Below are 71,302 nucleotides of genomic sequence, written 5' to 3' on the forward strand. Positions count from 1 at the left end.
ACTCTCACAAGACTCTTCCCCTTCCAGTGGGGACATGTCCAATAGCCACAGGAAAACAGAAAAATGGTGAAACTGTAAGGTGGTGAGAATGCTGCCTCTCTGCTCACACAAAACCCTCTTGGCTGCTCACCTACCTAGAAGGGCTGGTGTGGTATCATGAACCACAAATTACTCAGCTACCTGTTAGCCTTGCACATTGCAACAAACCACCATTCAGTCTCTCTCCTCCATCATCTCAGCCATTATCTTTTAGGGACAGATACTTCAGAGGGAGGGGGGAGGAGCAGGACAAGCCAACCAATTACCTCCAGTGAATCTGCTTGGAGAAGCCTAGTAAGCCCACCCTACCTAAAGCTCCTGTTCTAGTTAGCGTCAAGTTCCAAGTGCCTTCCATGAAACAGCACTGCCACCTGCTGGGCATCCATTCACAACACCAACCTTGCCATTGAAGAGCACACCTGTACACAGCAACTCCCCTCTCTCACGCTGAAGCCTCCAGGGCATATAAGCACAGGCACAGTACCAAATTCTACAACATGCAGAAGTGCCCTGCAAGCTCCACCTTTTTTATACTTGCATCACAACCTGTCAGGCCTGCAGTTATATCCCTTTTAGGATCTTTGGCCTGCCACACTCTCTCTTATTTCATTATGTTGTTTCATTAGTGTAGTAGTTGTGAGGGGGAATAGAAAGGAGTAGAATTGTGGAATGTGTTGTTGTCATTCTTTTCTAGAAGCCCAAGGTCATCTTTTGTCTCCGCACCTCTGCACCTGACCGGAACCAGCTGGGTGGAGAAACCAGTGTTGAAGAAGATGATTGGACCATGTGATGGATTTGTGGGTGTGGTGACAAGATCATAAACTTTCAACTGGGTGGGAATCCTAGGTAACTTCCAGAATTTGGATTCCACAGATGTGCTAAGATGTCTAACTTATTAAATTGGAACTTTAAGGATCATTTTGCCTTGGACTCTGATTTAATTCTGCACGAAACTTGAAACACTGACATTATCCCAATTCTTCTTTTAAAATAAATCACCAGCACCCCGGCAACAGGGGCTGGTGAGGGGTTGCTGATTCCCAACGCTGACCGGATCAGCATAAAATATCAGCGAACAATTATGAGAAATCCTTTTGAGATAAGAAGCTGAGATGAGACGCTTCTCTGCAAATCTTCAAAGGTGAAGGAATTTCTGTTTCAAGATTTATTGCATCTGGCAAGAGGCACAGCCTCAGGGGGATGGAACAGAGGGACTGGAGAGGCTTATTCTCCACATGACTAGAGGATGGCCAGAAGATCTGTTGGATGGAGATCCGAGCCACCCTCATGCAGTCATCTCTGATGGGCTTCCCGGACCATTTTGGACAACATGAGTGCATGCTCCCCCGCCCTTCCCCCCAGCCAAGGCTTGGGGAAAAAAACTGGAGTGGAGATTTTGACTCCTTCCAAACAGCGATAAATGAAATGAACCAATACCCTGCAAGTGAGTTGAAGACAGATTCCCCATCAAAATGGGAAATTCAACCCAGCCAGCAAGAAGGGATTTGGCCAGCATCTTTCACTTGCCAGCCACCAGAAATTGGGATGCAGCTTGTGAATGAAGCATCACCAAATTGGGCTTTCTTTCCAGAGTATGGATGGATAAGATGCCAGTGGGCACCTCCTTGGCCATCAACATGGGAAAAACCTCCAAGCCAGCAGAGGGGGCCTTGGGACATAACCCCCCCCCCAGCCAGCCATCATTGGTTGAATTGCAACCTGTGAATCAGGCAACCCCAGGATGGGTCTTAACCCCAGGTCATGGATGGAAGGAATGCCAGTGGGCACCTGCCCTCCCTCAGCAGATGGCACCATGGCAGATAACTGGGCAGTGGCCAACCGAGGGATTGACCTCCCCACCAGTTCCAGTCTCCCCTGCAATGCCCCAACAGGTTCTTACCCCACCTTCCTACAAAGGTTCTCAACAATGGAAGAAGGGATTGCCAAGGGGGAAGCTACAGAATGGATAGCGGAACAATGTGATGAGGCAGTTCCTAAGTTTAGAGATGTAACTAGGTTCCTTTCCTCGTGGGGCCAATAAAATGCCATCATTTTTTCCCCCCAAACGATGCATTTATTTCCATTTCATTCCATACCATCACATGTATACTGTGCATAACCGGGGCATATAACATTGAATAATAAACACAGCCCTCGCTTTTATAAACAATACCCCCCAAAATACAAACCCAATATACCACCTTGACCCACCATACACCCTCTTTCACCCCCCTCCAACTTTCGTTCTTCCTTCCGACATTCCCCTCTAACCTACTTCCCCTCCCCCTCTAACACTCCTCTCTCCCAATACCTTCCCTCCCTTCCTTCTCCTCCTGCCTCCAATCCTCTCTCCCACCCTCTCTACCCCTCTTTCTTCTTTCGCTCTACTCCTCTCTTCGGTGTATTTGTATTATCTATCAATATGTTCAGCTTGTCCTGTTCTTACCCTAACATTAAGAAGCCACAGTATACAAGTGCAATCATGTACTTTAAGATCTATTATATTTCCCCCCCTCCCCCTAAAACCCCACCTCCCTTCCCTCCCCCTGACTTCCCAGAGCCCGTACACGGTATAACTTTTTAACAAACACAGTCTAAAGTATCTTAAAACAACTCAGCTTCTTACTGTTACCCAAACTTTAAACAGTTTAACTTATTGCTAATCTTAAGCATAGGCTATCTGGAGTTTCTTAGTCCCATATTTGCTTTGTGTATAATCAATCCATTTTTTCCAGTCTCGTTTATATCTCTCGTTTGAATGTTCTTTAAGATATGCTGAAATTTTTGCCATCTCGGCTAAGTTTATAACTTTCAAAGTCCATTCTTGAGTTGTAGGCACGTCTTCCTTCTTCCAATATTGCGCCACCAACAGTCTTGCTGCCGTTATTAAATACAGAACCAAGTTAATCTCCACCACTGTAAAGTCAGTACATATACCTAATAAAAACAACTGAGGAGTGAATTTTATCCTTCTTTTGAAGATATTTTGCATGATCCACCATATTTTTATCCAAAATGCCTTAACCTTACGACATGTCCACCATATATGAAAATATGTAGCGTCAAGAGAACCACATCTCCAACATTTAGGTTGTACATTCGGATACATAGAAGCAAGCTTTTTGGGATCTAAATGCCATCTATAAAACATCTTATAAAAATTTTCTCTCAAATTTTGTGCTTGTGTAAATTTCACATTTCTTACCCATATTCTTTCCCATGTGTCCAGCATTATTGGTTCCTCAATATTCTGAGCCCATTTTATCATACAGTCTTTAATCAGTTCCGTTTCGGAATCCATCTGTATTAGTAAATTATATATCCTCTTTATATGCATTAAGCTTTGATCTCTTATTTGTTTAAACAGATTGTCCTCAACTTTAACAAAGCCAGTTTTTTTATCTATTTTCCACCTAGCCTGTAATTGGCCATACTGAAACCATGTTTGAACTACCTTCTCCTCTTTAAGTACCTCTAAAGATTTTAATTGTAACACCCCCCTTTCTGAAGTGAGAAGTTGTCTGTAAGTGGTTCTATCATGTTTTTGTTCTATATTCATATTTTGAATTGCATGTCTAGGAATTGCCCACATGGGCAACTTATTGTTTAGTTTGTGTTGATATTTTTTCCAGACCCGCAATAAAGCATTTCTTAAAATATGGTTTTTAAAATTCTTATCCAATTTTTTGTTAAATAACAAGTAAGCATGCCAACCATATAACAAATCATGTCCCTCAATATTCAATATTCTATCATTGGTTAAGTGGATCCAATCACTAATTGCAGATAATGCCACTGCATCATAATATAATTTTAAGTTAGGTAACTTCAATCCTCCTCTTTCACGTACATCCTGCATTATTTTCATCTTTACCCTCGGCTTCTTTCCTGCCCATACAAATTTGTTGATACCCTTCTGCCATTCTAGAAGGTTCGCATCTCTTTTGAGTATTGGTAACATTTGAAAAAGAAATAAAAATTTTGGTAAGATGTTCATTTTCACTGCCACTATCCTACCCAACAAAGATAAATGCAGTTTCTCCCACTTATTCATCTCCGTCTGTATACTATGCCAAAGTGGTTCATAATTATGCTTATATAATTTCCCATTTGAAGTTAAAATATTAACTCCAAGATATTTGACTTTTTTAACTACCTCACATCCTAGCATCACTCTTAATTCTTCCTTTTGTTTAGTATTCATATTTATGGCTAATATTTTGGTTTTTCCTACATTTATTTTAAAGCCAGAGACTTGGCCATATTGATTAATAGTATTCATTAAAACCGTGCTGGATTCCTGCGGTTGTTCCAATATTATGACCAAATCATCCGCAAAGGCCCGGACCCTATATTCTTGCTGTCTAATCTTGATCCCTTTTAAACCATCCAAGCCCCGTATTTTATTCAACAATGCTTCCAAAGTTATAATGAACAATAGTGGGGACAAAGGACAGCCCTGTCTTGTACCTTTTTCAATTTGAAAAGAGTCTGTTAAGCTTCCATTGACTATGATTTGGGCTGTTTGCTGTTGGTATATTGCATCAATTGACCGTAAAAAGCTATCTCCTATCTGCATGTTTTGCAATATCTTCAACAGGAATTGCCAATTAACTCAATCAAAAATTTTATAATCTACATTAAGTAATGAAATAGGTCTATAATTTTTTGGCTGAGTAATATCTTGATCTTCTTTGGGTATCAGCGATATAAACGCTGTCTTCCATGATGGGGGCACTTTACCTTCCGATTGAATTTTATTAAATAATTCTCTAAGAGGTTCTACCATTTCTAACTGTAAGTTTTTATAATAAACCGCTGTTAGGCCATCTGTACCTGGTGCTTTCTCTAACTTTAGTTGTTTAATTACCTGCAGGATTTCCCCAGAGGTTATTGGTTGGTTCAACTTTTGCCTGTATTCTTCTCTAACTAAGGGGATTTTCTCTTTATCTAAGTATTTATCTATGTCTAAACCCCTAATTTTGTCCCCTTTGTACAATTCTGTATAAAATTCCCGAAATGCCTTTTGGATCTCCTCCTGTTGAAACACCTCCTTCCCTCTATAACACAATTTAGATACATTTCGAGTTTTTCTTTTTTTCCTAATCTGATAAGCCAACCACCTACCGGGTTTATTTGCGTTGCAGAAAGTATTGTGTTTTGCATATAATAAACTGGTGGCTACCTGGTCAGAGATCAGCATATCAAATTGGGATTTTAATATAGAGATTGCTTCCTTAGCCTTTATATCGCCTGGATTCAGTATTAATTCCAACTCTTTCCCTTTAATTTCCTCTTCCAATTCTTTTCATTTTTGCCCTTGTTTGTGTCTATGTATTTTGTTTATATTCATCAGTACTCCTCTCATATACGCTTTGCTTGCATCCCATACATATTCCATAGATGTACCCTTATTCATGTTGAGAGCAAAGTATTCAGATAACAATTTTTTACAATCATTAATGTACTTTTCATATCTAAATAAATTTTCATTCAACCTCCAAGACCTTCTTGCCTGCACTACCCTTCCCAGTTCCATCCAAACTGGGTTATGATCCGAAAGAACTCTCGACGCAATCTTTGTCTTCTTCACCCTAGAAAGTAAATCATTAGTAATTAGTATAAAATCAATCCTTGATAAGGATTGATGTCTGTCAGAGAAAAAGGTGAAGTCATATTCCTCTGCATTCCTTTCGCGCCAAACATCTCGCAATTCGAAATCATCCATCATGTCAAAAAAAGATTTGGGTAACTTAGCTCGGATTTTAGTGTTCGAGCGAGATGTCTTCTTATCTCTTTTAGTATCAATCACACCATTCCAGTCACCCAGTAGTATACAAGACTTAAAGTCCCACTGTACTAATTTAGCATGGAGATTCCTATAAAATCCATCTTGCTGTTGATTAGGAGCATAAATTCCCAAAAGTAATGTCTTTTTCCCTTCTAAGATTATGTCTAGTGCGATATATCTTCCAAAGGGATCTGCTTCAATTAGCTCGGCTTTAATGTCTTTTCTTAAGTATACAATTATGCCATTTTTCTTTTCCGTAGCAGAGGTCACAAAATGTTGACCAAGTTTAGAATTAAACAAATATTTTTGATCAGTTGATTTGATATGAGTTTCTTGCAAACAAATTATATCATTCTTAAACTGTTTGAGATAATGAAATATTTTCTTTCTCTTCTGTGGAGAGTTCAGTCCGTTCACATTCCATGTCAAAATCTTAGTTGTCATTCTTGGTTGCCTGAAGTTTTTTTAGAGCCTCCCGCATGGCCTGTCTAACCTTTGGTCTGGCTCCTCCCACGACTTCTGAACTTGTTGCTGTGACTCCTTGATCAATGGCCGGTGATAGTTGAGATTGTTGCGTTGTAGCTTGTTTTTCCATTTGTCTGGTAGTCGTACGGTTAGGTCTTTGTTCCTTGACCCCTTGCCCTTCCGGGAGGGGAAGATGGTACGTTTTATCTGGTAGTTGTGTGGTTTGCTGTTTATCTTGTCCTTCTCGTGATCTTTCTCCATATCCAGATAATTCAGGGTGTCCCACCTTCAGGATCTTATGATAGAAATCTCGAGCTTTCCATACAGAGTTGAGACGATATCTTTGCTTGTCAAATGTAACTATGATACCAAATGGGACGTCCCATCTATACTGTATCTGACGCTTTCTGAGCTCTTCCACTAAAAAAGCATAATCTCTCCTGGCTCTTAGCATTTGAGGTGGTATTTCTTTCAAGACAATCAAATCCTGTCCGCCAATTTGAAGCCTGGTATTATAGGACTCTTGTAGTATCATGTTTCTGAACTCTCTTGTAACAAAGTATATTACCACATCTCGAGGGAGTTGCTTCTGTTTTGCAGCCCAAGAATTAACGCAATAAATTTTGTCGATCTGCCAATCAAAATTGGATCCCGGTCTTCCCACCAGACAGTCAAAAGCCTCTGAAAACATCTGCTTTAAGTTCTCCTGTTTCTCTTCACGCAGCCCCCTAACTCTTAATGCAAGCTCCATCTGTTTATACTGTATCATAATAATTTGTTTTTCAGCATTTTCAACTTTTTGTTCCACCACTTCAGTTTTAGATGTCAAGTTAGTTTTAGCTTCATTAAGAACCTCTAAATTCTCTTCCATTCCAGAAACATATTCTGTCAGTACATTTACAATTCCCATCATATCATCATTCATTTTGGTGATCTTAGTATCAAATTTATCATATAAGACTTTTATCTCATTCCTTATTTCATCTCTGAATTCTCTGAAGGTTTCTAAATTTGTTCTCTAGATTCTCTAAACATTTCCAAAAAGAATTCTTTCGTTGGTACTTCTCCACTAGGGGGCATAGAGGGTGGGGGCTGCGACTTTGTGCCAGGTATGGGGGACGTAGCTCTTGGAAGTAATTTCGCTGGATTTAATTTTGATGCCATTATGTCTTTGCTTTAAGCACTTAATCAAAAGAAAGAAAGGAAAAGTTCCTCCCTTTTTGCAGAGAGTTTACGGAAGGTTTCAAAAGACTGGCATTACACCAAAACAGTTCAGCAAAAAAAAAAAAAAACCTCTGTTTGGAATGTCTCTATATTAGCAGAGAGTCTTTGAAAACTTTTAGAGGTTGATAAGAAAAGAATCTACAGAGAAGTAGAGCTGATTAATTCGTGAGAGGCTATTCCTTTGATTCCTTGCCAAGGAACTAGGGAGATACCATTATTGCAAATGCGAAAGCTACAGAATCGCCATTTTGAAAACAGTTGCACAAAGGAAGCCTTTATAACACCGAAGCTAAGATTTTTCTTAGGAATAACAAATAAAGTTCTCAGGTACGGGCTCTGCTTGTATTAGTTTCAGATAAAATAGTTTCAAAAATTGTCCTAAGAGTGGTTTCTTTGCCTTGTGCTGTAAAAAACAGCCGAGATTTTTGGCCGGAGGTATGACTCAGCTTTGGTTGACTCCCCGCTTCTGTTCGCAGCAAAAAAAAAAAGCTGCAAACTTCAAAGAAAGCTCTTACCAGCTGGGTCTCTCTCTGCTATCTTCTTATCTGAAGAAAGAGATATCTACGGGTGTTTAAGTAGATAACGAGCCAGAAATCTGGGGGCAGCTCCATTAAGCCACCGCCAACGGCAAAGTCCCGCCCCGGAAGTAAAATGCCATCATTGCTGTCAACTTGGCCACAAAGCGTCAGAGTGCTTGGCTCCAGCCCCAATGCCACAACCGTGCACACCAACCACTACGGCGGTAAAGAGAAGACCCCAGATGCCATCACAGAAGAGTCATCTGGGCCAACAATCTCTGGAAGAGGATCCCCAACTTAAGGTGACGAAGAGTCCTACCAATGAGGAGGCCTCGGAGGAGGAAAATGCTGAAGAACAAACGTGTCTACCAATCACCATGGCGGTAAAGAGAAGGCCCCAGATGCCACCACAGAAGAGTCATCTGGGCCAACAACCTCTGGAAGAGGATCCCCAACTTAAGGATGATGAAGAGTTCTACCAAGGGGGAGGCCTCGGAGGAGGAAAAGAGCAACCTCTGGAAGAGGATCCCCAACTTAAGGATGATGAAGAGTCCTACCAATGGGGAGGCCTCGGAGGAGGAAAATGCTGAAGATGACCCAATAGTGAATGCACCCATCCACCCCTTCGCCTTCCAAGTCAACTCAACCTCCAAGTACCTAAGCTGGGGGTGGAAGGGGAAGTTGAAGCAGTTGTGGACACCGGTTGCACTCGATGCTTAATCAGCATGTCGATTGTCAAGCAACTAGGCATAAGCACAAGACCTCTAGCCTGTCCCATTCGGGTTGAGCAGGTAGATGGAACACTAATTGGAGGGGCCCAAGCCACGCTAGTAACTGAACTGGTGAAGTTACAAGTGGGCCGCCACTATGAGATTCTCAGATTCATTGTGGCTCCAGAGATGCCGGAAAAAATAATCTTGGGGCTTGCATGGCTTGACAAGTGGAAGCCTACGATAAAGTGGGAAGACGGTGGTAGGAAATTGATGTTTGTATTTGAGCCGCTACCACCGGTGGAGGAAAAGGGCCAGCCAGGGATGATTGAATCCAAGAGCCCAGAACCTGCAGCAGAGACAAAAAACCCAAGGGTCCAACAAGTACCAAAAAACTTGTTGGGGGATGTTTTGTCGAGAAAACCGCAGTATGACAGTAATGGAAACCAGGATAAGCTGATGACAGCTATGAAATTGGTGCTCCTAACAGACCAGTTGCTCAACAACAACCAGGAAATCCTAACAATGGAAAATGGATTAGCCTGGAAGGGATCCAAACTGTACGTCCCTGCGGGGTTGAGGCTGGAAGTTCTACAGTGAAGCCATGAGGCGGAACTAGGAGGCCACTTTGGATTCCTAAAAACGCTCTACCTCGCCAGGTGTCAACTTTGGTGGCCAAAGATGGAATCAGAGGTGGAAGATTACGTAAAAAGCTGTGATACTTGGAGGAGCCAATGTTGCAAAAAGATGGTTGTGTGGTCTCAATGCTCTGAGACCACCGCCAATACTTTTGCCAATGGACCTAAACCGTCCCAAAGAGATGGTGAACAGGAAGAATACATCTTGCTGATCTCGGGGATATCACAAAATCCTTGAAAGAAGCAAGAGAAGATCTTCACGCCAGTGACAAAAATTCCAGCCACAAGGCTGACAAAGTCGGGGCGGCCCAAAACAGAAGGATATGGAAAGAGAAAGTGTTTTCAGCTGGTGAGGAATTTTTATTGTTTTAAAAAATAGTTTGCCTATAAAAACTCAAAAATAAATTTAAATTACAGAACAACTAAGCGGCGGAATTGAATTTGGAATGGTTTTGGACAGTGGTTATCTTACTTTTTAAATGTTATTTACATGGATCGAATCTATGCAAGCCTTTTGAAATGGATGGACTAAGTTTTCTTCTCTCTTTGTGACTCTCTGTAATTTACAGATTAAAGTTTTTCTCTTTATTCCTGTTGCCATTTACAAAAAGAAACTCTTTAAGAGTGTTTACGCTCTTAAAGTAGTAGAATACTGTTTGAATATTCAAAACAGAACATTTCTTCTTTTTTCTTTCACGGATTGCTTACTTGGCGCCCCAAGGCTTTGTTTTGGCTACACACTGATAAGAACGCACAGATGTCCCTTTGAAATTTGAGCAGAGAGGAGAAATCTTTTAAGCTAGGGTTGCTGTATTTGTCAGAATGACACAATACCCAGAAAAAATAGAGGTTTTGACTTTGCAAGATATACTTTCAGAACTACAGAAATTATTAAATAAAGAAGAGAAACAATTGGAATACTTAGAGCACATAACAAGAAAATATGATGAAAAAATTGAAAATGTTCATCAAATGCAAAATGGGGTGATTGAAACTCAAAACACCGAAGAGGAAAATGAATATAAAGAGACCAAACCTGATATCTATGGTAATTGGTTTGTTCCTGAAAATGGAAAGAATGGAATACAGAAAGAGGAATTAAATGGAGAGGAAATCTACTTCAAGGGCCAAGATATAGAAGAAGATAAAATTAACGAACCTATGGACTTAAAGAAATTCCACTAGCAAAAGTTTTGATAACACTGCTGACAATCAAAGACAAACTGAATAACTAAACAGAAAGAGGGCATCAAGATTATATGAGAGATCTTATAAGCAAGGAGTTGCTAAGAGAAGTCCATTCAAAGCTGATCAAGAAGACGACTAGAGGATTGATACCACAAATAGCAGAAGATATGAGATTGTTTTGTTATTGGAAAGATACAGGTTGATAGATGGAAGAATATAACTTAAAACTAGTTAAACTTAATGAAACTTAGTAATAATAGATATAATTAAATAAATAATTGAAGTAATAATTGGATATGAATATTGAATGGTATTCATGAAAGGAGGATTAGAAATCCTTTTGGATTTTATACAAAGGTTAATAAAAAAAGAACTAACAGATACAGTTAAGTTTTGTTTATTGGGGGGGAAATGTTATGATATAGGATATAGTCAAATAAAGGAGGGATAATGATGACAACCTATATATATGTATGGATACAATATAAGGAAACTGGATGAAAATTGCAAACAGTGATCTCGGAAGGAGGATTAGAAAAGTTTGTTACTAAATATTATGGATGTTTAGCTAGAATAGGACATAAGGATTTAGTCCTATTGGAGGATTTCAGAAATATTAAATGAAATACCAGTATATGGTTATGTATTAAATCTGGGTATATTTTATGATGGACATTCAAAAATTGGAGGTATAAGGGCAACATGTATAAATATCTGAGTTAAAATACTATGGCAGAAGATACAAGATTGTTTTGTTATTGGAAAGATACAGGTTGATAGATGGAAGAATATAACTTAAAACTAGCTAAACTTAGTGAAATTTAGTAATAATAGATATAATTAAACAATGATATCTGTATTAAATATTAATATTAAATGAAATGCCAATATGTGGTTATGTATTAAATTTTGGTATATTTTATGACAGACGTTTAAATAATTATAGTCAAATATAAATGGAGGTACAAGGGTAACATGTATAAATATTTGAGTTAAAATACTTGAGTTAACATGAATGGTTTGAGGACTGTGGAAGAGATGCACGAAAACCTTTTGTAACCAACTGATACACTTTCTACAGTATGTAAGGAAGATTTCATGTGTTGTGTTTGTTTTGATATATATATATATAAAAGCTGTGCTACTGCCGGAGAAGTCCCCTGGACTGCAACGAGTGGCCAGTCCTAACTGACCATGGGAAGAGGTTGCAATGGACTTCATTGTGGAACTCCCAGACAGCAGTGGGAACAGAGTAATCTGGACAGTTATTGATTTGGTTTCCAAGCAGGCGCACTTCATTGCTTGCTCAGAGTTGCCGTCCACAAAGAAATTAGCGAAAATGTTTGTGAAACACATTTATCGCCTGCACAAATTGCCCAAGAGGATCATTTCAGACCGCGGAGTTCAGTTCACAGCCAAGTTCTGAGATCCATTGGGAGGTTCATCCCAGCATGAACTGTGCAGCAGAGAGCGCCAATGCAGTGGTGGAACAATACATCCAATGTTATGTAGACTATCAGCAAGACAACTGGTCGGACTTGCTACCCTTTGCTGAAGTGGCGTACAACAATGCGGTCCACAGCAGCACCGGATTAACGGTTTTCCAGATTACCAGTGACATGGAATTTGTTGCCATGCCTGAGCTGTCTAGAGAACCTCCCTTCTCCATGTCTTTGAATGAATGGATGGACACGCTAAAGAAAGGATGGGAGAATACGAAGAAGGCTCTAGCAGATGTGGCAGAAGCCTACAAAAAGCAAGCTGATCAACACCGCTCGCTCCAAACCCCCTTCCGTGTGGGGGACAAAGTTTTTGTGTCTACCAAATACATAAGATTAAGAATGCCTAGCAAGGAATTTGGTCCAAAATTTCTAGGTCCATTCCCAATAGTGAAGATAGTTAACCCAGTTACAGTTCAACTCAGTCTACCCAGAAGTCTAGGGAAAACTGGCCCAGAATTTCATTGTAGCTTGTTGAAACCAGTAATTGGGTCTAGCATAAGAGCATCCACCCAAGCTTTCCCTCCTCCTGTAGTGATAGAAGGGGAAACACAATCTGAGGTGGAAAAGATTGTAGGCTCTAGGCTGAATAAGGGTCGCTTACAGTGTTTAGTGCAATGGAAGGGTTGCCCTTTGTCTGAAGCCACTTGGGTGAAAAGCTGGAACCTAAAAGTGGAAAAGTTAGTAGAACAATTCCACGAGAAGTTTCCCGATAAGCCAAAGGGTCCCCTGCGGGGGGGAGAGGTGGTTAATTGTGTTATGTTAACTTTTATGTTATTCTCTTTTCAGGAAATATTTTTCTTCTGAGGAGAGGCTGCCTGTCAGGCCTGCAGTTATATCCCTTTTAGGATCTTTGGCCTGCCACTCTCTCTCTGATTTCATTATGCTGTTTCATTAGTATAGTAGTTGGGAGGGGGGAATAGAAAGGAGTAGAATTGTGGAATGCGTTGTTGCCGTTCTTTTCTAGAAGCCCAAGGTCATCTTTTGTCTCCGCACCTCTGCACCTGACCGGAACCAGCTGGGTGAAGTGCCAGCGTGGAAGAAGATTGGACCATGTGATAGATTTGTGGGTGTGGTGACAAGATCATGAACTTTCAACTGGGTGGGAATCCTAGGTAACTTCCAGAATTGGGATTCCACAGATGTGCTAAGATGTCTGACCTATTAAATTGGAGCTTTAAGGATCGTTTTGCCTTGGACTCTGATCTAATTCTGCATGATACTTGGAATGGCGACACAACCCTGGAATGCACATTTTACCCCTCCATTTCTGCAAGTCCCTTTCCTCCCTCAGGAACTATGCGAAACCGAGCCAGGTGGGAGGCTGTCAAACCCCAGCCTGGCCCATCTGCTCCCCACCTTCAGAGCCCTTCAGGAAGACGCAGCCTGCCCCCATGCTTACCTTCCCTTTCCATCCGACCGGGGGCGGGGGGGAGGCTTTTTTCTTCCTGGTCATTCTGCCTTGGAAGGGGAAAGAACAGGAGCCAGGCTCCAAAGACAGCGCCTGGATGGGCAGAATGGAAAGAGCAGCGACACATAACAGTTCTTATCGGGTTTATTGAACAGGTCCAAGGTAAAGCTAAGGCAGAGAAAGAAGAGGAGATCCCTCTTCACAGAAGAGTCAGCGCTTCCGTCTAAACTGAAACTTGTAAATTGCTGGCTGATTTACGGTTTCCTTCTTCAGCTTCACTCTCTCCGTTTTGTCCTGAAATCAAGAAGAAAAGTTTCCCTAAGAAACCTGGTCTACTAAAACCCTGGCCACTGTTTCCAGAGAGGCCCCAAGAGGCAACTGCTTCCCCACAGAATAAAGCACAGGGTCTTCCTGAGCCTGTCCTTCCAGAGGCATCCCTGAAGGACAAAAAGCCTGCAAGGGAGCAGTGGCCACCTCCCACAGCACCCAATAAGGAGCTCTGCTCACCAAGAGATCTTTTCGGGTCTGGAGCTTCTGTGCGATAACAAACATCTTCCGCTCACGCTCGATGCGCTGCCTCAACAGACTGTATTGACTCTTCCTTTGCCGGGCCAACCTCTGGAGATGGAGAAGAGGCCGTTTTTCCACCCAGGTCCTCTCAAAGTGATATAATTTTCAGAGCACGCCCACCTCCCTCCCTGAGGCTGGGCAGAGCTGCCCTCGCACCCAGGTCCTCCCTAAAAAGGCCTTCTGCAACCAGGCTGCCAAGGGAAGCCCTCCAATCATGCAAGTCTGCAGGAAAAGAAGGTTGGGGCAGGACCACCTAATGGAAGTACTCTGAGTCTGCAGCCAAGGGACGCTGCTCTGGCTTTGCAGGAGAACGGGAGGGGCAGGGGCCGGGCTCACCCCAGCAACCAGGCTGCCCATTCCTGCTGCCCCAGCCCAAGCATTCCTGACCACAACCCATCATGGCAGGTGTGAGCTAATTAGCACCATCACTCCGGACATATCCAAACTTGTTCCCCCATAGATGATGATGACTTGAGTCTTCTGGGAGAGGAGAAAACCCACCAGTCTGAACTAGTCTGGGGATGTCAACAATAAGCCAGAGAGAGGGAGGGAGAGCTTATCATCATATGTTGAAGTTCCTTCCCCCTCAGTGGGTCTAGGCAACCTTTGCATGTCCCCACACCGTATCTCCCGTCAGGTCCTACCCAGCCCAAAGGCAGCCTGGTGCAACTCCACTCCAACTTCTGGAGCTACGTTTCCTCCCCTCCAGTTCTACAGTGAACAGCAACAACCCCACATGCAAAGGAATCAGATGCCTTCAGCCCCAAAAGAGGCTCCCCTGGAAGATTAGCCTGAAATCCACAACAGGAGGGAGAATATTTTCACTCTTCTGTAGCTCAGCTGTTCACTCCGGCCGCCCTGCCAACTGGCTTCTGCCAATGGAACAAGAGGCGGCCACCATTTAAAAATTAAATCTGGCAACGGTCCCGTTCACCTGCCACAAGCTCATTGAAGTCCTTTGAAAAGGGTGACTGGCCACTTTTCATCACTTCCCAGCTGCCACTTAAAACACTGGAGTCAGTCACTTCCTTGTGAAGCATGTTTTATGAACAACAAAATACCCAGAGTCTAAGTAGGACTGTCAACACCGTGGAGATCCAGAGAGGACTTTGTCCATCCTGACCTCTTCCTACATGTTGCCCCGTCCAGGAGGAAAGGGTTGAAAGCACACTAGGAAGAGCCTAAACCTTTTCCAATAGAAGGAAGGCGAGTGGCCACTCCGTTTTGGCACACACAACCAAGGTGCCCTGTCCATGCCAATGACTTCAGGTATCTGCACAAATTTGCTCCTCCTCCCCACCCCTCAATGCAAACTGAGCTCAAGAGAAGACTCTAGGAAGGTGAGAAGCTTTAGCAGATCAGACCTGTAACTGTCCATCAGTGGTGATCCCTGAAACTGCGTTTTTCTTCAGGGTTTCAAGAGTTGGCCTGTTGTAGACTCTGCTGACCAGCTCCGGAACAGTGTTCAGATGGAGAGCAACATCAAACCTTTGCACTGAGAAAAGGACAGGGTGGTTTCTCATAATTAGTTGGACCCTCCCTGACTCCCAGCTTACAAACCAATTGAGGCCAGCTTTAGGTTTACAAAGGAAATGTGCTGTGTGAAGGGGAAAAGGCCAAATAGCCAGCCAGAGATACTACTTCACTTAGAAGAGCTGCATCAGAGGGAGGGGAAAAGTTGGTTACATTATTCCTTGGGGGGGGGGGTTTCCCTCCTCTTCTTAAAGAGGCTCACCACCTCAAGAAGCCATTATTCTCTACAAATTTTTGCTAATATCAAAGTCTTGGAAATTTAACCAATCTATTCTAAGTGAATTGCAATTCAGCGAAACTAAAAAAACTTGGTAGTTCTGAGTATTGGTTGAGACAAAACATATAGTGGATATGAAAAGTCGACACACTTCTGTTAAAAGCCAGAATTTTTAAGATGAAAAAATTAGATCAAGATAAATCACTTCAGAACTTTTTCCCTTTAATATAACATATAAGCTGTGCAGTTCAATTGAAAAAAACAATTTTTAGGAGGAAAAAAACAATAAAAAGACACAACAATATGGTTGCTTAAGTGTGCAGGGTTTCTTATAAGTAGGGATTTGGCTGTATTCAGAATTAACCAAACATATTCAAATTTATGGTAAAAAGTACACACCTATCAATTAAAGTGACTCTGATCAAGCCCATATAAAGTTCAGCTGCTCTTGCAGGATTTTTCTGACATTTACTCAATTGCCTCCTAATAAAAGCCATGATCTGCAAAGAGTTTATAAAGCATCAAAAGGATCTCATTATTATAAGGTATCATTGAGAATGGTACAAAACGATGTCCAAGGCATTAGATATACTATAGGATCCAGTGAAGACAGTCATCAACAGGTGGAGAAAATGTAGGATAACAATGACATTACTAAGAACTGGAGGAGCCGAGGTGGTGCAGTGGTTAAATGCAGCACTGCAGACTACTTCAGCTGACTGCAGTTCTGAAGTTCGGCTGTTCAAATCTCACCGGCTCAGGGTTGACTCAGCCTTCCATCCTTCCGAGGTGGGTAAAATGAGGACCCGGATTGTTGGGGGCAATATGCTGACTCTGTAAACCGCTTAGAGAGGGCTGAAAGCCCTATGAAGCGGTATATAAGTCTAACTGCTATTGCTATTTCCCTCCAAAATTGTTGATCCAACATACAGGTGAAACTCAAAAAATTAGAATATTGTGCAAAAGTTATTTATTCCAGTAATGCAACTTAAAAGATGAAATTGCCTCAAAAGGTTATTGCAAAAGAAGTTGGATGTTCTCAAAGTGCTGTATCAAAGCACATTAATAGAAAGTTATGTGGAAGGGAAAAGTGTGGGAGAAAAAGGTGCACAAGCAGCAGGGATGACCGCAGCCTGGAGAGGATTTGTCAGGAAAAGGCCATTCAAAAGCATTGGGGACTTTCACAAGGAGTGGACTGAGGCTGGAGTCAGTGCATCAAGAGTCACCACACAGACGGATCCTGGACATGGGCTTCAAATGTCATATTCCTCTTGTCAAGCCGCTCCTGAACAACGTCAGAAGCGTCTTATCTGGGCTAAAGAAAAACAGACCTGGTCTGTTGCTCAGTGGTCCAAAGTCCTCTTTTCTGATGAGAACAACTTTTGCATCTCATTTGGAAACCAAGGATCCAGAGTATGGAGGAAGAATGGAGAGGCACACACTGCAAGATGCTTGAAGTCCAGTGTGAAGTTTCCACAGTCTGTGTTGATTTGGGGAGCCATGTCATCTGCTGGTGTTGGTCCACTGTGCTTCATTAAGTCCAGGGTCAACGCAGCCGTCTACCAGGAGATTTTGGAGCACTTCATGCTTCCTTCCGCAGACAATCTTTATGGGGATGCTGACTTCATTTTCCAGCAGGATTTGGCACCTGCCCACACTGCCAAAAGCACCAAAACCTGGTTCAATGACCGTGGGATTACTGTGCTTGATTGGCTAGCAAACTTGCCTGACCTGAACCCCGTGGAGAATCTATGGGGCATTGCCAAGAGAAAAATGAGAGACATGAGACCGAACAATGCAGAAGAGCTGAAGGCCACTATTGAAGCATCCTGGTCTTCCATAACACCTCAGCAGTGCCACAGGCTGATAGCTTCCATGCCACGCCTCATTGAGGCAGTAATTGCTGCAAAAGGGGCCCAAACCAGGTACTGAGTACATCTGCATGCTTATACTTTTCAGAGGTCCGATATTGTTCTATGAACAATCCTTGCTTTATTGATTGCATGTAATATTCTAATTTTCTGAGATTGTGGATTTGCGGTTTTCATGAGCTGTAAGCCATAATCATCACAATTATGACAAATCACGGCTTGAACTATCTTCCTTTGCATGTAATGAGTCTATCTCATATATTAGTTTCACCTTTTAAGTTGCATTACTGAAATAAATGAACTTTTTCACGATATTCTAATTTTTCGAGTTTCACCTATACAGCAACATTAAAGGTGATGAAGGAGAGACCAGAAGTATCTCAGCAAGACAGACAGAAAAAACTGTGGGCTCCTGACGTAAATTCTGTCTGACAAACTGATGATGATTGATCTTAGAATCAGAAGTTTCCTGGGGGGAAAGTGAAGAAGGAGCTGCATCTCATTAGACCCAAAGGAATGTAACAGGTTCCTCGTAGGCTATTAAGGTGGGGGCTTCTGGACTAAGCATTTCAGCAGGAGCGGTGTAGGAATGGAATGTGAAATCTGGTAAGAAGATCTAATTAACCAACTAGCATAAATCAGAATCTGGAAAAGGCAAAGAACCTTGTGAATATAAATAATAGTGACAGATAGATTGGGATTTTGGCAGAAAAAAAAGAAGGGGGGAAATTGTGGTTTAAATCATTAAGCCCAAAGAGAACTTCTTGTTTTAAACAAACAGAAATGAGGAAACAGAGAATTGACTAACCCATTGAAATACAAACTTTGAATTTGGATTTGAAAAGATTGTGTCTTTAAAAGAGATTGACAACTGGGAATTCTACAAAGGAATAGGAGGAGGGGAGAAACAAAAGTTAAAAACATAACAAGGAGACTTGCTTTGTTCGAGTTTGTTCTAATTAACATATCTTAAGCAACTCTAATCAATGAGAGGTGGAATGTAACAAGGGGAAAAAAATCAAGAAAAAGCACTATTTTCTCTGCTCATAACTATTTTGTCTGGATTTAAAAATATCAAGCTGTATTGCTGGAAACCATCGAGCTGAAAGAATACAGAGCCATTTGCTGGAGGGAAGAACAAACAATAAAGAAAGTGATGTCTCCCCCTTCTCTTCTCAATTTTGGCTGAATTGAAATATAAGCTAGATCAGAACTACGAATTAAGAAGAAACATGGAATTTAAATTATATTTAACTGTACAACTAACTGTAATCTTGGAACTGGACATTATGGAAAGGTGGGAATTTGAAGTACTACATGAAATTATAAAAATATGCATAAATCATTTAAACTAAATTTAAATAGAATCTTGAAGTTGGAAACTGAGGAGATAGGAACAAGAGGGAGAGGGTAATGAAATGGTGGAAATGGTAGAAAATAAAAAGCAGACAAAAGATTTCACTGGGTTTGACAGTGGCATAGGGAAAATTGAAAAGGGGGGATATGTCCCAACAAAGAAAAGGGAAGAGACAAGAATAGAGAATTGGGATTGTTAGTGATAGGGAAGAATTGGGACTTACTAGGAAAAAATCAGATATTTAGAAATTGTTATGTGGAGAACATAAAGTTGAGGTATGTGATTTACTCTTTTACATGATAATTAAACTGAGTCGCTAACTGATTAAATATGAACCTATTAAACATAAGTTAAAATATATGAAATATAGACACATATAGAATTCTTAAGATGACTTCCTGTGGGAGGAGCCTGTCGCCGAGGAGCTCAACGGAGCCCCTCTTAGAGTTCTGGTCTGTATATCTAATTAAGATCAATAGATATCATCCCTTTCTGGCAGAAAGGGACAGGCAGAAGCTCAGGTGTTAGGATTTATTCGTAGTTCACAGCCCTTTTCCTTTTTTTTTGGGCTGCGAACAGAGAATAGACCCAGCGTAACTGAGCTCTTATCTCCAGCCAGTTCTTCGCAGCTGCCTTTTTGCAGCCCTAGACAGCCGACTCCCACACTCAGGACAATGATAAATTGTTTTTAAGATAATACGAGCGGGTCTCACTTCTGTGATGTGTTTTTTTTTTTTAACTATCTAAACACCAGCCTTGTTCTTCCTTTGAACTTCTCTGCGCAATTGGGATACAAAATGGCGTTTTTACTGTGTTGGTGATTGAAGACGTAATTAACTGGCTTTATTTCCCCGGAGTCTGCTACTCATTAATGAGCAAAATCTACAAATAATTTATGGAGAACTGACCAGCTGAAGACACTGTTTATCTGTCTATTCTCAGATTTTATCTATAATGTCTCCCAGGTCTAAACAGGCAAAAAAATCCTCCCCCCTCGTGCTTAAAGAACTTGTTACCAAATCGCTGCCTTTGTCTCCTACGCCATCTACTGGAGATTCTTTGACACAGGAGCTTCTCTTTCAAATAATTAATGACTTTAGAAAAGAAATTAAAGAATTTGTGTTGGATTTATGCGATAAAATACAGACCAAAATTGCCCAGATAAATGCGAATATGTTTGAAGTCACGTCTACTTTAACAGATTATATTGAAGAAATGGAGACGAAATTGGAAACTTTGGAGGGGGCCAATTTTAATTTGACTTCTAATATCCAAGCATTACAACAAGAGATTACAGATACTCAAACACAACTTACAATGATAAATTATAACAGAAAGGCGTCTGCAATAAGAGTTAGAGGACTGCCCGAAAAGAAAGGAGAGAACTTGAAACAGACGTTTGTAGAAGCTTTCAGCCAAGCGGTGGGAGGTCCGGGACTCAATTTTGATTGGAATATTCGAAAAATCTATCGCCAGAATTCGCGTGTAGCAGAGCAACGACAGCTTCCAAGAGACATAATTATATACTTTTTCACAAGAGAATCCAGAAATGCGATTACTCAAAAATTTTACAATAACAGGCTCCGAATCGATGGCCATGATTTGTTTGTCTTTAAAGAGATCCCGCTCCAGATGCTGCAAGCAAGGAGAGGTTATACTTTTTTAACCCAAGAACTTAGAAATCGTCAAATAAAGTATAAATGGGAAGCTCCAGTTGGAATCACAGTTACATTTGAAAATCAAAGATTTCGTATTAATTCTGTTTCGGAAGCTCGGGACTTTTATTATAAAACTCTGAAGGCGGGGCTTCTTGACTCACTTGGAAACGCGGAAGGACAAGGTGAAGGAAAGATAAGCAGCAAGTCACTTGGTTACAAGAAGGAGGGAGTTGTTCTCCCCCTACTGGAGAGGCAGAAGAGCGGAAACTGAGGATTCAGTCATATTTTCAAAGCAGCGGGACACGTGGTTATAAGGCAGAGGGTTGCCTTTTCTTTCCGGAAGGGCAGAAGAGTAAAGAATATAGACCCAGCGACGTCTTTAAAATACTTTCTAAGCTTTTGGACTGATTAAAACTTTAGGATTTCTGTTTGGTATGAAATGGTAAAGCTGTGTACTGATGAGGAATGGAAAGAAGCATTGCTTATTCTAGACAGATATTATACGGGACTTTTACAAGACTTATTTGAATTTCAATCCAAACTGCGCATGAAGTGTTTTCTGTGAGGAAAGTGGGGACTAAGATTTATTTGAATTGCGGTTTGGGATGAATGGAGTTGGGAAGAGTGGGGCAGAAAGGAAGGTGGAGCGGGATATTGATGAAGGGATCTTGGGATTGAACGAACTGGTATGGATTTTGGGCACACATTTTACGAATTTACATGTCTGAAGTATAACATAAAAAGCTCAGGATTTTAAAGTGAAGAGCGAGATCCTAATCTTATGCAATTTGGGCTTGGGAGGAATGGAGACGTGAAACGAAGGATAGGAAGATGAGTAGCGAAAGTATGAAGATAAATTGATTTTTGTATAAACTAATATTTGAATATAAGGTTAAGAAAGGCTATCTGGAGAGTCTACAGGAAGATGGGGGTAAATATCAAAGAAGTAAGGGACGAGGACAAAATATAAATGGAATGATTCACACTGTTTAAATTTTAAGAATGATGGGAGGCTGAGCATAATGCAAAAGATTTTTCAATTTTTTTTATTTACTTTTTTGTTTTTGTTTTTTTTCTTTTTCGGAGTGTTCTTTTTATTTTATTTTCATTATTATTGTTAATAAGATATTTTGAAGGTGAATGGTACTGAACTGTGCCGGGTGTGTGACCTGGGAAGTCGGAGGGGGTTAGGGAGGGGGGTTCATTGGGGGTGGGTGGGTGGGTGGAGATATAGTTTCAATATATAGAATAAGAAGAATACACTTGTATACTGTTGTTCCTTATCTTTTCTTTTTATTTTTCTCTTTTTTTTTTTCTTATTGCTTTTTTCCTTTCTTTTTTCTTTTTGGCGTAAGGAATAGAGAAATGCACCATAGTGAGAAGTAGAGGAAAGGAAGAGGGAGAAGTAAGGAGGGAGGAAGAGGGGAATGTAAGGAGGATGAGAGGGGAAGGAGGGTGAGGAAGGCGAGAAAGGAAGATAGGAGGGGAAAGGGAAGTAGGAGGGGTGATCGTTGGAGGGAGAAAGGAAAGTTGGAGGGGGAGAAGAAGGGGTGTATGAAAGCGATAGGTTGGGTTTATGAGTTGTGTTTAGGTTGGGTTTTTTTTTTTCTTACTATTATATTATTATTATTGCAAATATCCCGTATATAAGTGAATGTACAAAATTGAAAATGAATAAAACATTTAATACAGAATTCTTAAGATGAACAAAAGTGAGGTGTGCTTGTTATTTTACATAGCAGACCAACGGAATTGTAATGAACATTGAACAGCAAGGATTGTTATTTAAAGACAATTACATGTAAGCTAAATTAAGATATGGAAAAATGGAGGGGGAACATGAAACATATTTATAATGGAAAATTATTAAGATTATAAAGACAGAATTAAAACCTTGGGGTCGTATAATGATGTATAACTATACAATATTATGATGAGAATAGCTGGGACTTGTAACCAGGTCCACATTCCGGCCAAAAAATTGGGGGGTGGGGTGTAAAAATATAATTGCTTTTTTCTCTTTCAAAAAAAGGAGGATATATTTTAAAATTAAAAATGTTTATTGAAATGAAATTATAAATACCATCAACATAAAATGGAGCTTACTCAGAGGTTGAAATACACCATTTAAATGAGATGAAGAGTGTGGGAGACAGGTAAAGGGAAGGAGAGAGGGTTAGGAGAGAGGGGAAGTGGGGGGAAGAGGACAAGAGAAAGAAGGAGTGGAAAGGATGAGAAGGTGAGAGGAAGGGAAGGAGAGAAGAGAAAAATGACAGAGGGAAGAAAGGAGGTAGGGAGGAGGAGAGAGGGAGAAGAAATGATGGACAGGGTACAAATATGGTGCATGGAGAGCAGAAGATCCAATAATCATTCTTGGGGGTTGATGGTTAGACCAATTGATGTAAATATTTAATAATAATGTTGGTTATGTAAGAGTATACATGTGGTTATTTGTTATGAAAATGAAAAAAAATACTTTTAAAAACATTAAAAGTGATGCAGGAATTTCTGGCAAGTACTAATTACTTCCTACATGTGGCAAGAAACACCTGTATTTTTCATATATCTATGCTGTGTAGTGGGGTGGCATGGCAACTTTTTCTTACAAAGAAAAACATCCAAGCCCAGCTAGATTTTGCAAAAAAAACTACATCAAGTCTTACAAAATCATGTGGGAAAATGTGTTATGTTCTGATGAAACCAAGTTCAACTTTTTCACCATAATTCCAAAATATATATTTGGTGCTAAAACAATACTACGAATCATCAAAAGTATACTACAACCCAGCAAAGCATGGTTGGTGGCACCATTTTGTTTTGGAGCTGCTTTTCTTCAGCTGGAAGTGGGGCTTTATCAAGTGCAAGGAAAGAACAATTTCAAACCTCTGCAAAAATGCTGAAGATGAAGAGGAATTTCATCTTTCAACACAATGACCAAAAGCATATCTACAAATCAACAAAAGAATGGCTTTACCAGAAGATCAAAGTTTTGAAATGGCTCAGCTAGAGTCCAGACATGAATCCAATTAAAAATGTGTAGGGTGGCTGAGAAGGGCTGTGCACAGGAGATTCCCTCACAATCTGTCAAATTTGGGGCGCTTTTGCAAGGAAGATTCCCAAGGCAAGATATACCATGTTCCTACCCCAAAAGACTGAATGCTGTCATAAAATCAAAAGGTACTTCAACAAAATATTAGTTTAAGGGTTTGTACATTTATGCAACCATATATACATTTTTCTTCCTAAAATATTTATTTTTCAATTGCACTGTATGTTATGTTAAAGGTAGAAAAAAAAATCTGAAGTGAACTATCTTGGTCTAATTTTTTTTGCATCTCAAAAATGGTGTTTTAACAGGGATGCATTGACTCTTTATATCCATCGTATTTGCCCTTTTGTCTCTGTCAAAACTCAGAACTAGCAAGTTTTTCAAATTGGCTGAATTACAACTCACCTAGAACATATTGGTGAAATTTCCAAGATCTAAGATATTTGTCTCATAGAAAAACCACACCTGTTTCCCCTTTTGTGTACATCTCTAGTTTTCACCTCAGCTAGTCTTTATAATAATTAATATTGGATTTGGAGTTTTTTTCCTCCCCACCATCTTTCCATTTTTCTTTGTTATATCTTTGTAGATTGCAAGCTCAAGAACAGGAACCATCATATTGATATTTGTAAGTCACTCTGTGAGAATTGGAGATTGGAATTTAAAAAATGTTAACAAATTATGATTTTGTTGCAATTCAGTCGCCTGTTGGGAAACATTTCACAGAAAAGGGTTGTTTTATTTTTAAGCAGCATCAACAAAGGAAACCTCCTCCCTTTCATTCAGTCTTCTACCAGAAAGTCAAAGTCCAATTAGGCAGGCTTCTCTGCCCCCTTGATTTTCCATACCCAGTTAGTGGCAGTCCCACCACCTGTTTACCTTCCTTCTTGGTGTCAAAAAAAAACAGGTGCTTATTTGGCTGCTTCCCCTCTGCTTCCAGTAGGTGGAGCCCCGACTTCAGCTGCTCGATTTTCTGCTCGGTAAAAAGATGCAGGCACAGAATCAACAACTGAAGACTTGGTCAGCTGCCTCCCCCCACCCCCCAGCACAACTCTGAGGTCAGGCAACATTTCCCTCCCCCACACCCCAAAAGAGCATTGCTAGGACAGAATTTTGGAGGCCTGTTAGATCCACTAGGGTCCAAGCAAGGCCAACCACTGGAGAGGACCTCAGTGCCATAGGCTCCTTGTGGGTTTCCTCCAACAAGCAGAGAGTGGAATGGCCTGAAGACCTTACCAGCACCGGCGGAAGGGGGAGACAAGGGTTCCCTCTCCCTAAAGATAGCGGATTATGAGATAATGTCAGGTGGGACAGAAGCAGCCTCTGCATGCGCAGGGGGTCAGGACAAGAAAAGATACCCAAAGGTGCTTTTTCAAGAGGCAACTGGGCTTTCTGGACCAGAAAGTCCAGCTGCCTTTTGAAAAGAGCACCTTTGGGGCAACCATGACCTGGGATGACTGAGAATCATCTCCACAGTCATCGACCAGCAGGGGAATCTTCTGACCTTGACCTCGGCTGCTCGCTTCATCTCCACGTACTTCAGGTCCTGGGTCTTCAACAACTTCTGCTGCTCAGGCGTGGATTCGGCTTCCTGCTGGCTGATCACGTGCACTCCGTCCTGCGGGCGAGGCAAGAAGCGTCGTGTTCCCAGGGGAAGGAGGGCGGCCCCTCAAAGCAGGGAACGGGCACCGAGGCCATCACTTTGGCCACTGCCCTGCAAGCTAAGCCGGGAGGCCCGCAGGGAAATGGGGAAGGGAAAGGCAGGCCCGGGCGGAAGAGCGACGGGACCACCCAGCCGGCCACCAACCCTCCGCCGCAGACGCGCCGGCCCCACCTGCAGCGGCGCGCGGGTCATCCGGAAGTAGAACTCGTCCGGGTTCTTCTCCTGTGCCCGGCGGCGCAGCGCCCGCAACGCATCTCGCTTCTTGTGGAAGTCGCTGCGGGGAAAGGAGCTGAGTCAGGAACCCAGGGAGACGCCGACACCACCCCGGGTGAGGAAAGCCAAGGCGCCCCCCTCCACGCCCCTCCCCCAAGAGGCCCTTCTACTCACGCGGCGCGCAGCCGGTAGTCCGCCTTCTTCTCGAGCAGCCCCAGGGCCTTGCGCGAGGCGAGCTGAGGAGAAACACGCAATCAGAGGGTGGGGGGAAGGGAAGAGGGCCCCGCCCGCGGCCTTCCCTCTCGCACCCCCAGCGCCAGCTCGGAGCCAACCTGGCCACGCTCGAGGTGCTGCCGCTGCCGCGACTTGGCCGCCTTCGTGAACGCCGCCATGGCTCCCGGTTCCGTAGAAGGGCCCGCCCCTTCCGCTTGGCGCAGACCCGATAGGCGAGACGCCCCGCCCCCGGCCAGAGCTCCCTCGCGCGCCCCCAATCTGTTCGGCTGGGGCGCGCCTCTGGCTCTGAAGCCCGCCCCCCACGCGCGGCGGCAGCGGCGGCCCCGCCGATGCGCTCCTAGGCCCCGCCTCGGGGGGGGGTGCAAGGCGGGCGGCTCCCGTGGCTGTGCGGACTCGGCGGGCTGCCTCCCACCGGCCCCGTGGCGCGCCGGACCGCTGTTGGTAAGAGCGGGCGAGGGGCGCCGGCGGGGTGTTCCCGGCCGCTGCAGATGCGGGTCAGCGGCGAGTGCGGGGGGGGGGCGATCGGGGGGGGGATCCGTTCCTTTGTTTCAGGCTTCCCCTCCTGGACAGGCGCGGGGCGGCTGCCGGTGGGGCTCGGGTGGATCGTTGGGGAAGGAAAGTGCCTGGCGGAAGTGCGACTGGGGAGGCGCGGGCTGGCTGCCTGGCTGGCTGATGGAGCCTCCCGAAGTGTGGGAAGCAGTCCTCTCGGCGCCTCGAGGAGCTTTTTGCATGGAGCCGATCTCTTTTGGCGGGGCGGGGCTCCTGGCCTGGGACCCCAGCAGCCTCGCCGGCTTTCGCAGGGAGTCACCGGGAGCGGAGCACGGCCGCTACTCTGCCCGAGGTCTTCGGAGCGGGCGAGGCTCGTGGACTGGGGGATGGGTGGGTGGGCGGTAACGGCCGCTCTGCCCTCGGGACGCCCTTCTCGGGGCACCCGGTTTATTCTCAGGAAATCCCCGTTGCTGGTCTGCAGGGGGATGGAGCAGATTCTTTGGAGCAGTTATCCTCTCCCTCCAGCGCAAGTGACACCCCCCCCCTTAGCGAGGGATCTTGTCCCACCGCCCCCGCAAGGATTAGAGCCCTCATGGAAGCGGTTGGTACAAAGGGATGGCAGGGCTGGTTCCTGGCAGAGGTGCACAAGTTGGTAACCGTCCCATGGCTCTGGGCTGGGGTGTCTGCTTAGGGTTCCACCCGCTACCAGCAATCCTGCTGCCATCTCTTCATATCTCCTGGACCTAATCCCCACCCCGTCCACTTTGGCTTCTTTCTTCTTCCTTCCGTTTGAAAACTGCAGCTGAAACTGGCATAAGCAAGTGCCCAGTCAGCCTGCCCTCTCTGTAAAAGGTGCCGTCTGTCTTGGTCACAGCGCACTGATAGCATTCAGGGGGAGACTTCCTTATCAAAGAGAAGTCAGGACTAAGAGGCTGAGCCCGCAAAGAATGGGGCCCATCTTGCCCTGGAGATGCCCACTTACCAGATGAGGCATTGTGCTGTCTGTTCCTTTGCCGTTTGTATCGGCAAAGAGCAGCAGTTCTGTGAAAAGATAATTTGGGGGGGAGGCTCATTGTCATTTTTGAAAATGAAAAGTTCGCACTAGGAGAAAAAGATGGAATTATAATACTTGACTTCAAAGCATTTGCATAGTGTTTTTGTGTTGTGATATGTGGGTGTGTTAAGATCCTGACGAGGGTCCCTCTCCAGGATGTGGTTTTGGCAGTGGCTTTTCATTGGGAAGCAGGAGGGCTTCCAGCTTCAGGAGGATTTTAGTTGAAGACTTCAGTTCCAGACACTAGCTGTTGCTCAGAGGGTGGAGATGTTCTTGTCGGGGTGCTGTGCCATTAAGCTCGCTGGGTCAGCATAAGCTTAGTGCCAATAGCATCAACCCATGATGATGGGAGACTATTTGATTTCCTCCTACCACATGCTTTCTACATGGAGTGGTATTTGCAGGATTGAATACAATTTGGTGTCCAGAATCCGTCTTCAGAGGGATCTCAGTAGACTTGATACTGGACCCTATCCGATGATATACAGTCTAGTGGTGAGGAAATGTGGCATTCTGCACTTAAATAGGGAAAACCGGAAACACAGTAAGGGACATGTGTGTGTGTGGTGCAAAGACCTGAGTATCCTAGGACACCGCAGATTAAGCCAGCAGTGCATCCACTGTAAGCTTGAGATGCATTAACAAAGGGTTGAAGGAGTAGCTCTACTCTATGTTGAGCTGCTCAGGCAGCACCAAGAAGAGTTCTGGCCGCTACAATACCATATAGGCTTTCTATATATTGGATAATTTGTGACTACTGAATAATGCTTTGATCTACCCATATTCACATTAGCAAAATGAATAATTCGCCTCCTGCCTGCTTGGCCAGCTCTCATTTCAGAGTGCCCAGTTTTACAACAGCCTCATGCAATGTACCCTAAAAAACATCTGATGCCTCGGGAAAGGTTGGAGATTTCATAAGTGTTTTTCCACTGCAGCCAGAGTGGGGGCCAATCATATTTGGGATGGGGGAATAAACCTAAACAATCAGCTCTAGTGGCCCATTGCCTTGTACTTTGGTTACTGCGAAATAGGTGTTGCGAGAGCTGCTGAAGTCTCTGGCCAAAGAAAATGGCAATCTGGCTGGGAATTGGAGTGCAGCATCTATTGAATCAGATCTCTGCTATTCCTGAAGCATCAGGCTCTTTCTGTGGGGCCATGTTGCATTCCGTAGGGGAGTCATCCCCAGGACCAGTGCCAAGGAGCAGCCAGCCTGGAGACGGACTTGGCTGTGAGGCACTGCTAAGACTAACAGCCTCTTGTTGCTGGCTTTCAAAGCAGAAAAGCCAGCTCAAACCCACAGCCTCCTGCATGGCCTCTGTAGCACCTTGAGATGCCTCCCCTCACCTCCTCATTCTCTGGCCAAAATGCAAAAAGCTTTCTGAACTGCCATGGCAGCTCAAAGCCTGGCCGGCTCTTTCCAAACCTAAAGCGTGGGACTGCAGTGCGGGTACAAGTTTATGATGCTCTCTTGCCTTGTCAGTGCTTAGGATGAAGACTGGTCCCTTTTTTTGCTGCTGCTGCTGCTGAAAGATTTTCCTTGCTGAGAGTTGGCTTCAGAAAAACACCCTTGTTCTGCTTCTGTTATCCATTCCACCCAAAGGGCCATGTCCTTCCAGCTGGGGCAGAAGAAGTAGGGGCAAATATTTTCCTAGATTCCCCTGCGGAGATGTGGTTGCAAAACCTCCCACAGTGTTTGGGTCAGTGACTCTGGAGGTGTGAATCATGGTCTCCCTTCTGCTTCTACATGCTGAGGGACCTGAAAGTGGCTCTTGAGATCCAGGGTGGATTGCAAGCCCATGCAAATGAATGGGCTGCTCTTTCCCCTCCCTCTCTGTTTCTTTGGTGCAAAAATCATCTAAACTCTCACATACCTTGAGTTACATCATAAAGCATTAGGAAATTGTGGTGTGATTCTAGGAGATGGGGTCTGGGGCAACCCATCAATCCTTTCTCCAGACACTCCCCTCATTCCCGAGGCACCTGGCTTTCAACACCTGGATTTGCAACAGCAGTAACCATAGACGTCTGGTTTTAAAGAATTCTCTTGCATTTATCCCACACTGGTTTGCCAACCAGGTATAATTCAAGATCACCCAATGAAGCAGAAAGTTTATATCAACTGAATAGTGACCGAAAGGGCAGGCTTGGCAGAAGTACAGAAAAGTCTTCTGAGCTTGGAGTTTCTCCCACCCAGACAGAGCCCCTGAGGTTACAGCATGTGTGGCAGAGACAGCAACCTCTCCAGAGCCCCTTCTTTTGAGCCTTCTGGGGTTGGGATCCCTGTTGAGGCTGCTGAAGAAGCCACTGTATCCACCAATTCACCCACAGCCCATGGCAGGTTGACTCAATGGTCTGGAATTTTCTCTTTCCAGATCTTTTCACCCCACCTCCCCCACTGCCAGCCTGCCTTCCCAGAGAAACCACTTCTTTTGTTGTCAGATGAAGCCATTCCTTCTGTGAGCTGGAGAGATTCCCATGCAGAAGCCAAGCTCTTGCTCAGAGAGGCCTGGCAATGTGGTTTCCCTTTTCTCCCTTTCATTTCACAATCTCACAGAGGCCAGTGTGAGTCTTAAGCTCTCGAAGGCAGCTCCCTACATCTTCTGGTTCCTAGGTGAGGAATGGGGCTCTGTGCTTGCTTTGTGCTGTATCTGCTGCCCTCCTGGGCGCCAGGCTCCGCTGGGCCTTAGGCAGCCTCCTGGCCTGGATCCCCACCAGGGGTGTGTAAATATGTCAGGCAAATGGAGATCATCTTGACAGTCTTGATTGTGCCAGGGATCTACATCAGCTGTCCCACGAGAGTGCTGGGAATGTGCTCTTTTCCTTTTGCAGCACTGGATTTCCCAAAGGTCCCTGACTAAGCAACATGAAAAGGGGGGAAAAACAGATTTAAGTCATGTTGCATTTGTATGCCAAGAGCGAAGTCTAAAGCTTCCAATGCTGACCAACTTCCTGTGCATGGCTAAGTTGGAAGAAAGTGTGGGTTGCAGGGTGAAGAATGCAACTGCTTTCTTTTGGGCAGCCCAGAGCCTCAGATGCACAACACTTACCCAAAGGCTTCGTCCTCTTTTAGCAAAATGCATGGGAGCTGCAAGGAGCCACAAGGGAGTCTCTGCAGGGATCCCCTTGTCAGGGAGTCAAGGCATCCGGGAGAACCCACTTAAACCAACTGAACATGAACTTTTAGGGAGCAGCCCTCTAGCTGCAGTGGAGCCACTCCTCAAGACACTCCTTTTCTTTGTGTCTGGGGGATGCTCCCTCTCCCAGGGTGCTGTATTTGCCAAAAGCAGCTGCTGGCTTGAATCCTCTGCTCTCTTTCCTGGTTTCACTAATGCCCAGCATCTCTCAGACTAAAAATACCAGTTCAGATTAGAAGATATTCAGTCCTTCTGTGGTGGCCTATCATCATATGGGTGCCTGGAGGGTCCAAAGCAGCTGGCCAAGGCCTGCTGTCTTCCCATGCTGGAGCTGCCCTTTCCCACCTGCTCTCTCTGTCATCAGCACATGCCTCTCTGTTCTTTCCCAGGCTGTGCAGCAACCAAAATAGGCTTGGGGATTGTCACAGACAGCTCTGTTACTCTATTGCCTTTGTGTGCCAACCGTGTATTGATTCTGCTCCTTTATGCTACATTTGGAAAGGAATTAGGGTGATCATTGGATGGTGTAACTATGTGGGAAGGGGGAGGAGATCACCACCTTGCATAAAAAAATGACTGGGAGAAGTTTTCAGGAGGATCTGCCCTTCCTTCTCCATACAAAGCTGAGCCTCCCCATGCATCTGTGGCCCCCATTTGGTTCACCCTTCTCTTCTCTCAATCAGCTACTGGAGAAAAAAACAGGAGCCAAGATAGAATTCAAAAGCAGATGTATTCTATGCAATCTATTCACCAGGATCAAATAAACTAATAGTCAATGCAAATTGGCACCAGATAAGAGTCTCTGGACTATAAGGACTCCAGACTGATGATGCATTTGGCCCCACCCTCAGGCTCAGCCTGGTCATCTCCTATAGAGCCACCTTTCAAGAAGAGCCCTAAATGGGATCCTTCCTTAAAGCCACCTCTTATCATGCTTTAATGCCTGCTCTTTGCCTCTTTTCTCGGCAACTCCATACTAAAGTTTGGTGGAAAATGTATGTGCTGTGTATCAGTTGGGAGCTGCCAAAACGTCTCTTTCTCTTCACTTTCAGAGAGAGATTTATATTGTTATACCTGTCTGTATTTTAAAGAGCAGTTGGAGGAAAAACTACAAGAATTTACATCAGACACCAGTATACCCACACCCTTGTTTAGAATGGTAGGCATTTAGTTCAGTAGTTTTGAGCATTGCAACTTACCTCATGTTGTGTGTCAGTCAAAAAAATGTCCTGCACCATTGTAGTGACCAAGAAGCAGGTTTGCACTTCTGCTTTAGACAGTGCATTCTTGTGCTTTATGACATTTGCCTAAACACCCTGACCCAATTTTGCAAAGAAGATGAAAACTGCTTGAATGCCTGGCTCCTTTTTGAACCACTGTTTTGCAGCAACTGCAGAGGGTATTGCTACTTTATGGAGTGTTTGATACAGAGTCCAAAAGTTACCAACGGCTCTGGGGCTCAAATTGCCACTGCTCTTTCAGCCTCTTATTTGGAAAGCTCTGAAGCTGACTTGCCAGCTGTCAAAAGTCAGGACTAATTTGGATATGACTCCAGTTGAATCCCAAGCACGGCAGCACTTTCCAATCAGAGGGAAGCCTTTTCTGATAGCTGAAGAGGAGAAAGAAGGGGGAAGATTAGCTGGGCTGGGATAAAGTCAGACGATGTATCAGTGGTGCAATTCTATCCGGGCAAACATGGTGGTGACAGGAGACTCCGCCCTGATGTCATCATGTCCTGATGTCATCATGTCCTGTTTTTGACACTGCACATGCATGGAAGGTCCTGTGCATGTGCTCACAATTGCGAACCAGTAGCAAAAGTAAGTTGATTTCATCCCTGCGATGTACCCAATGTTTTCTCCTCAGCAGCAGGTTTATATTAAACATGGCTGATATTTGGCAATACGATAAACACACCCTGACATTTGGTTTGTAAAGGCCTTTTAAAAAATGGAGGCAGCATGTGGGCATACCCAAATGCATCCTCTTCATTCTCTTCTCTGAAAACTCCCGTGCTAACCAAATGAAAGCAGGCAGATGGGTGAGGTTGCCCTTCTCCCCACATTCTCTACATGTTTCTTTAGAGGTTCATGAGTGCAAAACACTTGTGATAGATTGGGGGGCTTCCTGCCCTGGATTGGGTCCTCTGGTTCAGAGCGGCCCTTCTCTTTTGTCTTTGCCTGTGGCTGTCACCTGCATGTCCAGGTGGTGGAAGGAGGGGCAGCGCAAAGATGGAAAATCACACTCACACCTCTTCCTATCCCTGGCATTTAAAATGTACATTAATTTAGCTTTTGCCTTTTGTGGCAAGGGTGCCTTATTCTGCATTTTCAGATGGAACTAACGGAATTTGATACCCTGTCTGATATATGCTATCAAGCCAATGTTCTTAGTGACATAGAGGGGATAAGATCCAGGAGGATCTGGGCTCGGGTCTTCCATTGGTGTCCCATCCCTCCTGTCACGGAGGCTGCTCCCAGCTTAGAAAGTGGAAAACACTCTTGCTCTTCCTCGGATGTGTCAGCCTGTCTTCTCGGTGATTCAGCCAAGGTGCCGGCAGGTTTGTGTTTTGCAACTACTTTTCTGCCCAAAGGTGAAACTTTTAGCAGAGCAGGAAGGTTCCTTGTGGGTTTCAAAATGGCCTTCCCTTGCAGTGTATCTGAGCCACCTGATGACTGACGGAGGCTCTGGACCATGTTCAGCCTCAGCTCAGTGGCTGTTTGTTGAGGGCATCTCTTCCTCCTAGGTTCTCAGCAGTCATGGAGGACCCAGGAAGCCTGGCAGTTACCTGGCAGAGCGCCAGATCCGGGCTCTTCAGCAGCATGCCCCAAAATTCCTTTATACTTGAACACCCCCCACACCCCAATTATGAGGATGTATGCAAGAAAGTGATGCCTAAGGTCCCCCAGGGCAGGTTGGAGGAGCCCTGTAAAAATTTAGAAGTCAGCTTATTTAACAGTGATGGTATCCTGGTGGACTCTGGGCAGCACACAGTCAATCATTAGAAGTTGAATAATACAATAATAGAATAGGATAATCTGGCCACCCACAATCACTTAACCAGAAAAACATATAGTGAGCTTGGAATCTTATTGGCTTTATCTGCTGGAGAAATGTAAACAGGGTGAAAGCCACTCGTCCATCCAAAGTACTTTCCCAAGAGAGGGTCTACCCCAGAAAATAATCCATTTCCTATGCACTTGGGGGGGGGGGATCCTCTCCTAGAAGTCTAGGCCAGAGGGGCAGATCCCAGTGCCATCTCCCAAGGGGCTTTAGGAATAGGAAGCACACTTTGCCCTGGGCTGGAACCCCCTGTGGTGACTTCAAGATGGCATTTCTCAACTATGGCAGGACTCCAATGCACTCACCAATATTGCTTTGCACCAGTCTCCATTCGGGATCATTTCCAAAAGCAGCCTCACCATCCTTTCACTACCCAGTATGGCTGCAAGTTGAGCATAGTTTTCACCTGCTGTTTATGCAGGTACCACAAAATCAGGAGAGCCCCTTCCTGAGGGAGAGTGTTTCCTGCCAGGGGCTTACTGGCAAAGCAGGATTTAATCAGAAATTGTTCTCCCCGTCCAGACACAAACTTCCAGCTTTGCCCTCAACTCAGCTGAGGTGTGGGACCTGAATGAGTTCTGAATGTAAAAGGGCCTGGACTCCTTACTTCCAGAGGTAGGAATACTCAGACTGCCTCTCGGATCCATGGTTAACAGTTGCACGTGGGGTGGGGGTGGGGTGTATTTTCCCAGTTTCCTGAACTTTATAGATGGATGCAGGATGATGTCCCTTTTTTCTCCTCCCCAACTCCTTTCATCGTAAGCACTTCTGTGGCTCCTTCTGGAACAGTATTGGGGCAGTTTTGGTCAGTATGCTCTCTTGGGCCTGGCAGGCCCATCAGGCTTCCCACCCAATCTCCCGGTGAAATGGGATGGCTTGTCTCTGAACCGTTGCAGCAAAGAGGACATTTATTATGGCCTTGAAAGGTCAAAGGGCCTCTTCCTGGGAAAAGTTCTGCACAAACAACCTCCTTGCTTGAACATGGGTGTTTTTTACCAGGCTGCGAGTATTGAGTCGCTGCTCTCTGGGGCAGGGTTTTAAAGCAAGAAAAAAAGGCTTTCTGTAGAGAGTTATGGTTGGTTTGTGGGGGCTGTAATTGATACTGGATGGCCCGTGCCCAGGCTCTCTACTACTAAGGGAATCCCTATCCAGCCTTCCTCTCCTGTAGGGAACAGAGCCCCCCCTCCTCCTCCTTCCGTCCTCCTCCCCCCCCCCCCACCTCTTGCAAACACACAGCAGCAGATAGCAGGAGAAGAACAGGCTCAGCCTGTCAGCTCTCTGTCTTTTTGGACTGAAATGGGGAGGGGAGTGGGTGTTTCCTTGCTGGAAAAGAGATCAAAAGTTCTTTTTACTGTCAGTAACCAGGACACCACCACTTGACTTGATTTCTCATCATTTCTCATTGCAAAGCCTTCACACCCTTAAATACCTGATTTATGTCCTCCTCTCCCCCTCCCCGTGGCAGCTCTCCAAACAAAGAGTCACCACCACAGAGCGAGCCTGTTTTGACCAAATTTGGGGAAAAAGTTCCCTTGAGCAGTTGAGCAACAATAGTATGTGGAAGATGGTGAATTGCTGCCTCCCCTGGCTGAACACACAACCGGATCCAAGGAGCAGCGTCTCCCGCCTCCAGTTTTCTCCTTTGCTTTGCTTTGGTCTGAGCAGCTTCCTCTCTTCCAGCCCTGCTTGTTTTATGGAGACCTGCGATGAGGACACGGGTTGGATAATCAGACTATGCCGTGGAGCATGGTTTCAGGGCTCCCTCTGACCTGCAAGGGATCAGCCAGTTTCGAGTTTCATTTTATTTATATGCCACCCTATTCCCAGCGGGACTCAGGGCGGCGCACAAAACCCAAGGAGGGGAAGGAAAACACAAAAACTACACAAAAAGTACAGGGCATATAAAAACAACCAACAGCCACACGATTCGAGAGGGGAAGGGAACTCATCAACCCCAGGCCTGCCGACACAGCCAGGTTTTAACGGCTTTTCGGAAGGCCTGGAGAGAGGTGAGGGTCTGAATCTCTGCGGGGAGCTCGTTCCAAAGGGCCGGAGCCGCCACAGAGAAGGCCCTCCCCCGGGTCGTGGCCAGATGACATTGGCTAGTAGACGGAACCTGGAGGAGGCCAAATCTGTGTGATCTAATGGGTCTTTGGGAGGTAATTGGCAGCAGGCGGTCTCTCACGTACCCAGGAATCCCTTGGCGGCGGCTCTTCCTGAAAAGGCAGACTCAGCTACAGGGTGGTACCTAGATCACCACAATATCTTCTTTAGAGGATTATCCTTAGAGACCATCAACTTCCTGCAGTCCCTGTTGCTGTCATTAAGCAAAGATTATGGGTCGTTAAACAGGCATCTCCTCACAATTTCCTATAAGCTTCCAACAACCAAACTCTGGGGAAACCGGAAGGATGTTGCAAGTCCCAGGTGGCTTGCAAGCAGAGAGGCAGGTAACCAGCAGCTGTTGCTGGGTGCGAGAGGGTGCATGAGTGGATGGTGGCATGGTGCAGCGTGACTCAGAGGGAGAGAGAGAATGCAAAGATGGAGATTTACCCAGCCAACTTGTGACATTCTCTGCCAGCTTCCCGTTGATAACTTTGTTTGTAGGAAGCTGATAGGGAAGGTTGAAAATGGCCATCACGTGACTGCAAGGCACTTCAACCATCATAAGTGTGAGCCAGTTACCAAATGCCAAAATCACAATAATAATGTGACCATGGGGGTGCTGGAATGGCTGAAACTTGGAGGACTCGTATCCACCATTTAAATTCAAGACCACCATAACTTTGAATGCTTGGTGAATGACTGGTTGCTAACCAAGAACTACCAGTTTTACTTTTATTATGGGGTTTCACTAACAGAATCTTACAAGTCTGAACACTTCACCCCTCCTCTTGCATGAGATGCTTTCTCAAATTGCATTTTTGCCCCAGATTTAGATTTCCTTTTTGTGACTGTTATCTTGATTCTGGTTCTTTCTCCTGTTCTCCAAGGATATTCCTCTTCCCATTACATTTAAAGAGTGCTTTTCAGCTGAATAGCCAGTTGTATGGGCTATTCTTGTGAAAAGGGCTGATTCTTGCTTGCAGGAAGTGTGGATTTTGCCTCCCATATGAACCTGTCTCCAAAAGTCCCATTTCTTCGTCAGCTGAAAGACATCCACTCATTGGGAGTGGGAGACATCCACAAGCCTGGGAGGCAAAACACTTGGCCTTCTCGGAGCAGCAAACCCCAACCCACTACAGTCACACAATGCTGCTAAAACTTGAGAGAGGTGGCCCACCAGACCTAGGCTATCGCCTAAGCCGAATAAGGTGCTTTCTTTCATTTTAGGGTGCCAGGCTGCCATTTTAGGCTGTGCTGCTTCTCCCCATCTGCCTGTCTACTTGGCTCTCAGTTCACTGAAATGGGAGTCAAATTATTCAGATAATTTGACCCAATTTCAAGATTTGCTTGGGGTGGATGTTAATAATTTTAACAGTTCCGCTCTTTCTGGAAGCCTTGAAACATATTGTCTGTTGTGGAAAAATTCCTTTCAGGTTGCTTATGGCCCCAGGGTGGGGAAAGAAAAGCAGACCTTCAATGGAAGGTGGGATCTAGGCCAGGTCATATGGGAAGCATCTGTTTCCCAGCCTCCTCAGGTGGTGGACCAATAAGCTTAATATGTAATCACTACAGGCCTCCAGTATCCTACAAGCCAAAGAGATCCTCCCAGGCCAGGTCAGGAGTTCAAACTATCCTGACAGAGGGAGGACAGGCCCTATCACTGGAATGACTTCCCTTCAGAGGTTGTGGGTGTTCCATCACTTGAGGTGTTTTAAGAAGAGATTGGACAGCTATTTGTCTGGAATGGTATAGGGTCTCCAACTTGAGCAGAGAGTTGGACTAGAGGACCTCCAAGGTCCCTTCCGATTCTGTTATGCTGTATTCTATATCATGCCTTTCTGGAACAGAATCCTTGCAATGTAACTTGCCCTTGGGAATGAGGAAAAATAGTCTGATGTTTGAAGGATACTGTCCTCCCTCCCTCCCCCCCCTCTTTTTTCAGCTCCTTCAGTTGTTCTTCACAGGATCTACATTGACTGCTGAACCTATTCCAATTTCTTTAAAGTTTCTTAAAGGGGGGGGCATCCAGAATGGGACAGTCCTTGAGAGGCTGAAGTAGGAGAGTGGGACGACTATGTCCTATGAATGGAACATGATACCACCATTTAGCCATCTAAAACTGTGTGTCTTCTTTGCTAATACAGGATACTTCTGGGTCCTATTCAGTTGCATATCTGAGCATTATTTTTTATTCCTCATCTTTGTTCAATGTTGTTACTCTCAGATCTTTTCCCTATCTCTCATGTTCCTTGGGAATCTTATTACTATATATTTCTGTCTTTTAGGGTATTAACTATTCTACATTTGTGCAAATTTCACTTGCATTTTCTCCATCTAAATCCTCCTTGATCCAAAATTTTAATCATCCCATGAAAATGATGAAAAGCAAAGGCCCGAGACTGATCTTTGGTGCATCCCACCCCACCTGCCTCCATTTGATGAGGAATAATTGATCATCATCTTCAAAGATGGTTTTGGGGCCAGGAAAATCCTAAGAATCCTAGAATCCTAATCATGCCACAATAGACTTCATCCAATACTTCACTGAAAACAAGATACCTATTTATAGCAATGTGCAATGTATTGAGGAAATTATCCAATCAGAAACATGAGGTGAATCTGGCAGAAAGTCCATGCCATATCTGTAATTACTGGTAGTACTACTACATTTTCAAAGTGCTTTTCTGAGGCAACCCTGTAATTTATTGGAATTTCCTTTCTTGCCTTTTCCTTCTGAGATAGGGACAATACCTGCCCCTTTTTCAGTCATCATCAGAACTTCCCTGTTCTGGATTTCTCAAAGGCAAATGTGTCAAGGATTGTCTAGACCTGCCCTTTGTTCCTTTCTTTCTTCCCTGTAGTTTAACTGGTCCTGGAGATTTAAGATCATTCAAAACAAAGAGCTGTCCTGGATTAGATTTCTACCAAGTTTAAATCCTGCTCCCTTTTGTGTTGCTTCTGTTTCTTTCAAATAACTCTTGCATTTTGGTAAATCCACCAGATCTCCATTGTGCCTATAATGTTTTTTGCTATCCTTATTATTTTTGACACTGAACATTACTGTAGAAGCAGTGAAGACCATGAACTTCACCAGTCAATATTCTGCTTTTTCTTTGAGTTGTTTAAAGACCATGGTCCCTACCCTTTCCAGTATTTTGTGTAAAATACGTTTATTTCCATTTCCATTTCATTTCATACAATCACATGTATACTGTGCATGACCGGGGCATATAACATTGAATAATAAACACAGCCCTCGCTTTCATGGACCATACCCCGCAAAATACAAACCCAATATGCCACCTTGACCCACCATACACCCTCTTTCACCCCCTCCAACTTACATTCTTCCTTCCAACATTCCCCTCTAACCTACTTCCCCTCCCCCTCTATCGCTCCTCTCTCCCAATACATTCCCTCCCTTCCTTCTCCTCCTGCCTCCAATCCTCTCTCCCACCCTCTCTACCCCTCTTTCTTCTTTCACTCTACTCCTCCCTTCGGTGTATTTCTATTGTCTATCAATATATTCAGCTTGTCCTATTTTTACACTAACATTAAAAAGCCACAGTATACAAGTGCAATCATGTGCTTTGAGATCTAAGACATATTATATTTCCCCCCTCCCCCCCCCTCCCCCTAAAACCCCACCTCCCTTCCCTCCCCCCCCGACTTCCCAGAGCCCGTACACAGTATAGCTTTTTAACAAACACAGTCTAAGATATCTTAAAAACAAAGCAGAAGAAAAGGATCGAAAGGATCTCTGCGTTGAACTCAGCTTCTTACTGTTACCCAAACTTTAAACAGTTTAAGTTATTACTAATCTTAAGCATATGCTATCTGGAATTTCTTAGTCCCATATTTGCTTTGTGTATAGTCAATCCATTTTTTCCAGTCTCGTTTATATCTCTCGTTTGAGCGGTCTTTAAGATATGCTGAGATTTTTGCCATCTCGGCTAAGTTTATAACTTTCAAAGTCCATTCTTGAGTTGTAGGTACGTCTTCCTTCTTCCAGTATTGCGCCACCAACAGTCTTGCTGCAGAACCAAATTAGTCTCTACTGCTGTAAAATCAGTACCCTTTCCAGTATTGTGGGGGGAGGGCAGGGAACAGAAAATGATGCCTTGCTAGCGGAGAGCAGCGGGCACTCACATGCGTGAAGCTCTGTTTGCACTCGCATGTGAGTATGAAACTCCATTTGTGCAAGCAATGAGCTCTCGCACGCATTTCTGAAGCTCTATTTGGGTGCACCCACTACTCACGCAAATGGAGCTACACACACACACACACACACACACACAAGTACCCACCACTTGTGCAGATGGAGCTGTGCACTCGCCTGCCACTTGCATGGCCTGGTTCTGAGGGGGCCATGGCCCAGTACCAGACCATGGCATAGGGAACAATCCTTTAAAATGCCCTCTTTCAGCAACACCTTCACTTTCTACAATGCATACATCTTTATGGGACAGGGTTTTCATTTCCAGTTGCTACTTAAAGTCTCCCAAACTAATTTTACCACGTTAACCAAACATTTTTTTTAACCAATCCTTGTTTGATGTGATGTATCTTGTGCCAACAGTCCTTGTTGTAGATATTTCAGGGCCTGGCTCCAGAAACTACATTTTTCCCATGGTTACCCCATTTTTGTAGCCATGTCATGACTTGCAGAGATCACCAGAACCTGATGGATTACATCACAGAGTTCCAAAGAAGCTAGCAGATGTCATCTCAGAACCACTGCACCACATCTTTCAAAAATCCTGGAACACTGGAGAGCCATCAGAGGACTGGAAAAGAGCTGATGTGGTTCCCATCTTCAAAAAAGGGGAAAAAACAGACCCAGGAAACTACAGACCAATCAGCCTAACATCAATACCCGGGAAGATACTGGAAAAGATAATTAAAAAAACAGATCTTCCAACACCTAGAAACGAGTAAAGTAATAACTAGCAGTCAGCACAGGTTTGTTAAAAACAGATCATGCCAAACCAATCTTATTTCGTTCTTTAACATAGTGATTAAATTAGTAAACCAGCAAAATACTGTGGACATAAAATACTTAGACTTCAGCAAGGAGTTTGACAAAATAGACCACAACCTACATCTTTGTAAGCTAGAAAAAAGTGGGATAGATAGCTTCACCAACAGATGACAAACCGTACTCAATGAGTAGTCCTTAATAGGTCCAAGTCTACATGGAGAGAAGTAAGCAGTGGGGTAACAAGGTTCTGTTTTAGGCCGAGTACTCTTCAATAGCTTCATAAACTATTTAGATGAGGGAATAGAAGGGGAACTTACCAAATTTGCAGATGATACTAAGCTGGCAGGAATAGCTAACACCCTAGAAGATAGGCTTAAGATCCAGAAGGATCTTGACAGACTTGAACACTGGGCCTTATCTAACAAAATGAAATTCAATGTAGAGAAAAGTAAAGTCCGACACATAGGCTAAAAAAAAACCAAAATACAGATATAAACTGGGTGAAACCAGGTTTAATAATGGTGATTGTGGGAAGGATCTTGGAGTCTTAGTCAACAACTGGCTAAATATGAGCCAGCAGTGTGCAATGGCAGCCAAAAAAACCAATGCAATCCTAAATTGCATTAATAGAGGGATACAATCAAGATCAAGTGAGGTACTAATACCACTCTATAAAGCCATAGTAAGACCACACTTAAGAGTACTGCATCCAGTTTTGGTCACCACACTATAAAAAAGATGTTAAGACTGTAGAAAAAGTGCAGGGAAGAGCATCCAGGATGATTAGGGAACTGGAGACTAAAACATATGAAGAACGGTTACAGGAACTGGGCATGGCTAATCTAGTGAAGAGAAGGACCAGTGGAGACAATAGCAGTGTTCCAATATTTGAGGGGTTGCCATGGAGAGGATGGGGGTCAACCTATTTTCCAAAGCACCTGAAGGCCAGACAAGGAACAATGGATGGAAACTGAACAAGGAGAGATTCAACTTAGAAATAAGGAGGAACTTTCTGAGAACAATCAACAGATGGAACAAATTTGCCTTCGTAAATTGTGGAGGCTTCATCCCTTGAAACTTTCAAGAGGAGATTGGACTGTCATTTGTCAAAAATTGTGTACAGCAGTGATGATGAATCTTTTAGAGACCGAGTGCCCAAACTTCAATCTAAAACCCACTTATTTATCGCAATTTAACCTGAATAATGAGGTTTTACTACCTAAAATAATAATAAACAAGACAGAGTTCAGCTAATTATTCTAAGAAAAAATGTGAAATTCATTTCTATGCCCCTTCATTTTTTTTCCTGATTCTGAAATATTATGCTTAGCAAAAATTAAAAAAAACTTTTGTAATATTATTTCTCTCTTTCCCCCTCCTTCCCTCCCTCCCCCTCTTTCTTCTCTATCCCTCCCTCTCTTTGTTTCTCTCTTTCCCTCTCTTTTTCCCCCTCTGTTTTTCTCTTTTCCTCCTCTTTCTCTTTCACTCGCTGCCTCTCTCTGTTTCTCTCTTTCCTCCCTCCCTTTCTCTTTTCTTTCCCCCCTTTCTTTTCTCTTCCCCTTGCTCCCTCCCTTTCTCTTTCCCCCTCCTTCTCTGTGTGTTTCTTTCCCTCCCTTCCTCTCTTTCTCTAACTCACTCCCCCTCTCTCTGCCTGTTACTCTCTCTCTCTTCCCCTCCCCCTCTCTCTGCCCCTCTGTGTGTCTCTCATTCCCCCCACTCTGTCTCTCTTTCCCTCCCTCTCTCTCTGTCTCTTCTATCTATCTATCCCATCCATCCATCTGTGCTCTCCTGCCCAGCTTCATGTGGAGACTGGCAGGCAAAGCCAAGAGTTAGAGATCCACGCAAAATAAGGCAACTACAACCTGGATCCTGTTGGGGAGACCCCCTACCTCCCTTTCTCCCCCAGGGCGGTGGCTTGAGCACAGCTCCTTCCTCTGAGACAACCAGCAAGCAAACAAATGTAGTGCTCTGGCAGTGGCTCTGAGCCCCACCTCTGGCTGGCAACAATGGAGCAGGCAGGGCACACACCTTCCCTGCCGCCATGATGGCACTGGCCAGGAGGGATGCGTGAGCTAAACCTACAGAGCTGTACTCAGCGGAGTTTGCAAGCAGGCTTGGTGGGGCCATTTAGCGGGAAGGGAGACCCTGGCCCATTTGGTTCACTTCAGCGCAGGATGGGAATGCAGAAGGCTACCTGGATACCTGCGAGACAGTCTTCTGCTGCATACCTCCCTAAGACCAATAAGATCGCACAGGATGGGCCTTCTCCGGGTGCCTTCAGCAGGACAATGCCGGCTGGCGATGCCTCGGAGTAGGGCCTTCTCTGTTGCTGCTCCAGCCCTATGGAATGAGCTACCCCCAGAGATCCGGGCCCTACCCACTCTCATGGCCTTCCGTAAAGCTATTAAAACCTGGCTTTTCCGGCAGGCCTGGGGCTGTTGACCTCTTGATTGAGGTCCAGCCCCCCTTTGATTGGGTGCATGTTGTGCTTCTTCTTAATTTTGTTGTGTCTTATTGTTTTAACTCTTTTTTAATATTTTTCATTTCTGTAAGCCGCCCGGAGTCCTTCGGGATTGGGCGGCCTAGAAATTCAATAAATGAAATGAAATGAAGGCAGAGGAAATCCATGCCTCTTGGCATTCAGCCCTCAATGACTGCTTTGGGTGACTGGGAGGATAGGGCGAGGGCGGGGCCAGCCAGCGGTGGGATCGCCCGGCAGGGAGCCACAGCAGAGGGACAAAAGAGCCCGTGGCTTGCCAACACCTGCCCTATGGCATACTGTGCTGCAGCTATAGTGTGCGTGCCCACAGAGAGGGGGTCTGTGTACCACCTCTGGCATGCATGCCATAGATTTGCCACCAGGGTGTAGGGTCTCCTGCTTGAGCAGGGGGGTTGGACTAGATGACCCATAAGGTCCCTTCCAACTTCCAAAGAGGACTGAAAACAGAAAGGATGAGAGCACACTTGAGCTTTCTTCCAAGGTCTGCATGCCTGTGGTGTCTTGGTTGCAACTATTTCTCAGTATCATTTCTTCCACACATCTAAGCAAGAAGGGATAATTGCCTTGTTGGTGTACTGGAAAGGTCTTGGGAGTTGTTCTGTCATGTCCTTGATCTTTACTCTAGGCAGACAGTGTGTAACTCTTGAGCTAGTAGGTCCAGTCAACATACCCTTTGTTTCAATTTCTTTGGTAGTCATGAATCACCACTTACCATGATCCTTTGTCTTCTTATCGGGTACAATCTCCTCCTTAGCACCCTTTGGAGGTCCATCCTCTCTTTCTGTTGCCATGTTTGGTTTCTAAGAACTTAAACAAGGTTTCTAAGTTTCTGGAGGGCTTCTAAGCCCATTGCTTCTGGTCATTGCCCTCCTTCACTCGGCTGCTCCCAGTTCATCATGCCTTCTTGTGGAGGAAGTCTATGTAATAGCCCCTCCTGCCTTTGCACATGCACATCCTTTCTCACCAACTCAGGGGTGACCCTCTGCTGCTCCAGTTCTTCACAGACTGTCACAAACGTGCCAGTGCAATTGATACACACCACCTTGTTTTCAGACAGGAAGACCAGCATTGCAGATCACTTCTGCAGGCTCCTGTGTTGTCCATCTTCACATTTGTTTCACTGAGCACCACTGAAAGGTTTTCCTTTCTTCTCCTGTTCCCTTCAGGCTCTCCCATTGCCCAAGTGCAAACTCTTGTTTTAGAGAAAGAATTTGTTAAGGAGTTGACTCCCTCCCCCACTGTAGGAACTTCATTCTCACCATTTCTGGAGATGAGATATTGAATCACAGGGAAGAGAGGCATAGTGAGACCTAGAAAATAGCGTCTGTTTCCAAGCACGAGGAGCACATAGGAAGAGAGCTCTTGTCTCTGGACACTGTTGGAGGTCCAGTTTCAAATGTAAGGAAATATTTTTTAGTGTTTGGAGAAGGGACAAAAGATGGTGCTTGCTGAAGAAAGTTTGCAAGCCATCCACTTGGAATGTTGCAGGAGAGCTGGGTGACCCGGTGCACTGGACTTGTTAAATTAAATAATAAAAATTATATTTCTTATATAGCAGCTAAATGGTATTATTTATTTTAAAAGTAGAAATGTTGTTCATATTATGAAGTATAAACCTAGCAATTGGCCAGGAAGATTGGAGAGCCAGGATGTGGTTCTTCTGCTCAAGACAGCACTTGTCCCAGGAGACAGGGCCCTTGGCTTGGCAAAGGCCAGTGGAAGTTCAGCTTTTGTTGCAACATGGCAGCACATGTGCTGCTTTTGCAGTTTTCCCTCTTCCTCATCCCTCTTCATGCCCCCTCCTCCTTCCTTCTCTGGTTTATTTCAAAAAGAAATTAATTGCTTGAATTTCCTAGAGGCTACAGTGATTGCTCACCCTCTCCCAGTTTCAGGACAGCTAGTCCAGGCATGCTTACCCGGGAGCTCCTGGCTGGAGACCAACCCATTGGCTTTCTTGTAAGAGGATAACAGCCCCTTGCTCATCTGCTTTTGCTGCACTGGAAGACCTGGGCAGGGCAAAAATGCTCCCTTTCCCACGACTCTGGTCATGTAAGAGGGCAGCCTCTAGCCAAAGCTTCTTGGGAGAATTTGCTTTCTGCTGGCAGCAAATGTGGAGTGGTGGATTTGCCCCCAATCCCAGATTGAATTTGCCTGGCTGAGACTCAAGAAAAGCTGGAGGGCTACCTAGCCAAGGGTGCCCCAGAGTTTGAAAATGGACTTCTGGCATCACCAGTGGAGGCTGAGAGCCTCTGGACATAAAGCCCATCCAGCAATTTAGACAAGAAACCTTGTCTAAAATGAAATCAGAAACCATTTCTTTTATATTGCAGTTCCCCCACCATTCAACACCAGTGCAAGGTGTGGCTTGTAAGCTCAGAGTGGCATCTTCCCTTCCCCAGCTTGTGTGGGTATTCATAGGAAAGAAAGACAGAAGGAGGACCACTTTCCCCAGTGGGAAGATCTTCCCCCCCAAAACCTGGCTAGGGAAATCAACTGCAGTTTGTTTTTCTTGTTTCCCAGGAAGCACCTCAACTTCCAGCCAGCAACATGACAGAGGGCTTTGACTGTGCCAGCTGCAAGGAGTCTCTTTATGGGCGCAAGTACATCCAGGGAGATGAGGGTCCCTTCTGCATCCCCTGCTATGACACCCACTTTGCCAATACTTGTGACGAGTGCAAGGAGCTGATTGGACATGACTGCCGGGTGAGGTGCCTCAGTTCTGCTCAGGCTGCCCCTGCTTCCCCACTCCCCCCATGCTTTATGTGGGACCTTTAAAAGGCAAGCTGGAGAACATATAAAATGCCCAATACCCAAACAAATCTTAAGTAAGTTCCACAGCATTCCCCTGGGACATGTCATTGCTTTAATAGCTAAGGAGCAGAGGTGGGTTCCTACCTATTTGGTCCTGTTCGGCTGGCGTACCTTTCCGAACTGGTAGTAATGGCAGCCTGGCCACACAACCAGACTGGTTCCCTCAGTCACCACTGCCGTTACCGGCATGTTTTTTGGCTACAAAAGGAGGCAGAGAGAAACTGTTGCCAAGAGGGGGAAAGAATTTCCAATTTCAGCCTCCTGGTGCGGTGCAAGGCTTTGGGTGAAGGTAGGAGGGAGGTTGAGCAGCAGGTTGAGTGAGGGGTGGGTGGCGGGGTTTTCCCCTTCTCCCAGTCTCCAGAAGCACTCTGCAGGCTTCAGCAGGGCTGCAGGAAGAGAAAAGTGCCCCTGTTTTTGCAAAAAAAGGAGCGTTTTCCCCTTCTCCCAGCCCTGCTGAAGCCTGCAGAGTGTTCCTGGGGGCTAGGGAGGACAAAAACTTTTTTTTCTTACTAGGTAGTTTGCAGGCACTGCCTTAGCTCGGGCAAGCCTGGCGCCCCCCCCCCCCCCTCTCCCTGACAAAACTTTTGGTCACCGTTTCAGTGGGCATGGCTTGGTGAAGGGGCCATGTGACTGCATCAGTGACATCAAGTTGGCCATGCCCACTCAGTCACATGCCCCCCCATCTAGTCACACCCACTGAATCGGTAGTAAAAAAAATTGAAGCCCACCCTTGCTAAGGAGGCCCCGATATTTCCAGCCTTTTGGGCTATCTGGGTGACTGGAGAAGACCCATGGCCACTTTGGCCTTCTCGAGGCTCAGGACTTGCCCTTTTGACCCACCATCTCAGCTGCTGACCCCTTTTATTTATTCCTCTCTCCCAGTCCTCACTCTGCAAGCTCTTCCATTAATCCTTTCCCCACCCCACTGTGCTTACCCAGTTTAAATTTCTTGGAGCAACCTCTCCAGGTTTCAGTCCTGAGAATTTGTAGAAGGCATCCAGGAGCCTCCTGACTGACACATGTTATGAAATGGAAATGTTTGCTCTCCCTTGCCTTGGCTAGGGGGGCTGGGGCTGGGGCTGGGGCTGGGGCTGGGGCTGGATTCAGATGAGGAGAAGAGAGGGAGGAGAGGTGGTGATGCAGGGACAGATTAAGTATAAAATGGAGTTCAAGAGCTTTATCAGGGGTGGGGGGGTGTTTTAAAAAGCCTGTTGTCTTTGTTAAGACAGCCTGAATGCCTGACAGTCGAGTGTGTATAAATGCAGAAACTTCTTGTTCACCTGTCTTTGTTTCAAGACAGCTGCTTTGAGGTACCTGATGCAGCATCCTGGGAGGTTAAAAGACTCTCACATTGCTTTGTTGCTGTTGTCAAACTTAATTGTTTTGCACAAAGTTTGCCCATCCGTCCTGTGTAGAATCCCAATATGCCAGATCCCGTTAGTGGAAGAGATGCCCTTAACCTTGTGGGTATTATTTTATGGGATCTGTGATGGTACTTTAGATGTGGGGGCAAAGTAAAGGTGGGCTTCTGGTGTTAGCATCATCTCCTCTTGTCCCATTTTGCTTATGAGAACCTACCTCAGGCTGGGCGGAGTCTTATCTGCACGTGTGGATGAGCCTCCCAGGCAAGACAAGGGCAGTGGCATGTCTGCTTTGGGCTGAGCATACCATGAGTGCATTTGAGCGAGCTGCAGGTGGCAGCTGACAGAGTTTGGCTCTTCTGTTTCTAGGGCTACCTGCAGGGCATGGAGGGGCCACCTCGCAGGAGAAATACAAACATCAATCCCAGGAAGCGGTAGGCAACTGGCTTCTGACCTCTACTTGTCACCCCCACAGGAGCTCTATTATGAGGACCGCCATTACCATGAGGGCTGCTTCCGCTGCTTCCGTTGCGACCGCTCCTTGGCCGATGAGCCTTTCACCTGCCAGGGGCAGGAGCTGCTCTGCAATGGCTGCTATTGCCGGGAGTTCTCCTCCCAGTGTGTGGCCTGCCAACAGGTGGTCATGCCAGGTGCGATGATGATGCCCCTAGATCCAGACCCAGCAGCCCCTGGGCTTTCAGGTGCTCACCCACCTTCTTTCTGCCCACAGGTTCTCGGAAATTGGAGTACAACGGGCAGACTTGGCATGAGCACTGCTTCCTCTGCAGCAATTGCAAGCAGCCCATTGGCGCTCGTTCCTTCATCCCGGAGCAGAACGAGTATTACTGCGTCTCCTGCTACGAGAACAAATTTGTGCCGCGCTGCACTCGCTGCAAGAAGGTTGGATCTTGAACAGGGGAGGGGAGGGGGATGCAGCTGGTAGGAGGGTCCTAGGGCAGGGGGAGCCCAAGCCGGACCCTGAGGTGAGCTTTTACTCCTGTGCTCACAGTCCCTGACCAAGGGAGGAGTCACCTACCGGGATGAGCCATGGCACAAGGAGTGCTTCGTCTGCACAGGCTGCGAAGCCCCCCTGGCTGGGCAGCAGTTCACCTCCCAAGAGGATCAGCCCTATTGCATCAAGTGTTTCGGCAGCCTTTATGCCAAGAAATGCAGCACCTGTGCCAAGCCCATCACAGGTAAGTCGGGCGGGAGGGGGACTCCAGAGAGCTGGCTCTCCGGCAGAATCGAGTAGAGGTGGGCCCCTGTCCCATGCCTTCCCTTTCTTCCCCAGGTTTCGGGGGAGGCAAGTACATCTCCTTTGAGGATCGCCACTGGCACCAAAGTTGCTTCACCTGCTCCCGCTGCACTACCTCACTGGTGGGGAAGGGCTTCATCCCTGACAACGATGAGATCCTATGTCGCGATTGTGCCGGCAGTCTCTGAAAGGGCATCCTGGGCAGTTGTCCTCTAGATTCTGTGTGTGCCAAAGTTCTCTCCTGGGACAGTGGCAGGGCAGGGATGGTCCTCCTCTCCCTGGCATTGCTGATTGACACCAGCCACCTCTTTCCTGCCAGACAAAAATGGTGGCTTTCTCACCCGGCCTGTCTCTGATGAGCTCGGGCCGCTTCCCTTGTTCACTAGCAGCATGGCAGTGAAGTCCACCTCCACCAACCACAATCTGCCTTGAGGGCCATTTCCTTCTGGGTTCAGAAGAGAGCAGGTGCATGTCTCTCAGAGGGTGGGAGCCTTCCATTTCCCATCCAAGTGCATCGGCTCTTCCCTGAGATCCGTCCCGGTTGTCCGAAAGTTAGTAGGAGCAAGCTCTTTTTTTCTCCCTCACCGTCATGTTTCTTTCTAGTCTGTCCACTTTTGCAGGGGAAAGAAGACCTCCGTCCCCGAGGCATGGAGTACCACCTCTCTCATCCCCCCTAAAAGTTCTGGAGTGGCAGCCAGTCCTTTGACATCCTTCCTTTGCTTTCCGGGAATCCCTGAGTGGCCGGAAAAGAAAGCTTGCAAGGCACCAGAAAAGGCTCCAGTTTTTTTCTCTCACAACTGCTGGGCTTGAGTTTTGAATCCCCTGACCTCTACTACCCTCCCACCTCTGGGCCTGGACTTTCTATCTGCTGCTTTCTGTCCTGGGAGTCTCCCACCCTTCAAGCTTGTCCTCCCACCTAGAAGAAAGGGGCTCTGTCGTTTTCTGCAGACATTCTCTGTGGCCTGAATTTCTTCGGTGAAATGCTATGCATGTTCCTATAAATGCACTATGTAGCCATTCCCTCAAATGCTTTGCTGTTGGGGAGTCCGAGACCACAGCTGGGTGTCTGCCTGTTGGTGGGGTTGCTCACCTCTGGTCAGTGGATCTCTCCCCTCCTTTTCTGACTTTCTCTAATAAATCATGTTAATGGATTACTAAGAACAACTCACTTGGAGAATGGGGGGGGGGATGAGATGTGTTTGCTGTGCTGGATTCAGCATTTAGTCTTCTCACTGAGCTGCTTCCCAAATCCTAAAGAATTCAGCACTTCCTCTTCCAACCCACCATCTGATGCTGCTGGGTGTGCCCAGACCTCTGCTCCACCCAGGATTTAGTGCAAATAAGGGGAAGGGTGCCCCATGATAAGGGTTGCTCCTGCCAAGGGGAGCACTGCTTCACGTCCAGCCAGTCTGACACTGCATCCCCACTGCACCTGGGCATCCCATGTTTCTTCAGATTGGAAAGAAGAGGGAAAAGTCTGCAACAGAGGTCAATACCCTCTAGCAAGCAGAGCTCACAATAAGTGAATGTCAGCCAAAGTAACTATGGCATACTGTGGCTTTCCCCCACACCATCCTTTCTCCCTGAACTAGAGTTCAGGGAGTTCAGCAGCTTGGGAAAAGGAATAAGTTTGGGTCAGACCTTTTCCTGCTTGCAGAAGACACTCAGCAACTTTACAGGCTATCTGAAGAGGGTGGCTTGTGTAGCATTTGAACAGGGGGAAGGGATGCTCTGCCCCCACTTCCAGGCACCTCTATACTGCTGGAATCCACTAGTGGTGGATCCTTCCCAAAAAAGGCCAGCAACATCTGGATTCCATCCCAAGGGTGGATGGGTCATAACCTGCTCAGTCTGCCTGGTTTATTTGTGGGCTGAAATGAGATCATATGGTAAGGCCTGGCAGAGTGGCAGTGAAAAGGTCTCCGAGCTTGATGAGAAACCAGATGCTCTGGGCAAGGAGATGGAGCTCAAGGGGGAAAGAAGCCAGACATATAGAAGCCCCACAGGCATTCGGGAGAGGCTTCAGTCAACTCTCCTAGTTGAGCATGGGCAGGGCGGGCCCAGTGCTGCCTGAGAGCCTTGTACCCTTTCTTCCCTTTACCTTCATGGGTCTCCTGGAAAGATCACCCACTGCAGCAAACCATAGTGGTCTGGAATCAGTCCTCCTGCTGAGTCCAGTTATCTCCATCCCAAAAGATAATCAAGCAACAGATCTGCAAACACCAAGAAATAAGCAAAGCTATTATGGAAACCGACATTTGTCAAAAACAGATCATGCCAGTCAAACCTTATTGCATTCTGTGACAAAGTGACTAAATTAGTGTACCGGTGAAGTGCTGTGGACATAGTATACTTGGCATTTGACGAAGTGGGCCATAAGCTACTTCTTGGTAAAATAGAAAAATGTGGGATACACACATGTGTACATCACCAAAGTCTCTACATGGAAGGAAGTATGCAGCAGGGTACCCCAAGGCTTTGTCTTAGATCCAGTACTCTTCGATATCTTCATAAACAATTTAGACAATCGCCAATACACCAGAAGATAGGCTAAAGAGTTGGAAGGATCTCAACAGACTAGAACACTGGGCCCTACCTAACAAAATGAAACTCAATTGTGAGAAAAGTAAAGTTTTACACTTAGGGAAGAAAAAAAAACATGCGCAGATACCAAATAGGTGACACTGTGGCTCAATATCAGTAACTGAGGGATGCAGAAATCCTAGTGGACAGTACTTAAATATGAGGCAGCAGTGCGCTGTAGCTACAAAAAAAGCCAATGCAGTCCTAGGCTGCCTCAACAGCGGGGTTATATCAAGGTCATGTGAAGTGTTAGTACCACTTTATACTGCCTTGCTAAGATTCCAGTTGGAATTCTGCATTCAGTTTTGGTCACCACAATAGACAAAAGTGTTGAGGATCTAGAAAGAATGCAGAGGAGAACAACAAAGATGATGAGAGGTCTGGAGGCTAAAAATAGGATGAATGGTTGCAAGAACTGTCTACTATAACAAGGAGTAGGGATGGCATAGTAGTCTTCCAATATTTGAGTGCCTGTCACAGAGAAGAATGTTAACCTATCTCTAAAGCATCTGAGGACAAGAAGTAAAAAATGGAAACTTATTCAGGAGAGATCCAATTTAGAACTAAGAAATTTCTTGAAAGGACAATCAATGGAATGAATTGTTTTCAGAATTTGTGAATGCTTCATCACTGGGGGATTTAAAAGATTGGACAGCTATTTGTCTGGAATGGTATAAGGGTGCTTGAGCAAGCGGTCGGACTAGAAGTCCTCCAAGATCCCTTCCAACTCTGTTATTTTGTGTTCTGTAACTATTCTACACATTGATATGTATTCAGGAACCATACTGGTCTAGCTTCATTTCTAGCTTTTCTATCTGCCAGGATTTCTTATATGTTTATTAAAGGATGTTTCAATACATCTAAAAAATGTGAAGTAGCTTCTAACATTCATAAAGATCAATAGTTCACAATTAAAATTCAGTGACTAAATAACTGGCATAGGGAGCCAGTCATATTTCCATTAAAATCCACATTTCTTTCAGGAAGCTACCAACAATTAATGCATTTTTCAGACTCTTCAAAGTTCTTGAAGCACGATGGCTGTAGCAATAAGCTGAACCTTTCGTGCTCCTCACATAAAAAGAAAGGTAGGCAAAAAAGGGCTTCAGCTAAGATCTTCCCAGTAAAGGGGGGGGGGCTATGAGACAACCTTTCAGAGGCTGTCCAAGGTGAAAAGCCCAGGGGTGTTAATTGACCTTACAAACACTGGTTGCTGCTGCTAATCACTAGCAAGCATGTGGGCAGCCATATTTTGCATCCCAAAGCAGCTTTAAAACTAGTCCAATGATAACATTAATAGATTGCTTGCTAAAGCTATCCAGCCTTTCTGGGTCAGCTCCTTTCACCTGTTCTGTATTCTGTATCCCAAAAAACATATATTTGATTTATATTGCCTTCCATCTTTTCAATAGCTCTACAATAAAAATAGACAAATACATAGCTGGGCATCAACCGCTCAATTAGCTACACAGTCAGGCAATTGGCTCTATCCCATGGCCCCAGGCTTGGGCACAACACCCAAGTTTTCAAGGGCATGTAATGCCTCTAATCTGCACCATCTAAAGCTTCCAAATGCACTTCAAGGGCAACTCCATTTAAAGCACATTGCAGTAGTACAATTTCTGGAGGTCGCAAAGGCATGACCATAAACAAGAAACACACACACCCCAGTCCAGGCTTAGGTACAATTGATGTGTAATCTGAAGTTGTGCAAATGCCCTCCTAGTCAGGGCTGCCACCTACTGCTTGAGCAGGAGCCATGAGTCCAGTAGGATCCTGGTTTGTACACTAGCTCTGTGTAATGAACTTTGAAAAAGTTCAGAGAAGAGCAACTAAGACAATCAAAGCCCTGGAGAGAAAAACATAATGGCTACAGGATTTGGGTTTGGCTAGTCTAAACAAAAGAATTAGGGGGGGGGGGGGGACATGATAGCAGTATTCCAGTATTGAGGAGCTGCTTTGAATTAAGCAGTTTTCTCAGCAACAGTCCAGCCAGGGCTGCTCCTGTCTAAGTCTAACTAAGTCTAGCTTAGAGCTGCCTGCCTCCCATCCTCCAAGTTAAGATCCTAATTGCAGACTAGAAGAGACATTATAAATCCTGTGGTTCAAAATAATCTACTCTTCCTAATTTAAAAATATTAATTTTTAGAGGGTCAACTTATTTTCCAAAGCACCAGAGGGCAGGACACGAAACAATGATTGGAAACTAATCAAAGAGAGATGCAACCTGGAATTAAGGAGAAACTTCCTAACAATGAGGACAATTAGCCAGTGGAACAGCTTGCGCCCAGAAATGAACCCTCCTGTAGGAAATAGATGTGGCCATAATTTACTGGAGATTTTTAAGAAGAGTCTAGACAGTCACTTATCTAAAATGGTCTTCCTGCTTGAGCAGGAGGCTGGACTAGAAGATCTCCAAGGTCCCTTCCAGCTTCTTTTCTATTCTATTCTAATAGACAATAAGAATAAACTGGCGGAGCAAGAGGAAGAGCCACAGCCAAGACAATGGTCAAATAAAAGAAATATTTGGTCTTGTGCAGGATTTGAGAAAATCTCAGACAAAAACCTCCCTAGTTCTCTTGAAGGGAGGAATAGATATGTTCAGAGTTGCAAAATAATGTTACTATAACCTTATAGTAACTAATAAAAGTAAATATTAGCATAATCTTGGCTTTCTGGTATGATCTGCCAGAAAGGGCTGACACAATTTTAAGGTGGTACTATCCTTGACCAAATATGGAATGTCTCTGGAACCAGAAGGTCCAAAACAGAGGTGGTATTCAGCCAGTTCTGACAGGTTTGGGAGAACCGGTAGCAGAAATTTTGAGTAGTTTGGAGAACCGGCAAATAGTCTGGCCCCACCCCCACTGCCTCCCAGCTGATCTTCTTTTGTTGCTCTGAACAGGAGAATGGAGCTGGAAAGCAGGTTAGTGGGGTGGGGAGCGAATGGGGATTTTGCAGTATCCTTCCCCTGTCACACCCACAAAGCCATGCTCCCTGAACTGGTAGTAAAAAAAATTGAATCCCACCACTGGCCCAAAACCCCAGATCCATTCAATTTTATTTGAATTATGCTAAAGCCTGTTGTGCTGCATCCAGGCACTCACAGCTTCCAGGCTCTGAGACAGAACAACCCCCACATCATTCAGACAATCTGGGATGGGGTCCCAGTCATCATCCCTAACCATTGGATGACTTCACCCAGCAGTTCCATGTAGTCTTAAACAGAGTAAGAGAAGACACTGAGCCCTGTGACACCCCGCAAAAGAAGGGCTTCTCTCCCAACATCCACTAGAACCAACCCAAGGGAATGAAGGCAATCAGCATAAAACAGTGGTGCCCATCCCCAGCTCCCAGAGCCTAGCCAGAAGGATACCATGTTGTCTAATAGTCAAGAGGAGCAAGGATGGGTGCACTACCCTCATCCCGCTTCTGCCAGTGAACATCCAAGAATGTAGTCAATGTCATCTATATCAGTGTTTTTCAACCTTTTTGTGCAAAGGCACACTTTTTCATGAAAAAAATCACGAGGCACACCACCATTAGAAAATGTTAAAAAAAATTTAACTCTGTGCCTATATTGACTATATATAAAGTTTTTTTCCCACGGCACACCTTACACTATGTCACGGCACACTAGTGTGCCGCGGCACAGTGGTTGAAAAACACTGATCTATATCCAGGCTACATACCAGATCTGAACTCAAATTGAAAGGGGTCCAGATGATCCACTTCTTCTGAGGCCTCCTGAAGCAGCAGCTCAACACTTTCTGTACATCCTTTAACAATCACCTTATGAGATGGGAATGCACCACTGTGACCACCGCCTCTCTCAATGAGGAAGTGATCTCCACGTAGACTGCCATGATGGGATCAAACCCCAGATAACTAAGCCATCCCTAGGCCCCATGGAACCTGCTCTAAGGCCAAAATCCACCTTAGATCTGATCACTTTTCTCCATCAGATGCCCAGCATATTTTTCCCAATGACCCTATAAGTGGATCCCCAAACCACTTCCTTTCAGAAGGGCTCAGGTCATCCCAAACAAGTCTGCAATCAGGGCAGCGAATGCCCAATGTAATGCCACGAAGCAGACTCCCAATAGCAGCTGTAGCTCATGTTTGATCAAGTTCACTCTTCATCAAACTTGAGGCATCTTTTCTTCCATGTCATTTCTCTCTGCTCTTTTATGAAGTAGGGAAATTCTGCAATCCTTAGTGGAGGAAAAGCCATTCAGGCACAAGGTAATCTGCAGCCCGTTGCCCCCCACGTTCCAGGTAGCCACTTGGACTAGTTGAACCTTGCAGCAGATGTCCTGAAACAATCCAAAGTCCCTCAGCAACCAAACAGGGTCCATTCATTGCCTGAGGCAGAACAATCTCATAGTCCAGACTCCCTGCGTGTAAGAGAACTGCAGGAAGAACTCCCACCAGGGAATGGTCTGACTCTGACAAGAGGAAAACTGCCCACTCCCCTAAATCCAAATTACCTTGTCACTGCTCCAACGGAATAACCAAGTCAGATGTAGGACTGCTGTTCTGCGTCAAACTCTGGATGACTTGTGGCAAGCCCATAGATATCATCGTGGCCAGGAACTCCTGAGCTACCTCCAACCCAGCAGAGGTGGGTTGCGCCCGGTTCAACCCAGATTGGGAAAGTCAGTAGTAGGGCGGCGGAAGACTCTGCCCACTTGCCCGGACGCTTCTGTGCATGCACAGAAGCATCGAGTGCGCGAACACCCACCCGAACCAGTAGTAAAAAATTTGGCACCCCACCACTGGACAGAACCTATATGGTCAGATGACCTAACATAGCAGTTTCATGTAGACATTGAAAAGGAGTTGTGAAAAGTTCAAGCGCTGGGGCAGCCACATTGTAGGGGCTTAGGGCTCAACCTTTCCCCTTCTACCAACACTGACTAGAACAGGGGTATCAAACTCAATTTCATTGAGGGCCACATCAGGGTTATGTTTGACCTCCTGGGGAGGGGGGCATAGCCAATTCAACATCACTGTGATGGTGGCCTGCGCACTCTGCCAGCAAAAACAGGCTCCCAAGCTCCATTTTTGGCTGTGACAGCCTCCTACTCCTCTGTCAGTGAAAATGGAGCTCGGGAGGGCCACCTGCAGCCCTTCCGAGCTCCCTTTTGACAGGCAGAGGCACAGTGAGCCAATCCTTTGCTGTTTCCAGGGCAACCCTGCAGGTCAGATCTAAGCATTCTGGCCTTGAGTTTAACACCCCAAGACTAGAACCAGCCATGATGGAAGGAGAACCACCATAACTCTGGGTCTCTCATCCCAGCCCCCAAAGCTGGTGTATAAGGATGTCATGATCGATACTATCAAAAGCCACCAGGAGGGTCAGAAAGATGCAGCACCTCAATCTCAAGTCCTCCAAAGGTCACTGACAAGCTCTAGATAATCCATTCAAGGCCCTTGGATGTGCTGTGTGCCAACCACCTTCTCAATAATCTATTCCCTGATTCTAGTCACCTGGCAAGAAAAAAGGTACCAATTAGACTCACTGGATAAGGCGACGGATTTTTATGAAAATTACTTTACTTTAGAAGAGGAACAAGAAACAAAGGAGCTAGTATATAAAAGCCAAGACGTACCAATAACAGGAGGAAGATACCCAAAACAAGCACAGGAGGAAAAGTGTTAGATACAGTGAATGGATGAGACATGACTCAGGTTTCAGTGACAACAGCAGCCCTTTATTCAGCAAACTATGTACAGATCCAGCACTGACCTATCTGACAGCTAGCCCTTTTATAGGGAGCTGTCAGATGGCTCACCCAATCAGTTTTGAGTATTTTCCCGCCGGAATGGAGAACCTTGGTGGAGCCTATTGCTCCAGTCTCAATATTGAACACCCCTCCCCTCTTAGTTGGGCTTACCCAATTAGTCAATAGACCTGTTGCTTCTCCTGGCTCGACCAATAGAAACACCTGGAAACTTCCCTGGGGCGTAGCTGGAGTTCTTGGGGCTAATTCGCCTGGAGATTGTCGCTGGACTCCTGCTTCCCAAGCAAAGTTCCCCGGCTCTTTCAGGCTTAAGTCGTCTGTGGAACGAGTGTGTATTTGCTCCTTTTGGGTAGGGCCTTGGATAACTCATGTCGGAGTTATTTCTGGTTTGTTGGTCTCAGAAATCCATCACAGCAGGTTGTGTCCAAAATGTCTGTCTGCCTTACGCAGAGTTTATTTGGCTTTTATACATTTTCAACAAGCAAAGCAAGAGCATAGCAAGAGCATAGCAACAGCATCTTATTGGCTTATTCTCCTTGTCAATCTCTAAGACCATCCCAGCCAGGATAGAGGCTTCTCATAACACAATAGTTCCTGGTACTGACTGGTTCTATTTAGGTGAGGTCATAGATGTGGAGGTAACCGGTTACTGAGATCATGGCCATTTAGCAATAGCAATAGCAGTTAGACTTATATACCGCTTCATAGGGCTTTCAGCCCTCTCTAAGCGGTTTACAGAGTCAGCATATTGCCCCCAACAACAATCCGGGTCCTCATTTTACCCACCTCGGAAGGATGGAAGGCTGAGTCAACCCTGAGCCGGTGAGATTTGAACAGCCGAACTGCAGAACTGCAGTCAGCTGAAGTAGCCTGCAGTGCTGCATTTAACCACTGCGCCACCTCGGCATTTGCTGCGCACGTCTGTACATAACCTTTGTATAACTCTACATCTCATTCTTTTTTATTTTGTTGGACAAGGCATCGTAAGAGGGGTTAATAAAAGAATCATAATCAAAAAAGAAACATTCTTACAATTACTTATACAGGGCATATACTTGACCCTGAGGCAATATGGAAGGGGGTTTTAGGGCAAAAAGCTATGATACATATATTTTGCAAAGGAAAGGAAGACACTGAACAAAACAGCACCAACCAATCAAAATAACACAAATAATGACTAAATAACGTAGGACATTTCCCAATAAGCCTGTGGGCAACCAAGCCCAAAAGCTTTCCCACCAAGATCCTAAAGTATCAATTTTCAAATCAGAGGCCAAATTGTGTAAAATGTTGAGGTGGTGCTGGATGGTTCTTGATTCATCTAAAAGATTAAAACAACACATTAATTACTAAAAGAGCTAAAAAAGTAGCATCGTTTTTGCCAAATTACACACAATACCATTAATATTAAAATAAGTGCAAGCAACAAGCCCTGGCACACCCACTATAGATATAGCCATATTCTACTTTGTTAAGCAAAGCTATCTCAGAATCACAATTGCTATCTAGCGTGACTCCACATCGAGAACGGCTTGAATGAAGTTGCTGTTTGGAAAGCAAAACAGGAATTAACCGGCTGAGACTACACTGTGCTTCACTAACATTAGCAGGAATATAATTAAAATTTATTTTAATTATAAAAAGGGGAGGCAGAGCCTCACCACTGTCATAATGAAAAGAAAAAAAAATGTAAAAGGAAAAAAGCTGAGCTAGTTGCTGCCAGAGTCACAGTGGATGACTCTGCTTAGTGCTTAACTGTTTAAAAAAGCCTCTAAAAAAGCGTGGCACGACATAACCGCGAACGTCAAAAGCGCGCCGACAATATCACGGCGCTAAAACCGCGATGTCAAAAGCGCACCGACAACAGCGTGCCGACAGAAGCGCGATTTAATTTAAGGTAAGGTTTAGGGTTAGGTTTAGGGTTAGGGTTAGGTTTAGGGTTAGGGTTAGGGTTAGGGTTAGGGTTAGGTTTAGGGTTAGGTTTAGAGTTATTTTTAGGGTTATGTTACAGCGCGCTTCTGTTGGCGCGCTGTTGTCGGCGCGCTTCAGCGCTCATTCGTCTCCGCGGTTTTGACGCCGCGGTTTTGTCACCGTGCTTTAGTCACACGCGCTTTTGTCGTACACGCATTTGTGGTGGGACCCTAAAAAAGTGCCCTCTACAGGAGGAGGCAGGAGAACGACGTGCCTCATTTAGTCTGACTTTATGATCACTCAAGCAGAGTTAAGCAGGGGTTAAAAGCCTAAAAATTCCTGACGTAGGGGAGGCACATTGTTCTCCTGCCTCCTCCTGTAGAGGGTGTTTTTTTAGAGGCTTTTTTAGAGGCTTTTTTAAACAGTTAAGCAGTCATCCATGGTGACTCTGGCAGCAACTAGCTCAGCCTGACCTCAGCTCTTGCCTTTTTCCTTTTACATTTTTTTTCTTTTCATGATGGCAGGCAAGAGCAGAGTTGAAATCCTCTCTGAAACAGCTGGAAAAGGTACGTGTGGGTTGGAGGGAGGGGGAGGAATTCAAACTTCATCCTCAAGTGTAGTTTGATTGCACGCAGAGCCACATTGCCTTTTCAAACACACACACTCACACACACACACAAACACACACACACACACACATACACCTGGATAAAACTATATAAACCCAGCTTCACTGATTACAAGTTTGAAAAGGCAACGTGGCTCTGCCTGCAATCAAAGACTCGGATCAGGAAGGCAGCAGGGGAATGGGGGGGGTATGGCAGAGGAGCTGCTTTCAAGCCATTGGAAAATATATCCAATCCAACTTCTGTGTTTGTTTGAGAGAGAGTAAGTGAGAGAGGGAAGGAGGTAGGAGAGTCATCCAATCCAACTTCTCTGTGTGCGTGTGTCTCTTTGAGAGAGGGGGGAGGGAGGGAGAGAGGGAGGAAGGAGGGGGAGGAAGAAGAAAAAGAATGAAGGAAACTTTTTCGCAAAGGAGAAAAACAAATGCTGTCGCTTTAAATCGGAACTGAGCATGCCTGGCTGTGGAATTCTGGGAGTTGAAGTCCACAAGTCTAAAAAAATTTGAAACCCACCACTGTGTCAGTGCCTCACCAGCCATAAACCTCACCGCACATCACTGGTTGTGATGAATACGGACTCAGACTGTAAGGTTATATATATATATTGCCAACCCAAAGGGGAGAATGTTAGGAATGTAGGCTAACAGTTGGGTTGGCAATATATAAACCATGATGGTAGTGCTGTACCTTTAAGTACTGCTGTAAATGTGATTGGTTGCTGTTTCCTCAAGCGGCCATAAGATGGAGCCAGAATGATTGTTAGCTCTCTCTGTTTGTTAGATGTCGAGCGTCGGATACTGGTTGTAGATGTGTCGTGAATTACTATGAGTTTTACTACTGTTAGAGACTTTGTGTGCTGAACTGATTATATGATACTGAACTATGTTTGATGGATCACCCTTAACTGAGAAAGTTGATGACTGACTGTCTTAACCATGTATGAACTGGATTCTGAAAACCTCTATTTCACAGAAGTAAAGTACTATCTATTTTTACAACTCAATGTCTCTGTATGCTGGTTTATGTGTTCTTCCAAACCACTCTCACTATGCTTCTCTGTACGCACACTCGTTCTCCTAACGGGGAACTTACCTAACAGTAGAGTCATGTACTGGCACTAGCTGGTAGTCCTTTGCCAGATCTAATTTGTGCATGTGCGAGATCAAGATGGCTGCTAGGCTTCTCTCGTCTTGAACTACCCAGACGGAAAATGCCGAAAAAAACTTCAAGCAGCAGCCTTACACCAACTACAAGAGGTTTGCCCGGGATGACTAGGACCCTGGGGATCCAGAGAGACCAGTCAACCGTAGGGACTACCACTTTGGGGCGACCCCGGACCACGCAGGCTTTAGCGGCTCTAGCTCTAGCGGCCCCAGCGGCTTTCACGTTACCTCGGCCGCTTGGCGACGAAGAGAATAACTTCAGCCCGATAGCAGCAGCGGCGTTTTTTGGCGATTTCAACCCCTGTTCCATCTTCCTGCCCTGTCTATCTGCACCGAAGACCCAGGGAGACCAGTCCTGGACCGCGCAGATCTTGGCGGTTTCAACGGCTTTGGCGGCTCCAGTGGTTTTCACACCATCTCGGCCGTTAGGTGACGAGAAAACCAGCTCTATTCTGACAACAGCGGCGGCGTTTTTTGGAGATTCTAGCGCCTGTTCCACCTCTCTGCCCTGCCTGCTTTCAACGGTGAGCCTTTGGGAACTCCCAGTGGTTGTTTTACCCCTGGAAAGGAGACGTTTGGACTGGGTTATTACTGGGATCAAGCGGACTGAATGGCGGGTTTGTTTTCGCCACTGTAGCTTTTCCCCTCCCCCCCACAGCAGCTACGTGGCGCTTCGTCCTGAGGAAGGGGTGGCCGGCTCTCAACACCAGAGTGGCCAAACTGGTTGGCTAATCTTTGTCGCTGCCACTGCAGTTTCCTTTAGGTCGACCCCCCTTCCCCCTTTTCATCTTGGTACGGATCCCTCTGTGACTGCTGTTTCTGCTGTGGGTGGTGGACAGATGATGGCGGCGTCGTGTGCTTTCATTGGACGCCCACAGTATCTTTCGATCAAATTTGCCCAGTTTGCTGAACTTTCGGTCTCTTCATTGAACCTACATCATCCTAGAGGAGGAGGGGGAGACGACTTGGGCGTCTGTAGAGACTGGCTACCTTGTGTGACTGACTGCAACTGCCACCATTATAACCCTTCCAGACACCCTCCTCCCCCCTCCTCTCCCCGAGGCTTAGCCTTTGTACTAACACCATTATTGTCTGCTGAAGAGCCATCTGTTGAGAACCATAGGCTCTCCCTGAACTCGTAACTTAACAGCTGCGCAATTTATTTTTCTTTATTTTTTCTCTCTTTTTCTCCCCCTTCTTTTCTTTTCTTTCTTTGTAGTATGGGATATGCATGTGATATGCCTGTAGTTGAGTGAATGGTCCCACTTTTATTGCTATTATTGCTGTATTTTTGTATTTTTTAATTACTACGTGGGGACTGCTTGAGTGAGTGAATGAGTATGTTTGATTCGGAGGACCTGCCGGGGAATGCGGGGGTCACTGGGGTGGTCGGGGGGACCACGGACACGGGAGTGGGCCGGAGCATCACGGTCGTAACGGGGAGGGGCAGATATGGCGGGGACTTTAGGGCTGGCCATTACCGGGGAAGGAGAGCTCGCTACGTCACAGAGATCCCTCCTTCCGGCCCTACAAGTCCCACTCCGAGGCCAGATGGCACGAGTAATCAGGACCCTGGCCTCAGGCTGTTGTCGCTAAATGCCAGGTCTGTAGTTCACAAGGCTCCCCTCGTCCGGGACTTAATTTTAGACGAGAGGGCAGACCTGGCATGTATTACTGAGACATGGCTGGGCCCGGAGGGAGGAGTCCCCCTCGTAGAGATGTGCCCAGAAGGATTTCAGGTGCTTCATCAGCCGAGAGCTCAGAGAAGGGGTGGGGGTGTGGCTATTGTTATCCGAGAGTCTCTAGCACCTCGTAGGATCCCTGCTCCGGAGCTTGTTGGGTGTGAGTCCCTTCTGGTGAAGTTGGACCTCAAGGGTCAAGTGGGCTTGCTGTTAACGTACCTGCCTCCCAACAGCATTGCAGCAGCCCTCCCCTCGCTCCTCGAGTTGGTAGCCGAGCTAGCAACTGAGTTCCCCAGGCTTATGGTCCTGGGGGATTTCAATTTGCCTTCGCTCGGTGAACACTCTGATGGGGCGCAGGAGTTCATGGCTTCCATGACAGCCATGGGCTTGACCCAAGTAATTCGGGGCCCAACTCACTCAGCGGGTCACACGCTCGACCTCGTATTCCTCTCGGAGCAGTGGACTTGTGATCTTGGTCTGAGGGGTAATGAGATCATACCCCTGTCGTGGTCAGACCACTGCCTACTGAGGCTTGACTTTCGGAGACCAAACCCCCACTGTAGGGAGAAGGAACCGACCAGGTGGTTCCGCCCCAGGCGACTTATGGACCCCTTGAGGTTCCAGACGGAGCTTGGGGTTATTCCTGATACCCTCGCCCACAGTCCGGTGGAGACTCTGGTTGCTGCCTGGAACTCAGCAGCGACGGAGTCTCTTGACCGGATTGCGCCACTACGGCCGCTCCGAAGCAGCGGATTCCGGAGGCCTCCTTGGTTCACCGAGGAGCTCCGGGAGAGGAAGCGCCGGAAGCGACGCCTAGAGCACCTATGGAGGTCCAACAAGTCCGAATCGAACCGAGCACTTTTGACATCTTGCATCAAGGAGTACATCAGGGCAATTAGGACGGCAAAAAGATCTTACATTGCCACCTTGATTGCGTCCACTGAGTCCCGCCCAGCCGCCCTGTTTAGGATAACCCACTCCCTCCTAAATAGGAGGGAGACAGGGGACCCCTTGCAGGGTAGGGCTGAGGAATACGTCCAGTTCTTAGCGGACAAAGTTGCTTGGTTTTGATCGGACTTGGACTCCGACTTTGCAGATCCAGCCGAGGCACAGGGGGATAATCTAGAACACCATCGCTGGGTTGAGTTTCAGGATGTTGCCCCTGGGGATGTGGACAAGGCCATGAGAGCTGTGAGTGCCTCCACCTGTGTACTGGACCCGTGCCCCTCCTGTCTGGTTGCTAACAGCAGGGAGGTGACACGGGGCTGGATCCAGGCGGTTGTTGCCACCTCCCTTCGGGAGGGGGTCCTTCCCTCCGCACTTAAAGTGGCGGTGGTGAGACCCCTCCTGAAGAAACCATCTCTGGATCCAGCCGTTCTTAACAATTACCGTCCAGTCTCCAACCTCCCCTTTGTGGGGAAGGTTGTTGAGAAGGTGGTGGCCTACCAGCTCCAGCGGTCCTTGGAGGAAGCTAGCTATCTCGACCCCTTCCAGTCCGGCTTCAGGCCTGGTTGCAGCACAGAAACCACTTTGGTCGCATTGACCGATGATCTCTGGAGAGCCAGAGATGGAGGCCACGCCTCCATCCTGGTTCTCCTTGACCTCTCAGCGGCTTTCGATACCATCGACCATGGTATCCTTCTGCGACGACTGCGGGAGGTGGGGGTGGGAGGCACTGTTTTGCAGTGGTTCTCCTCCTACCTCTCGGACAGGTCGCAGTCGGTGTTAGTTGGAGGGCAGAGATCGACCCCTAGGCCCCTAACATATGGGGTGCCGCAGGGTTCGGTCTTATCCCCCCTACTTTTCAACATCTACATGAAACCGCTGGGCGAGATCATTCGGCGGCACGGGATAAGATACCATCAATATGCGGACGATACCCAGCTGTATCTGTCCGCCCCGTGCCAACTCAATGAAGCAGTGGACGTGATGAACCGGGGCCTTGAAGCTGTTAGGGACTGGATGAGGGCTAACAAGCTTGTGCTCAACCCAGATAAGACCGAGTGGCTGTTGTGTTTCCCTCCCACTAATTTGGCTAGTGTCCCATCTCTCAGGCTGGGGGGGTCAAACATTACACCCCTCAGATAGGGTCCGCAACTTGGGAGTCCTCCTGGACCCACAGCTGACCTTCGACCACCACTTATCAGCTGTGACCAGGGGGGCATTTGCACAGGTTCGCCTGGTGCACCAGTTGCGACCCTACCTGAACCGGGAGGCTCTCACAACAGTCACTCGTGCCCTTGTGACCTCTAGGCTGGAATACTGCAACGTGCTCTACATGGGGCTGCCCTTGAGGAGCATCCGGCGACTTCAGCTAGTCCAGAATGCGGCAGCGCGAGCGATCGTGGGTGCACCTCGGTACACCCACATAACACCTATCCTCCGCGAGCTGCGCTGGCTACCTGTCGATCTCCGGGTGCGCTTCAAGGTGCTACTTACCACCCCTAAAGCCCTTCATGGTAGTGGATCTGGATACTTGAGAGACCGCCTCCTGCCAATTACCTCCTTGCGACCCATTAGATCACATAGATTAGGCCTCCTCCGAGTTCCATCTGCCAGTCAGTGTCAACTGGCAACTACGCGGAGGAGAGCCTTCTCGGTAGTAGCTCCGACCCTTTGGAACAATCTCCCTGTGGAGATTCGTACCCTCACCACCCTCCAGACCTTCCGCACAGCCCTTAAAATCTGGCTATCCCGTCAGGCCTGGGGTTAAAGAATGTAACTCACCCCCACCTGAATGGTATGAATGTTGTGCTCTATTTTTAATTATGTATTGCTCTTATGTGTTATTGTTTGTATCCCCCTCCCCATGAGTTGTGAGCCACCCTGAGTCCCCCCAGGGAAAAGGGCGGCCTATAAATAAATTTTCAAATACTCAAATAATTTGGTGAATATTTTTCCCGGCCCAAGGGAATAGGTACTGGGTATGCACTTTACTGGACGGCTTTGTTCAGGGTGCACTTATAATCTGCGCAGATGTGGATCAACCCATCGGGCTTAACTGGGGTTACTATTGGGGTTTCCCACTGGGTATGGTTGACAGGCTCCAGTATTCCCTGGCCAATTAATTTGTCCAATTCTTTGTCAATTTTGAGTTGGAAGGCGAAGGGAACCCCCTGGGTCTTCATTCTGATTGGTGCAATATTGGGGTCCAGGCTAATGATATAGGAGTCCTACATACTTGCCCAGGTCGCGGCTGAAGACGTCCTTGAACTCGCGGATCAATTTCTTAGTCTGTCATCGGTGATGGTGTTCAAGAGTAAAATGTTTTTATTTTCCATTTTTCATTTTCATATAGTCACATATATACTGTGCATAGCCGGGGCCATACAACATTAAACAATAATCACAGAAATTCCTCTTGTCAACAATACCCCCCAAAATAGAAACCCAATATACCTCTTCCACTCTCCATACACCTCTTTCTTCCACCCCCCTCCAACTTTCCATCTTCCCTCTATCATTCCCCTCTACCCTACTTCCCCTCCCCCTCTACCACTCCTCTCTCCCACTCCACTCCCTCCCTTCCTTCTCACCCTCCCTCCCATCCTCTCTCCCGCCCTCTCTACCCCTCTTTCTTCTATCCCACTACTCCTCCCCTTGGTGTATTTCTACTATATGTCAATGTGTTCAGCTTGTCCTGTTTTTACAGAGAAATTAAAGAGAAACAGTATACATGTGAAATCACATTACATTGAAATCTAACTCATAGTATATATCCCCCTCCCCCACCCTCCCCCCTAACACCCCACCTCCCTCCCCCCCAACTTCCCAGAGCCCGTACACGGTATAGATTTTTAACAAACACAGTCTAAAATATATTGAGACAAAAGAAATAAAAAAAAGAAGTTAATAACATCTCTACATTGAACTCAGCTTCTTCCTGTTACACTAACTTTGAACAGTTTAAATTATTCCTGATCTTAAGCATAGGCTATCTGGAATTTCTTAGTCCCATATTTGTTTTGTATATAGTCAATCCATTTTTTCGAGTCTCGTTTATATCTCTCATTTGAATGATCTTTAAGATATGCCGATATTTTAGCCATCTCAGCTAAGTTTGTAACTTTCAATGTCCATTCTTGAGGTGTAGGCAAGTCTTCCTTCTTCCAGTATTGCGCCACCAACAGTCTTGCCGCCGTTATTAGGTGCAGAACCAAGTTAGTCTCTACCACTGTAAAGTCAGTACATATACCTAGTAAAAATAACTGAGGAGTAAACTTTATCCTTCTTTTAAAGATATTTTACATAATCCACCATATTTTTATCCAAAATGCCTTAACATTTTGACAGGTCCACCATATATGAAAATATGTAGCATCGAGAGAATCACACCTCCAACATTTAGGCTGTACATTCGGATACATAGAAGCCAGCTTTTTATGATCTAAATGCCATCTATAGAACATCTTATAAAAATTTTCTCTCAGGTTTTGAGCTTGTGTAAATTTCACATTTCTTACCCATATTCTTTCCCATGTGTCCAACATTATTGGTTCTTCAATATTTTGAGCCCACTTTATCATACAATCTTTAACTAATTCTGTTTCCGAATCCATCTGTATTAGTACATTATATATCCTCTTTATAGGCATTAAACTTTGATCTTGTCAGCTTCTGCCTTGCTGTTGCTTCAGCTGCCATGAAACGGGAAGGGGGGGGCTTGTATTTGGGAGGGGTTAATTGATGTGCTGGAGGAATGTTCTAGGATGTGCCAGACGTTGGGATTGCGCATGCGTCTGTGTTTCCCGCCTGCATCAACGGCCTCGACATTCCATCTTTCGGCCTGTCTTTTTGAAGTTATCTCACACCTGACACTTGAAGGACTTATGATTGGACTGGAGCTTTGATCCTAAGGGGGGGGGAACGGGCTATTCTATATATCAATTGCTTTCGCGCCAAATTAAGCAGACTTTGCTTTGCTACTGCTCGCTTACCATTTATAATTAGTAAAAGTACTTTTGATTTCCAACCATGGAGTCTCTTAGTCTTCTTTCCTAATTATGGAATGGAGTGGTGCCTGACAAGAAGCAAAGTCTCAAAAAGAAACCCTTTCCAGGAGATTTACGTCTACCGAGAAGGGAGATAATGTCTTCTCCGATCAGAGAGGAGGAGGGGGCCGTTGGAGGTGCGGATTCCAGTGGAGTAGGACCTCCCGACCTTTCTCTACACGAGCCCAGCCCGCCTGACTTATCCTTACACGAAGATTTATTTCAACTGCAAATTTCCAGCCAGCCTGAACCTGCCCCCCCACCCCGATGGTCAACTTCGGTGGGACAAAGAGAGACAGAGACAAGCTGGAATGCTGGACTCACCCAAAGACCACCCAGACAACCTTCGCTGGAGCTGGGTGCCGTGAGAAAACCCCAGACGACTGAATTCCCTGACTATTGGAGCCAAAGGTACTTTGGGGAAAGAAGGGGAGGCGATGAAGGAGAATGCCGAAGCTACCAGCTCCAGGGGCCCATGAGAAAACCCCAGCGGAGTGAATTACCTGATTATTGGGGTCAAACTTATTTGGGGGAAAAAAGGGGGGAGGAGGAAAGAGACTGGAGAAATTGGCAACGTTACCCACGCCCGACATCTCCCCCTCCCCCTCGGCCTGTTTCACCCCCTGCAGCTAGAGGTTTTGCTGACCAAGGAGGGCCTCCCCCCCGAAGACATCGGATGGCTAAAATCCCTCCCTTGCCTGTGCATTACATGGGTGATTCTGCTAGCCTGGCTTCTTTTCTTATGCAGGTGTTTAATTACATGGAGATTTATGGCCGGGACTTTGAAACTGACATCATGAGGGTCAGAATGGTTCTTTTGTCATTAGATGATGAGGCTGCTAAATGGTCAACTGCTTTGCATATGTCTGGCTCTCCCCTCTTGGGGAATTTCAACCGCTTTATGGAGGCTTTCCGCCAACGTTTTGATGACCCGTTAACTGAGAAGCGAAGCAAATTGAAGTTTTTAACTTTTGAACAAGACGATAGACCTGTCGCCCAATACATCCAGGAATTTCAGTGTCTTTCCCAATACATGAGAGGCTGGGGGGAGGACGCTCTACTGGACAGATTTGCTGAAGGATTGAATGAAGACATTTATCAGCAATGTGTCAATCGTAACCTGCCTAGACGTTTAATCACTTGGTTTGAGCATGCAGCGGACGCTGAACTCGACTTAACCCGTCTCCGTTATGCTAAAGAGGAAAGAAGGAAGCGGAAGGAGAGAGCTGCCAAGTCCCTCCCCCCTCCAGCCACTCAATCACTTTTCAAACGACGAAGTGAAGCGAGGGGGCCCCCTTCTGGCCTCTCCAGGCCTTTAACATGTTTTCGCTGTGGCAAATTAGGGCACACCGCCCCCGACTGCCGTGCTAAATTACCCCTCTCTGCGCAACTCCCTCCCAAACGTGAGGAAAAGTCTGGCAGAGGCCCTGAAAAGAAGAAGAAGGAATCGGCTTTCGCTGGGGAATCCAACCCCCCTCCTTTGGCCCAGCCATTAAAGGGAGACGCAGACGCTACCTCCTCTTCTTCGGAGGACTCCGATGACGACACATCGCCTCACTGGGTGAGTTCAAACAAGGGGCCCCTGCTAATCCCTATTGAATTAAAAGTTCCTCCTGAGGGGGAACCTGCCACCCTCCTGGCCTTACTTGATTCCGGCTGTTCCCGCTCCATGATCAACCCAGCCATGGTGGAGAAATTAGGCCTCAAATTGCGCACTTTGAAAACCCCAATTGTATTTTGCCAAATAGATGGATCAATTGCGGGGGGGGGGGGCGCCCATTTTTTTACAGAGCCTTTGGAAATGAGGATGGGTACCCATACTGAATTAATCTCTTTTGTGGTCGCACCTGGCATGGACAGGCCACTCATTTTGGGCATCCCATGGCTCCGGAAGTGGAACCCTCACATAAATTGGCGAACAGGCCGCTTACGCGTTCGCTCGAAGGTGCCTCCAGTGGGAGAGGGCTCTCCGGACCAACCTATCACTGACGTCCCTGAAGTGGCCGCTAGAGGGCAGGAGAGGATTGCAGGAGAGGAGAAAATCCCGAAGGAATATCTGGATCTTAAGGACGTTTTCAGCAAACAATCTTCGGACATTCTGCCCCCCCACAGGCCTACTGATTGCTCCATAGACATTTTACCAGGGGTTAAGCTCCCTAAACCCCGGATTTATTCCATGTCGCCCAGGGAAATGGAGGAGATGCGTTCTTTCATTGACAAAAATTTGAAACGTGGTTTCATTGAACCGGCTCGACCCAAGGTGGCTGCCCCTGTACTGTTTCGTGAAAAGAAAGATGGTTCTCTTCGCTTATGCTGTGATTTTAGAAATCTTAACGCTGTATCAACTCAGAACCTCTACCCACTCCCATTGATGAAGGACTTGTTGGCACAGCTAGGGAAGGGCCGCATTTTCACTAAATTGGACTTGCGAGAAGCTTACTATAGAATACGCATTAAGGAAGGAGACGAATGGAAGACTGCTTTCAACTGCCCTCTTGGTTGCTTCCAGTTCCGGGTTATGCCTTTTGGCCTACAGGGGGCTCCTGCTGTGTTCATGCAACTTATTAATGAAATCTTGCACGATCATCTCTACAAGGGCGTTATCGTATACCTGGACGATATCCTCATTTATACTCGCAGTTACGACCACCACGTCAATCTGGTGCGCACTGTTCTGAAAAAACTCCGTGCCGCTGACCTTTATGCTAAATTGTCTAAGTGTGAGTTTCACCAATCTAAAATTGACTATCTGGGCTACCGCATCTCCCCTGATGGCATTGAAATGGATCCTGAAAAAGTGAAGGCGGTCACTGAATGGGACGCGCCCAAAACTCGTAAGCAATTGCAAAAATTTTTGGGTTTCGCTAATTTCTACCGTCAATTCATTCCCTCTTTTGCTCAGATTGCCCTCCCTATTACTAATTTGCTCAAGACGAAAGGCGAACCGAAGCCTAAGCCTAATAAGCCTTTAGACTGGAACATGGAATGCCAAGCGGCATTCGAGAAACTTAAACGCCTTTTTGCCGCTGAACCAGTTCTTAAGCATCCTGATCTCGACCGGCCTTTCGTCGTCCAGGCTGATGCCAGTGATGTCGCTGTAGGGGCCATTCTGCTGCAAGCCAACGACCAAGGTAACTTGCAGCCCTGCGCATACACCTCCCGTAAACTCACTGACACGGAGCGGCGTTGGGCGGTTTGGGAGAAGGAGGCTTTCGCTGTCCGTTGGGCCCTCGCTACTTGGCGCCATTTCCTAGAAGGCGCTAAACACCCATTTGAGGTTTGGACTGACCACAAGAACTTGGAAGCGTTGCGAACGCCTCGTCGTCTCTCCCCCAAACAGATGCGATGGGCCCAATATTTCAACCGTTTCAATTTCACTCTAAAGTATATCCCGGGCGGAAAGAACTTCATGGCGGATGCTTTGTCCCGATTACCTCAATATAATTGCTCTAAACTGAGTATCGTTCAACCGCTCCTGGCAGCTCCGGTACTCACACGTCAGCAGACCCAAGCTCAGAGGGAAGTGCCTCAAGATCTACTTTCTGACCTTAAAAAAGCTCTTCCTCAAGACGACTGGTTTCTGAACCATCGGGACGAGTGCACCATGCGGGACGATCTACCGTGGATTGGTGCTAAATTATACATCCCCGCGTCCCTACGTCTGGTCGTCCTTCGTCGCGCTCATGACTCCAGATTGGCGGGTCATTTTGGGTTCGTAAAAACTTTGCACCTCGTGAAGAGACAATTCTGGTGGCCCTCTTTAAAAAAGGACATTGAACTTTATGTGGCCAGTTGCCCAGTTTGCGCTACCGCCAAAAAACCGCCAGGGAAACCGCAGGGACTACTCCAGTCCGTCGCTCGCCCGGTTGCCCCTTGGAAGGAGATTTCTATGGACTTTATTGTTGAGCTTCCCGAAAGCCAGGGGCATGCCGTCATCTGGGTGGTCACTGATTTGTTTTCCAAGCAAGTTCATTTCGTGCCTTGTCACAAAATTCCT

At 45.9% G+C, this 71,302-nt stretch overlaps 2 protein-coding genes across 3 annotated transcripts; one reads left to right on the top strand and one right to left on the bottom strand.

Moving 5' to 3' along the window:
• Positions 1–13,609: 13,609 nt before the first annotated feature.
• Positions 13,610–26,056, bottom strand: UTP11 (UTP11 small subunit processome component). The gene is made up of 8 exons (XM_032227378.1): positions 25,947–26,056; positions 25,789–25,850; positions 25,573–25,675; positions 25,243–25,356; positions 24,618–24,711; positions 15,418–15,548; positions 13,991–14,101; positions 13,610–13,777 (listed from the first exon to the last, which is right to left on the bottom strand). The coding sequence occupies exons 1-8, from the start codon at positions 26,004–26,006 to the stop codon at positions 13,694–13,696; spliced, it is 759 nt and encodes a 252-aa protein (XP_032083269.1). The 5' UTR covers positions 26,007–26,056; the 3' UTR covers positions 13,610–13,693.
• FHL3 (four and a half LIM domains 3) lies at positions 25,658–49,757 on the top strand. 2 transcript variants are annotated; one of them, XM_032227377.1, is made up of 6 exons: positions 25,658–25,729; positions 45,699–45,881; positions 47,826–48,000; positions 48,081–48,250; positions 48,360–48,546; positions 48,642–49,757. In XM_032227377.1, exons 2-6 carry the CDS (start codon positions 45,726–45,728, stop codon positions 48,791–48,793), a joined length of 840 nt encoding a protein of 279 aa, XP_032083268.1. In that variant the 5' UTR covers positions 25,658–25,729; positions 45,699–45,725; the 3' UTR covers positions 48,794–49,757. The 2 variants fall into 2 exon arrangements, with proteins under 2 accessions (XP_032083268.1, XP_032083267.1); XM_032227376.1 differs by lacking the exon at positions 25,658–25,729 and adding an exon at positions 26,081–26,289.
• Positions 49,758–71,302: the final 21,545 nt, after the last annotated feature.

This window comes from Thamnophis elegans, chromosome 12 (genome assembly GCF_009769535.1).
Source record: "Thamnophis elegans isolate rThaEle1 chromosome 12, rThaEle1.pri, whole genome shotgun sequence".
Classification (NCBI taxonomy): Eukaryota; Metazoa; Chordata; class Lepidosauria; order Squamata; family Colubridae; genus Thamnophis; species Thamnophis elegans.

Coding starts and splice junctions, on each gene's coding strand:
- UTP11 (XM_032227378.1), bottom strand. CDS start 26,006: ATGGCGGCGTTCACGAAGGCGGCCAAGTCGCGGCAGCGGCAGCACCTC. Junction 25,357..25,572: donor TGACCCGCGCGCCGCTGCAG/GTGGGGCCGGCG, acceptor CCTCGCCCGCAG/GACGGAGTGCACGTGATCAG. Junction 15,549..24,617: donor TTTTGACACCAAGAAGGAAG/GTAAACAGGTGG, acceptor TCCTTTTCTCAG/TGCAAAGGTTTGATGTTGCT.
- FHL3 (XM_032227377.1), top strand. CDS start 45,726: ATGACAGAGGGCTTTGACTGTGCCAGCTGCAAGGAGTCTCTTTATGGG. Junction 48,251..48,359: donor GCTGCACTCGCTGCAAGAAG/GTTGGATCTTGA, acceptor CTGTGCTCACAG/TCCCTGACCAAGGGAGGAGT. Junction 48,547..48,641: donor CTGTGCCAAGCCCATCACAG/GTAAGTCGGGCG, acceptor TTTCTTCCCCAG/GTTTCGGGGGAGGCAAGTAC.